The sequence below is a fragment of the Hylobates moloch genome, unplaced genomic scaffold, assembly GCF_009828535.3.
Source record: "Hylobates moloch isolate HMO894 unplaced genomic scaffold, HMol_V3 SCAFFOLD_9, whole genome shotgun sequence".
Lineage (NCBI taxonomy): Eukaryota > Metazoa > Chordata > Mammalia > Primates > Hylobatidae > Hylobates > Hylobates moloch.
The window spans coordinates 33,679,705-33,751,793 of NW_026652284.1; the positions used below are offsets into that span (position 1 = coordinate 33,679,705).

A 72,089-nucleotide genomic window follows, 5' to 3' on the forward strand; every position below is an offset into this window, starting at 1 on the left:
CACTGCACTCCAGCCTGGGCGACAGAGAGAGCTCTGTCTCCAAAAAAATCAGTCAATCAATCAATCAGTCAATCAATCAATCCTAGAAGGAAATAGCTCCAAAAAATAAAAGTGCCTGGACAGAAATGATGAAACCATGTATTCAATCTGAAAGCAAAACTCAGGTTCAGAACTCTATCTTGGATAGAGAAATGTTTGCTCCATTCTCTGTCCCCTCACCACCAATATTTTTGCTAATCTTCAGTCTACATTTAGGGTGCTATTTTAAATTTGATGGAAATTCTAAATAGAAATCACACTGTCTAACATAAGCAGTTATAGAATTCTTAGTTTGGCTTTTAAAGTTAAAAATAAGAGCACTTGAACTGCATGGGAAGAAAAATTGTAAAGAGAAAGAAAAGTTTCAAAGTGTCCCTATTTAAACCCAAGACTCCTTGCTCTACACTTTTGTGGTAGAGAGAATGATTTCTCAAAAGTGTCCATGTCCTAATACCCAGAACCCAGGTGAATATATTACCTTCCATGGCAAAAGGGACTTTACAGATGTGATTAAATTAAGGATCTTGACATGAAGGATTAACCTGGATTATCCAGGTGGGCACAGTATAATCACAAGACTACTTAAGAATGGAAGAGGCAGACAGGAGAGTCAGAGAAAGATTTGAAGGTGCTACACCACTGGCTTTGAAAATAGAGGAAGGGGCTGTGAGCCAAGGAGTGCACACTGCCTTTAGGAGCTGGCAAAAACAAGGAAACAAATTCTCCTCTAGAGTTTCCAGAAAACGAACACAGCCCTCCTGACACCTTGATTTTAGCCCAGTGAAATCCTTTTTGCACTTCTGGCCTCCAGAACCTTAGGGTAATGTTTGTATTTCTTTATTTTATTTTTTATTTTTTTTGAGATGGAGTCTTGCTCTGTCGCCCAGAGCAAGTGCAGTGACATGCTCTCAGCTCACTGCAACCTCTGCCTCCCAGGTTCAAGCGATTCTCCTGCCTCAGCCTCCTGAGCAGATGGGACTACAGGCATGTGCCAGTACGCCCGGCTAATTTTTTGTATTTTTGGTAGAGAGAGGGTTTCATCGTGTTAGCCAGGATGGTCTCAATCTCCTGACCTCGTGATCCGCCCGCCTCGGCCTCCCCAAGTGCTGGGATTATACATGTGAGCCACCACACCTGGCCATGTTTGTATTGTTTTAAGCCATTACATTTGTGGTAATTTGTTACAGCAGCAATAGGAAACTGATATACCTTTGCTGAAATTTTCAACATTTTTGGCCTATAATGATAAAAGTAATGTTTCTCTTCAAAAAGTAATTTTCCATAATGTTCAAATTCTAGTCCTCATTTACAACAAATAAGCCTACTAACTGAGGGTTCAAAATGAAGGATAGGAACTCCAATTTAGGGAAGAGGGTATTCAGGGCATTAAAATGATAACTTACCAGCATGCCACAAAATCCTCAAAACAGGGTTATTACTAATTGGTGGGAAACATGACATCCACCAAGATATGAGTATGTGTGCTTCTCTTAAATTCTGATCTTTCTACTTCCACTCTAAATGTTATCACCTTCTACTTTAACAGAGATAATAATCTATCTTGTCTTTTTCCAGCCTCTCCTTCTCTACTGGCCTGGCATTACTAATGGGCACAGTGAATTTTTGAAAGTTTAGGGGGAATCTGTGCTTCTTGACAGGGGTTACTGGCATTTAGTGTGCTGGGACTGGGAACACATTGCTCTTGCAACGTGTGAGACAGTCCTGCACGAGGAAGAAGTATCCTGCATTCCATTCACCTTTCAACCAGTCATGGAAGTGAAACACCTGACTATAATTATGTAAGCTAGAACCAGACTTCCTTTTATACATAAATGCACAACTGTTTTTTGCACTATTTTAAAATAATTGAATATTTCCAGAAATGCAACTACCATGTAAACCAAGGAAATATTATATTTTATTTTGTTCAGGCTGAACCAAGAGTTGTTTCCCCATTTTAGAAAATCACATTACTGAAGGCAACCCAGCTCAAAGTTTTAAGACGCTAACACAGCCCATGTATGGATGTCTGTATTTGTAGATGTTGTGTTCATAGTGACTCTACCTAGATATATCGGCTGTATTAGTTGTGCCTGAGAGAGATTTTATTATAAATTTCTTTTGTCTGTCCTCTATATTGTAGGTAGAGCAGTAAAACAATTTTTAAAAAAGTAATGTGTAAGTTATCTATGAATTTCATTTTAGTGTGGTACAGGGAATAGAAAATATTGTTATAAAAAGGGGATATTGGCTCCAGTAGGGTTGAAATCATTGCTTTAAATGTATCCATCCATCCATCCATCCCTCCCTTCCTCCATAACCATGTATCACTGCCTTGCCTTCCCTTCTCTCTCAAATATCTTCAAAGAGTGCCTTGACTTCACTACCTAATCAGTTGTCAGTCCTCTTGAAATCTGATTTTTTTTTTTTTTTTTTTTTTTTGAGACGGAGTCTCGCTGTGTCGCCCAGGCTGGAGTGCAGTGGCGCAATCTCGGCTCACTGCAAGCTCCGCCTCCCGGGTTCACGCCATTCTCCTGCCTCAGCCTCTCCGAGTATCTGGGACCACAGGCGCCTGCCACCATGCCCGGCTAATTTTTTGTATTTTTAGTAGAGACGGGGTTTCACCGTGGTCTCCATTTCCTGACCTCGTGATCCGCCCGCCTCGGCCTCCCAAAGTGCTGGGATTACAAGCGTGAGCCACCGCGCCCGGCCGAAATCTGACTTTTACTACCAACATGCCATTGAAACTGTGGCCACAAAGTCACCAAACCCTGTTAAATCCAATATATACCTGTAGAAAGAAATCAGTCCCAATTTACTTTCTACAGCATTTGAGTTCATTTCTCCTTTTTATTTGAAACTTTCATTCCTTGATTTATATTATATCACCTCCATGATTTCTATCCCTTAAACTCCTTTGCAAGGCTTGCTCTTCTGCCTGTTCCTTGTTGGCATTTCCCATTACTTCACTTTTAGCCCTGTTTCTCCCTCTACACTCTTTTCCTAGGCAATCTCATCTACTCCTGTGACTTCAGTCACATCCTGTGATTCACAAATCTTTATTTTCAATCCCAACCCCACTCATGAACTCTCTCTCTCTCCATCTGGAAGTACCAATACCCAAAATTCAACATGTTCCAAAATGGAACTCATTTCCTACCCACCAATCTATAATTACTCCTGTATCCTATTCCAAATTAGTAGCACCACCAGTCAGCCAGTCTTTCAAATAAGAACCTGAGAGTTTGGATTCACCTTTTTCTCTCTCCATTATCCTGTCTTCTCCATCGCCACTGCCAATGCATCAGTTTAAGCTCCTGTCTCTCACCCAGTTACAGCAAATCTTTTAACTCATCTCCCAGCTTCTAGTCATGTCCAATCCAATACATCCTCCACATGGTCACCTGGGTTATCTTTTGAAACATAAATCTGTTTATCTCTACCCTGTTTAAAAAGCAAACAAAGAGAAAGTAGAGTAGTTTTTGCCTAGGGCTGAGGACCTTGGGAGAAAATGCGGAATGACTGCTAATAGGTACAGATTTTGAGGGGAGGTGATGAAATGGTATAAAACTGATTGTGGTGATGGTTGCACAACTATTTGAAGATACTAAAAACTAAATTGTATGCTTTAAATGAATGGATCATATTACTAGAGTATGAGAGAGTAACAGAATATGAACTCGCTAATAGATCTGAATTCAAAATAATTGAGTCAGGCTCAGTGGCTCACATCTGTAATCCCAACACTTTGGAAGGCCAAGGTGGTAGGGTCACTTGAGCCCAGGAGTTTGCAGTGAGCTCTGTTTGTGTCACTGCACTGCATGCAGTACTCCATTCTGGGCAACAGAGCAAGATCCTGTCAAAAAAAAAAAAAAAAGAAAAAGAAAAAGGAAGGAAGGATAATTGGGAGAAGACTTGCAGATTTATATAGTAGAGGAAAAGACTATTCATTTTAATATTGAGAATTTACCAAATTATAGCTAATCTAAAACATACTTTGCAGTTATTATTAAAATAATGAGTATGTCCTTTATTTGTATGTACATGATTTTAAAGTACATCTTCATATATTAAATTTTTAAGTTGGTTCTCTCAATTTAGAGATCTATGTTCAAATCTGACTTTGCAATTACTTTCTTTTAGCTAGTTCTACCTAAAAAAATTAACTTAGTTGAAAAATAAGAGTAATTTAGAAGATAGAATGCTTGACTTTCCTGGTAACAGGTTAAGGTGCTATACTTGAGACTGCTTTTGAGAGCAAAATTTATCTCTGTAGTACTAATGTGTAGCATGAGTAGGTGTTCAAGAACTGTTTGTTAAATTGAATTAAATAATATTAAAAAGAAATAAACAAAATAAGCATTTCCTTTATAAGAATAGGGATTCTCAATCTTTATTATAGCACCAGGTGCTATGTGCTCTGTGCAGAAATTTTATATTATACCACTACCTCCCTATTATGGTAATTTACATGAATATGTACAAATGAACCAACTTTGCACTAATTTGTTTACTATGATATTTATCAGTAATTCACTAAAGAGGAACAGCAGAGTATCACTAGCTTTTCAGTATTTGAGTCCAGTATTGCAGCTCTTAAAAGTAGGTTTTTCTAAAACTAAAAATCAGAAATGTTGAGATTGTCATTTTCAAAGATTTATCCTTTTACCAAATAAGCAAAAGCCAGCCATTCACAAAGCAGAAAGGGGTCACCATTAGCTATGAATGCTTTCTGTGCCTCTGGAGCTTCACATCCAACACAACTATAGCTATGAGAGAAGGGTGCTGATCCCTTCCTCCTTCCTTTTTTTTTTTCTTGTTGTATCTGACAATGGTTACTTTCTTTTTTCTTTTTTTCGAGATGGAGTCTCATTCTGTCGCCCAGGCTGGAGTACAGTGGTGCAATCTTGGCTCACTGCAACTTCCGCCTCCCGGGCTCAAGCTATTCTCCTGCCTCAGCCTCCTGAGTAGCTGGGACTACAGGCACACACCACCACACCCAGCTAATTTTTTTATTTTTAGTAGAGACGGGGTTTCACCATGTTGGCCAGGATGGTCTTGATCTCCTGACCTCAGGTGATTCATCTGCCTCAGCCTCCCAAAGTGCTGGGATTACAGGTGTGAGCCACCGCACCTGTCTGATGGTTATTTTCAATCCTAAGACGTGCACTTTATCCATTAAAAATTGGGCTGAAGAATTTAGGAATTCTAAAATAAAAATTTGAATTGGAAAAATAAAAATTTACTTCATGAAGATTTAAATATAATAAGGAGAGTGACGGGGTTGTGAGTGCCCCTTCATTCATGACACTCTAGCTGTCAGGTCTAGGATTTGATTTTACCCTACTTACAAGCTAAGTTAAACTGTTACTGGCTCATGGATCCTTTTACCAGAAGACACAAGACTCTTAGGTTGGGGACAAAGTATTGGTATTACTTACAGCACAGCAAACACCTTGAGCATCAACATATTTGTGCCAGTTATTCTTGCTTTCAGGTCCCATGGGGCAATGTAATGGTACCAGATGGATGTCATGCATAGAGTGGATTTGTGCTACAGTTGAGAAACACTGAACTTGGGAATCCACTGCTTTCATAGTAAGCAGTAAGTAAACCTAGTTTTTGTCTCGGACTGAGATGTTACCTCATCTCTCAAGGCAACTAGCTGCAAATAACCCTTAGAAATGGCCTGTGTAAAAGAGTACTCAGGGCCTTGAAATCTAGGCACACCCAGCAAGATGTATATAGGAGTGCAAGAAGACCAAGGAAGATTGTTTCTTTTAGTAACCACACCAGCATCTCTAAAGAATGGCCCTGGTTAGGCATAGATGCCTCATGCCTGTAATCCCAGCACTTTAGGACAGTGAAGCAGGAGGACTGCTTGAGCCCAGGAGTTCAACGTTACAGTGAGCTATAATCACACCACTGCAATCCAGCCTGGGCTACACAGCTAGACCCCATCTCTAAAAACGTTAAGAACAGGCCAGGGTCAGTGGCTCATGCCTGTAATCCTAGCACTTTGGGAGGCTGAGATGGACGGATCACCTGAGGTCAGGAGCTTGAGACCAGCCTGGCCAACATGGCAAAACCCCATCTCTACTATTATAAATTTTAGTACAAAAATACAAAAATTAGACCAGGCATGGTGGCTGACGCCTATAATCCCAGCACTTCGGGAGGCCGAGGCGGGAGGATCACCTGAGGTCAAGAGTTTGAGACCAGGCTGGTCAACATGGTGAGACCCCGTCTCTACTAAAAATACAAAAAATTAGCCTGGCGTGGCAGGATAATTTCTTGAACCCAGGAGGTAAAGGTTGCAGTGAGCCAAGATCATGCCACTGGACTCCAGCCTGGGCGACAGAGTGAGACTCTGTCTCAAAAAACAAAAAACAAAAACCACAAAAATTAGCCGGGCATGGTGACAGATACCTGTAATTCCAGCTACTTGGGAGGCTGAGGCACAAGAATTGCTTGAACGTGGGAGGTGGAGGTTGCAGTGAGTGGTGATCGCGCCAATGCACTCCAGCCTGGGTGACAGAGTGAGACTCTGTCTTAAAAAGAGAAAAAAAAAAAGAAAAAAAAGACCTACTATTTGATAGCACAAGTTGACTAGAGTCAATAACTTAATTGTACATTTTAAAACAACTAAAATTTATAGTAACTAAAAGTAACACAAAGGATACTCAAGGGGATGGATACCTCATCTCCATGATGTGATTATTTCACATTGCATGCCTGTATCAAAACATCTCATGTATCCCATAAATATATACACCTACTATGTACCCACAAAAATTAAAAAACAAATGAAACAAAGCCACTATAAATGTTTTCCAAAATGGCTGAATTCTGCATCCCTACTAGCAATGTATGCAAGTTGCACTTGCTTAGCATTTTCATCTTCACCAACATTTGTATAGTCAGTCATTTTCCCCGCTCATTATAACAGAAGTGTAGTCTAGTATCTCATTGTGGTTTAATTTGCATTTCTCTAATGACTAATGAGGTGGAACATCATTTAATGTGCCTGTCATGTGTGTGTGTGTATATATATATATATATATATCTTGTTTGGTGAAATCTGTTTAAATCTTTTGCCCATTTGTTAAATGCTTTTTTTTCTCACTGAGTTTTGAGAGTTCTTTATATACTCTGAATAAAATCTCTAAATGTTTGCTTAAAAAAAAAACCCATGTTAGTTTAGAATACATCTGAGTATGTGTATTCAAGTGACTGAACCACTTTAATTCCACACTTTGCCCTGAGTTTTATAACTGATTTATTTCACAATGTTATCTTTCTGGGAATTGTTTCTCTCTATATGTAAAAATAAGGGAAATTTGTTTTACTGTCAAAATCTAAAACATCTGTCTTCAAGCTCTAAAAAAGGTATTCTGTATAAAACTGAATACAGCCTAAAATATAGCAGAAGCTCTGCTTCCTGTTAGATATAAATATGTGAAGTAATGTATGACCCAGGGGTAAATAAGAAAACAGTGAAACAGTGATTCCAAATGACATTGGGAACATAATGAAATTTGGGAACTCATTTCTAAATTTATTTTTTATTTTTACTGAACCAGCAACCCAGTAAGGAATGATCTGGAAGAAACCCTTGGCCAGGTGTTGTGGCACACACCTGTAGTCCCACCTACTTTGGAGGCTGAGGCAAGAGGATCGCTGTTCGAGGCAACTGTAAGCTATGATTATGCCACTGCACTCCAGCATGGGGGATAGAGCGAGACCTAGTCTCAAAAAAAAAAAAAAAAAAAAAGGAGAGAAAAAGAAAAGCTGTTTTACCTTCCCTTACCTTCCCAGAATCTATACCTTGAAAAAAGGAACTGTTAAAAAAAGCCAGTGTGTTTAGGTTTTGACAGCAGTGCATGCAAGCTTCTCTCTTAATTCAGCTCCTCTTAATTCACTCTGCACCTGCATCTGATTTGCAAAAGATGAAGCGTAAAATTTCAAAATAGCAAGTGTTTGTTACAGTGTTAACATGTGGCTCAGTGCTCTATGCAGTAGACCATGTTGCCTTGCAAATTTTCCTTAGCCAAGTCTAATTGTTACTGTAGCAAATCTACTTTACTGCTACTTGAAACGAACAGTTCGTAGTTATTAGACTGGAACCTCAAGTAGCTGCAACCGCTAGAAAACTCCTCCGGTGGTTCCCCCCTCCCTGGTCTCTCCAGAGGGAAGAAGGTCACCTTCTACACTTAACTATCATGCTCATTCATCTGGACGAAATGCTCAGTCCACTGTCATCTTCACGCGTTATTCTCCAGGACCGGGCTCCTCCGCCGCGGACGTTATTTCCTGTAGAGCGGGCACGAAATTAAGCACCTTGAGGACCAGCGGTAGACACAGATTATCTCCCGTTCCAAGCACGTCTCCCGCTAGGAACTTTTTTCACTTGTCACGCTTCTTCTGCTTTTTGAGGAAAATAGGTGATATTTGGTTTCCTGCCAGAGTCTTCGTCACTCTCGTAGCTATGATGTCTGGGTAAAAATAGCTCACATTTTTGCTTAAAAAATAACGGCCGCGCAAATTTATGGTTAGATTTGTCTCAAGTCTGAAGACCGCGCCTCCTACCTAGTGAGGCGGAAGACACCTAAGGAGCGAGGGGCTGTGGCCGAGACGAGGCTGGGGAGACGTTCTCTTGCTGGGCCGCGGGACTACCCACCCCGCCAGAAACTCGGTCCGCTCACCCTAAGAAATTTGAGGCAACTGGACGGCTTCACCGCCCGCTTCCGGACCCGCTCCGACGCCGCTTCCGGACCCACTCCTCGGCGAGCGCAGGAACTCGCTCTCCCAGCAGGCCCCGCGCGGTGCGCCTCTCGGCGCGTTCCGAGTCCTGTGACAGCTCAGCTCGCCTGCCCCACCCACGGCCCCACCCACGGCCCCACCCGCGGCCCCACCCCCTGGCTCCCGGCTCCTTCCCCGACTCCCGCGAGTTCCAGTCCCAGTTTCCAGCTCCCCAGCCCCGCCCTCAGCCGCGCGCGCTCTCCCCGCCCCGCCCTCGCTCCTCCGCGTGCGGCCCCCACAGCCAATGAGGTTCAGGGCCGCGTGCGCAGATTCAAACGGCGGCTCTTGAGGGAGGCTGGGCGCGAGATTCGGCGGTGCGGACAAAACCCTGCAGGAGATTGCGAGCCCTGCAGAACTGCTAGCTGCGGGGAAGAGGGCAGGGGTTGGGCCCCTGTGGCGGAGCCGGGCTGGGACCCGGGCGGGGAGGCTGACAAGCGGCGGGAGAAGGCGACGGAGGGCGGGATCGCGCCTCCTGACATGTTGGGGGCATCCCTGGCCGAGCCGGGCCGGGGCTAAGAGCTGCGCTGCGGGTCGGGGTCGGGGGCGGGTCGCGGTCCGCCCCCGCTGTCCCTCCGTCCTGCCCTGTCGAGGACGTGCGTTCCGCACTCGGCCGCCTCCAGAGGGAGAGAGGGAAGCGGCTGGAGGATCGGGGAGAAGGAGCATTCGCCGGAGGCTGGAGAAGGCTGACCCGCGTCCCCGCCCAGCCCGCTCCTATGCGGTACTTGAAGGATGGCGAAGAGGTCGCGCAGGTGGGTGGCACCCCTTTCGCCCAGGCCTGTCGGCGCCGTCTCGGCTCAGATTCTCTTTCCTATCCCGCTGCCTTCTCCCGCCATAAGGCCCTCCCCGGCGAGGGCAGAGGTTTCTCTTCCCGCGTCCCTGCGGCCGCTTGGCCTCGATGGCCGGAGCGCAGCTGCGACGTGTGGAGAGTTGGGGACCAGGGTGTTTGAGGCGCGGGACGTAGGAGATGCCCAGGTTTCTCGGTGGCTCTCCCCACAATGCGCGTCCAGATTCCTGACCTCATGCTGCCACTTCTTCGAGGCAGGTTTCTTGCCAGGTAAGTCGAGCGCTTTTAGGGAGTTCGCTACGCAGAGAAAACTGGCTGTGCCCTGCCGGGAGGACTTGAAAATGGTGTTCGGGCGACTCTTTTCTGAATGACGGTACAGTCAAAATAGGAACTCCACGGTGAACCTGGGCGGCCACCCCTCTGCCAACTTGGCTATCTTGAAACGTTGTGGAAAATCCTCTGGGGAATAGCTGAGAGGACTTTTCTGATGTTTTCTGTAATTCCTATACCCATATTCTCAGCTTTATGGATATATGTATATTTTAATATCCTCTATTGGGACCATGTCACATAGTAACAACTAGTAGTAACAACTAGTAGTAACAACTAGTAGTAACAACTAGTAGCTTGATCTTAAAATGAAACAATGTGTTTGATTCACTTAATATTTTGAGTGTCTGTGTTTGGCTCTGACCGTACCTAAGTGTTGCACAGAGGTAAGGCACTTTTTTCCACCTTTGCCTGGAAAATTTGCTAGGATGAATTTATGCGTCTAATTTTTGTTTACATGCCATTACAGTAGCTACTTATAAATTATGTGGAGTAATTGCTTAGATAACACAAATATAGGATGTCTTCTGATTTTCAGCATTATCAAATAAACCTGAAAAGATGTTTGGCAGAATTTCCAAATATTTATTTGTCTAGATCCACAGCCCCAAAATCTTCACTAGAGATGTATTTCCTAAGTTGAAATTTAGTAATGGGGGTCATTCACTGCAGAGTTCTGCTAAAAATTGGCAGTAACTATATATACATAATTGTTTTTTCCTTAATTTTCTGTTAAGCATCTGCTGTGTGCAGGATGCTTCTGCAGAAATCCGTAGGTCTCTGTAAGCTTATTAATTTTGAAATAAGTTATAGGACAAACCCTTGAGATAAAATAAATGTATACACAGACCCCTCTAAAACTGTTTTCAACCTTTGCACTATTGACATCTTGGACCAGATAATTCTTTGTAATGGGGAGATGTTTAGCAGCATCGCTGGCTTCTACCCAGTAGAGATAGTAACACTCCGCTTCCCTCAGTCATGACAGTAAAAATGTCTCCAGACATTGCCAAGTATCTTTTGGGGGACAAAATCACCCAGGAAAGAACCACCCCTCTAGAACTTCAAGCACCCAATTAACATCAATCTTCAGAAAAGATAGATATTTAAAGCTCTTGTAATTATGATTGCTGAAGTACTGGTTTAGGCTTTTTGAATTTTTAAATATGAAAAAATTTAAAAATAAGATGACAATTGAATATGTTAACTCAATAACAAGTTTATTAATGTGTGATATTATCTACTATCAGTATTGATGTTAATCTTATTTGGAACAGTTTCTTGGCTAATTCTGTCATCAGCATTTAGTTAAATTTAAATTATGGCTAGACACGAATGTTTAAATGTCAGAACCTTCCCCTCACTATGGGTTTTCTGTCCATATGTGTGAAGTGTATGCTTCATAATAATGGACAAAGAAAGGAGAAATAACTTAATGTTAGTTTGCTTATATAAGTTATTTTATTGAGAATACTGTGAGCTTGAAATCTAAATATTGTACTTTTGACATTTATCCCTTGACAGTTGTGTAAGTTAATTTAAACATGATAGAATGATTTAAAGGGTCATAAATCTGGAGTAATTAAATGTGGTGGGGTGAAGCTACACTCTCCCTGGGAGTATACAGATAGAGGATGTGGGGAGAAATTATCATCTCTGAATGATATATCTCTTATGTCTTCATACTTGAATGTGTTTCATACTCTGAATTACATTTCTTGCCCACGTAAATATGATTTACATATCTTAGAAGACAGTAGATGCTCTGCTTTTGTGCTTCAACAAAAAACAAAAGAGGATAGAGTGTGAATTGTTTTGAAGCAAAAATAATGTAGTCATTGGGAAAAATCTCTCTTGCCTTTTAGCTAAGTATCTTAATATATTTGAACTCAATTTATAGTTGAAAGGGAAAAGAAATAATTCAGTTACTTCAAGTTGTAATTTGAGATCTCCAGTATACAACCACTTAAGCGTTCAAGTGAAAACTATACTTTGCTGTATAAAAGTTTTGCCTAAGAGCATAGGCGTAAATCCTGTGATATATGTTTCCTATGTGATCTGAAAAAAAAAAAAAAAAAAAAAACCTAAGAGTAGAAAACTAAGTGTTACCTCAAGTGTGAAACAACTGCAGGATGTCAGCTGTTTTGATCCTTAAGATAGCTGTAGTATCTGTCCTCTAGATTTACATAAAGGAAGACTCATTTGTATTGTGACTTTAAATAATTTTACATCCCACTGGGAATTGCAATGACAATTTACAGGCACTACTAAAATTAATATATCTGTTATTAACATATATTTGACTTTTAAGCATATTTATATATGCATAATTAATTTGAGATTCGAAAGTCAGTTTTACCCTTTAAAGTAAGCTTTAAAAAATGTCATTTAGAAACCTGTTTACTAGTAACAGATTAAACTATTTACACTTGAGATGACCTATGACTACACTAACCTGAAAAGATAAAAGCCAGCTCTTGAAATAGAAGATGTTTTTTGCAGTGTTATGTATATGTATGTGTATAGGAACCAGTTTTACTGTGTTGTTTCCAGCAAAATGGGTGGGAGTGAAATTATACCGAAATATGAGAACTGATCTTTTAATCAGTTTTGTCATTAACTGGCAATATTGTTTGGGGAAGCAGGTAAACTCTGCCTCAGTTTTTCATCTGGTTAATATATGGAGTTTGGATTTTATGGTCTGTAAGGTAGTTTCTAGCTTTAATGTATATATTTGAAGACATTTTGTAATCTTTTCTCATTTAAAAGTACATACATACTAATGAAATAGAAATTTTCTCACATTGTTTTTGTTTATGGAATTACTAGGTAGAACTCTCCTCAATATTGCTATTAATAATGATCAAAGATTTTGTAAAGTTTGTCTTACTATAATAATGCTGGTTTGCACAGTCCAGATTTGGAAATAAAATATTCATGTATGCAGTACATCATATTAACCACTGGGTGGCCTAATTTCACTTTATTAAATCAACCTGGTAAATTTTCATACCTTGAATATGATTGGACTTGTCCTCAAGATTGTATAATAAAGATTTTTTTTTTTTGTCTGTGATAAAGATTTCGGACTTGAGTTAATTTGTGATTAAAATATTATCAACCTGATGCGATTTTACTAGAGCAAATTTATAGAACCGGTATTTCTCTTTCTTTTAGAATAAAAAATTTTAAAAAATTTCAGTTTCCTCCTTGGAATACCTCATTTACTGGTTTAAGTGATATAATTATTATCCTCTAAAACTGAACTTCTAAATGTTTTATCTTAACATCACATGTGAATTATTTCATCAAGTGCGTATTATTTCACAGACAAAGTCATGACTATCATGTCCTGTTAGCTTGTACCCCAATGTAAAATTACTCTTAAACTATTTTCCTGGCCTAATGAGTTATACAATTTTTTTGTGTGCTTCCTTTGACTGTTTTATAATCATTGTAATCACTTTAATTCACAGTCTGTGAAACTTACCATTTGAATATAGTAGTTTGGTTATGTCTTAGACATTTATCACATAAATATTTTCTTTGACTTAGGAAAACTAGCAGAATCATTCTGGAAACCAAGTCCTGGGCTGGAGAGTCAAAGACCAAATTAATCTATTATTGCTTTGTGACTAGAGAAATAATGTCACTTTATTTTGCTGTCTTCTAGATAATTACACTAGGCTAGAAATGGTTTATTTAACTACATGGTAGGAAGCCGATTTTATTAAATTATTACATATTACCAGCATTGATTGCTATAATACAGAAATGTCAAAAGATTATATAAAAGTAGACAAATAGAGCAGATCCATTTTGATGATGTCTAACCATTTTTCAGTGATGGGACTTTTTCACTGTTAAATGGTGAAAGTGGGATAATGGTGCAGTGATTTGTGGGGTTTTATCCTTTCCCCGTTTTCTTTGCAAATTATACGCATTCTTAGGCATCTTTCTTTGTAGCTAGTGATGTTGATAGATATCTAGGATCTTTTTTTTTTTGGTCTCATGTATTTGAAAGTTAACATTGTCTTTTCAATACTCATATATATGTAGAGATAACTTGATGCTATAACTAAGAAGTAGGTAGACTGTAGGAAAGTCCCAGTGGTAGATAATTCTAAGAATTCTACTTGCTTCTTCACACTTACCCATTCAAAAAGCCCAGCTTACTGAACATTGAATGGGCTGTATAACTCAGTGTCTGAAACTGATGACCATGCTGAAATGCAAAACAGAGAATGAAACCTCATGTAGAAATAGAAATTTCTCACAATAAAGTATGTGGGTAAAAAGGGGCAAAGTTTTACAGTTAAAATGAACAAGTTTTTAGGAAAATTACTCTTTGAAAACTCATCTTTTTGACCAAAATAATGTTTTTGGACTCATATCCTTAAAATATTTTGTAAGAACCTTAAAGTGGGTTTTGTATAGATTAAATGTGATGTAGATTTGTGAATACTCAAGATTTATATGGGCAAATTCCCAAGGTAAAAATTATTTTGACTTAGAAATAACCTGTATTTTAAAGCAGTCTCAAATATGCTGTTATGGAAACTTTGAGGATCTGAAGAGAGGTAGGAAAAGAAAGAGACCCTGTGAAAAGCATGCCTGGGGGCTATTTGGGGTGTTAGGAAGTGGTAATGTTGCTGGTGGCATTTCTAAGAAAGGTTAAACAGTATAGTAGATACCTTCAAATAACCTTTTCTGTATTGAATATTTAAAAATGTTTGTTTCAGCAGGTTCTGCTTCTTAAAATTCTACCACTTGGAGGTGTTTTTTTTGGGGTTTGAAAGTCTCCTTTAACAAATGAGAATGCCTTTTACCTCTTCCTAGAGGTATTTTCATTTGTTAAAAAGTTTTCTTTCTCAGATCCACTTTGAGATCACTTGTATTGAAGAAGGTGGAAGTTTTGGTTGGGTTGGAAAGAAGTGAGATAATTTTGGAATATAGAGCTCTTGGTGAAGCTGGAAGGTTAGGGAAGATTGTTCATTAGTTTTACAAATATTTGAGTGTCAGGTACTGTGCTTAGTTAGTCCTGAGAGGTGAACGTGATAGACATGGTCTGCACTCATGAGCTTACTTTTTGGATGTGGAGGTTGGCAAATGTGATAAACATTAAAAAGAAGAAAGGTAGGTGCTCTTAGTACATACAAATAGGGCAGCAAGTTACAGTTTGGTGTTTTATCTGATTCAGTAGCTTTCTTAGAAATTTATGAAGTCATTGGACCCTGAAGCATGTCGAATTTAACAATTTAATATTGGCCAATCAGGTGATATTTCTGATAGCCGAAAATGGCTGCACGTATCAGATATTTAATCAAGCCTGTAGAGGTTTTTTTTTTAGTTGTTGTTGTTGTTGTTGTTTTTTAACACAGTTTAATAAAACAACCATATATGGGCCAGGCGTGGTGGCTCAAACCTGTAATCCCAGCACTTTGGGAGGCCAAGGTTGGCAGATCACCTGAGGTCAGGAGTTCGAGACCAGCCTGACTAACATGCTGAAACCCCATCTCTACGAAAAAATACAAAAATTAGCTGGGCATGATGGCAGGCACCTGTAATTCCTTCTACTTGGGAGGCTGAGGAAGGAGAATTGCTTGAACCGGGGAGGTGGAGGTTGCAATGAGCCAAGATTGCGCCACTGCACTCCAGCCTGGGTGACAGAGCAAGACTCCATCTCAAAAAAGAAAAAAAAAAAAAAAAAACAGCCATGTATGGAACGAGGACTGGTGGATTATTGTTACAAATAGACAATGGCTTCAGGGAGAGAGAACACTGGACTACTGAAGTGTGTTGAACTGTAGAAGCAGATCATAGGGGAATGGGAGAATCTTGGTGTTTTGCCTGGTCAAATATGAAGAATTTTGTTCCAATGGAATTGACAAGTCAACGGAAGTTAGATGTTCCTGCAAAGGATCTATAGACAGCATATATTAAATCTGGGCCTTCATTTTTCAATTTTGTAAGATTGAAATTACATAATTTACATAGATATTAGAAACTACTTGCATGCGCTTAACTATATTAGAGTAAGCTTAAACAAATCTTCAAACTTTTGCTGTTTGAAATCAGAATGAATTTTTGAGAAAGAGTTGAATCTAGTAAGGCAAAAATAATTTTGAATACTATTAGGTGATCAGCCTATGCACGTAATACTAATATTGAGGCACCTTTCTGTGCCATGTGCTGTATGAGGTGTTATATATGTTTTCTCATTTAATTTTATCCTTAAAGCAGCACTGTAAGGTAGGTGGTAATATTATCATTTTACAAACAAGTAAACTAAACCCCTGAGAGGTTAATGTGTTCAAGGTTACAGAGTGAGTAATTAAATTAGAACCAGAACCTTGTTCTGATTCCAAAATGAACTTGAGGTTTGTCTTTAGTATCTTCCAACTTCCTAGAACTTTCCCCCTATTTTTCCAGTATGTTGTAGTATAGTGGTTAAATAGTGACTGTGGGTAAGAGGTTACATTTCTAAGTCAAAGTTTCCTATTCCGTGAAATGGGAATAATGATAATATTCCCCTCTTCCAGTTGTGAGGCTTTAAGAGAAAAATTTAATAGACTACCACAATGTCTGGTACTTAGAAATTTTTAAATAAATGTTAGACTGTGTTATTTTCAGATGCCATGACTTTATTCAGTCCACTGCCTACTCAGAATCCTCTAATTCAGTTTACTTATTTATTTATTGAGACGGAGTCTTGCTCTGTCAGCCGGACTGGAATGCAATGGTGCGATCTCGGCTCACTGTAACCTCTACCTCCCAGGTTCAAGTGATTCTCCCGCCTCAGCCTCCCGCGTAGCTGGCATTACAGGCACCCACCATCATGCCCCGCTAATTTTTGTATTTTTAGTAGAGACGGGGTTTCACCATGTTGGCCAGGCCGGTCTTGAACTCCTGACCTCAGGTGATCCACCTGCCTCAGCCTCCCAAAGTGCTGGGATTACAGGTGTGAGCCACCACGCCTGGCCTTCTAATTCAGTTTATTGTTAAGGCTTGCCCTTCTTTATGGGGCTTTATTCTTCAAAGTTGCTTTTTCTTTTTTTACTCCATCAAAACTCAGATACTGACTTTGGCCCTTTCCTCACTTTATTAATTATCCTTGGGTCATCCTGTGCCCTCAACTATTCTTTGTGTGCTGGCCAAAACTGCATCTCTACCCTAGACCTTGTATTTGAGCAGGTCCACATGCTCATTTGCCTTCTAGATTTGCTCTGCCCCGTAGGATAGCCACTAGCCACATGTGGCTATTGAGCTCTTGAACTGTGGCTAGTCTGAATTATAGTGAACTCTAACTACAAAACACACGCCAGATTTTGAAGACTTTAGTAAGAAAAAAATATGTAAAACGTTTCATTTATACTTTTTTATATTGATTACATGTTGAAATGATTATATTTTTGCTATATTAAGTTAAAGAATATTGACTATTGAAGTACATTTCACTTATTTCTCTTTTTTTAAAAAATGTGGCTACTAGAAAATTACATATGTGGCTTGTATTATATCTCTGTTGGGAAGTGCTGTTCCAGACATCCACCTGTGTATTTTTCAAGTACCTTGAAAACAGCTAGTCCCAAACTATACACACTCTCCCCATTTTCTTCTCTCTCCCAAAGTTCTGTTTCTCCTTCTATCATTTTCCATGGTAAATAGCTCTACTTATGTTTTCAAAGCCAGAAACTTTGGAGTCATCCTTAATTCCTCCTTCTTCCATGTCCCTCATCTATCAGTTACAAAATCCTTTTTTTTCTACTTTTTAAGTATCTCTCAGTTTAATATATTTCTTTCAATTCCTAATATCATTACCTTGGTTGATCTATTTTATGACTTCCAGATTTTTGTCACATTTACCTCTCTTTTACTCAAGGATATAAAAAATAGACTTCTTTTGTGTTTTCTTATAGTACTATTATGGTTTCATGTAAAAAATGTAAATAATTGCTTCACCCCAGTTTATTTTATTGTAAAGTAGGACACCATGTTTTTTTGTTTGTTTGTTTTTGTTTTTCTGTTTTTTTTAATTTTGAAATGGAGGTTCGCTTGGTTGCCCAGGCTGGAGTGCAGTGGTGCAGTCTTGGCTCACTGGGTACAAGCAATTCTCCTGCTTCAGCCTCCCAAGTAGCTGGGATTATAGGCACGTACCACCACACCCAGATAATTTTTGCAATTTTAGTAGAGACAGGGTTTTGCCATGTTGGTCACGCTGGTCTCGAACTCCTGACCTCAAATGATCTGCTCGTCTCAGCCTCCCAAAGTGCTGGGATTACAGGTGTCCATGCCCAGCGCATCTTAATTTTAAAAAATGGCTACCCAGTGTCTTAACACCATTTATTGAAAAGTCTACCTTTACTCCACTGATTTGAAATGTTACTGTTATAATTTACCAAATTCTGTGTGGGTCTTTTTTCTTTTCTAAATGTTCTGTTCTGTTCCATTTATCTATGTGTTTGTTCGTGTGGCAGTACCATTCTGTTTTATTTCTCTACAGTGTATTTTGATATTGGGTAGTGGTAATTCTCTGATTATTCTTTTTAAAAACTTTTCTCGCCATTCTTCTTGATTTTTTTTCATATGAATTGTAGATTTAGCTTGTCTAGTTCCCTCCCAAAATCTATTGGTATTTTTATTCATTTAATTTATGAATTAGGGGGAATGGGCATCTCCCTAAATTAGAGAATGGACATATCTATAATATTGTTTTCTTATCCAAGAATGTGGTCAGGAGGCTGGGCATGGTGATGCATGCCTGTAATCCCAAGCGTGGGATTTGGGAGGCTGAGGCAGGAGGATCACTTGAGCTCAGGAGTTCAAGACCAGCCTTGGGGTGGAGCAACATGGCAAAACCCCATCTCTACAAAAAATAGAAAAAATTAGCTGGGCATGATGGTGCATGCCTGTAGTCCCAGCTACTCGGGAGACTGAGGTGGGAGGATTGCCTGAGCCTGGGAGTTCGAGGCTACAGTGAGCTGTGATTGTGCCACTGCACTCTAGCCTGGGCAACAGAGCAAGCTGAGACCCTCTCTGAAAAAAACAAAACAAAACAAAACAAAACAAAACAAAACAAAACAAAACAAAAGTCAGAATGTTCTTCCATTTGTTCAAGACTTCTGTGTCTCACAATAGTGTCTTGTCACTTACTGTACCTTTATCTTTTATGTTAAAAATATTTTTAGATGTTAAAAATTTTTTGTTGTTGGTATTGTTAATTGGATCACTTCTATTGTGTCTTTTAATTGGTATGGTTTATATTTTACCATTAGCATTTGTCAGGCCCCAATAATTTCTTGCTTGGGTTGTTGTGAAGATTACTAATTGGTTTTTCTTTTTCGGTTTCACCACACTCTTGTCACTGATTTTTCTAAAACACAAGATATCTGTCTTTTGTCTTTTGCTGTGTTAAAATTCTTTAACTCTTTAGAGTAAAGGTCAAATAAAGAATAAAGGTCAAATTCCTTAACATGATGTACAAGATTATGATTTTTCCCATAGTGGCATATCCAACCTCATGTGTTTGGTATCAGTAAGAAGTATAGCTCCAGGCCAGGTGCAGTGGCTCACGCCTGTAATCCCAGCACTTTGGGAGACCAAGGTGGGCAGATCACAAGGTCAGGAGATTGAGGCCATCCTGGTTAACATGGTGAAACTCTGCCTCTACTAAAAATACAAAAAAAATAGCCGGATGTAGTGGTGGGCACCTGTAGTCCCAGCTACTGGAGAGGCTGAGGCAGGAGAATGGCATGAACCTGGGAGGCGGAGCTTGCAGTGAACCAAGATCACGCCACTGCACTCCAGCCTGGGCAACAGAGTGAGACTCTGTCTCAGAAAAAAAAAAAAAGTATAGCTCCACCCCACCCCGTTGTCTGACTCTTAATTTTTAATACTTTGAATAATTTCATTGTGAATATGTCTTATAGTCTGTATGATTTCTTCAGTCATACCTGCACACACAAGTTCAATGTTTGAATTTACAAATTTAAATAAAATTCTTGATTTCACAAATTGTGTTTTTTTGTAGTGAGGATGAGGATGATGACCTTCAGTATGCCGATCATGATTATGAAGTACCACAACAAAAAGGACTGAAGAAACTCTGGAACAGAGTAAAATGGACAAGGGACGAGGTAATTATCTGACAAGGTTTCATAGTTTCTTACATGTATTTATTGGTTAATACTACTATAGTTATACGGCCGGGTGCGGTGGCTCATGCCTGTAATCCCAGCCCTTTGGGAGGCCGAGATGGGCGGATCACTTGAGGTCAGGAGTTCAAGACCAGCCTGGCCAACATGATGAAACCCCGTCTCTACTAAAAATACAAAAATTAGCCTGGTGTGGTGGTGCATGTCTGTAATCCTAATCCTACTTGGGAGGCTGAGACAGGAGGATCGCTTGAACCTGGGAGGCAGAGGGTTGCAGTGAGCCAAGATTGCACCACTGCACTCCAGCCTGGGTGACAGAGCGAGGCTCCATCTCAAAAACAAAAAAAAAATGCTACTATAGTTATGAAAGATATTTAAAAACATATGAGAAAAGGTATGCATCAATTAACTGTATGTTCTTTTTCTTCAACCAGAGACATGAATAACTGATGACATTGGGACTTACAGAAACAGTATAATAAATGGAGGAATTTGTATTATAGTGGGTGGCTTTAGTTATTCTATGGTTACCAGATATTCCTTAATAGAATTGGAGAGTTATCTATATTTAGGGGTAGAGGTAAAGGATGGGGGAAAGCTTTCTAATTTTCGTACTATTTTAATAGGATGATAAATTAAAGAAGTTGGTTGAACAACATGGAACTGATGATTGGACTCTAATTGCTAGTCATCTTCAAGTAAGTGAAATATTAAATTATATTTCTAACATGGCTGGTTTAAGGCATTGGGTTAAATTTGCTATTTTTCAAAAATGTGTCTACGTATTTTAATTTTAGGTTTCCTTCCTAAAAACATCCCTGTTTGGTCTGCCTGTAGTTGGTTGCTAATGGCTTAGAGAGTCTGGTTTAGAGTCTGGTTTTCTAGTAATGTGTTTATCCAGGGGCCTAAAAAGATTATTAACTTAAAACAAAAATGATAATAAATGTATGTGGGACCTTATAAATATTTGCTAATACATGTTAAAACATTCTGTGAGAAATATATTGAGATATTTGATAGCTAACCAAAAAATCCAGAAAAGCCCTATTAAAAAAGCTTATCATCTGAGGCTTACCTTTTAAAATGTTGATTTAAAAAACTGTTATGCCTATTGTTTACCATACTACTATTCACCTGCTGTTTGTTATATAACTTTATAATTTATGAAATATTTTCACACGTACTCTTTTTTTTTTTTTTGAAACGGAGTTTCGCTCTTGTTGCCCAGTCTGGAGAGCAACGGTGCGATCTTGGCTCACTGCAACCTCCGCCTCCCAGATTCAAGCGATTCTCCTGCCTCAGCCTCCTGAGTAGCTGGGATTACAGGCATGCACCACCATGTCCATCTAACTTTTTTTGTATTTTTTTTTTAGTAGAGACAGGGTTTCTCCATGTTGGTCAGGCTGGTCTCGAACTCCCGACCTCAGGTGGTCTAACCGCCTCGGCCTCCCAGAGTGCTGGGATTACAGGCGTGAGTCACTGCGCCTGGTCCTCACATAGGCTCTTATTTGTATCCTTAATACACTGTGAGTAGTGAGGGAAAATATACATATTTGAATTTAAATATTGACTACTTTGGGTTTCAGAAACCATGTTAACTATGTTTTTTCTATATTGTCATATGCCTTTCAACATAACCCAAAAATTGAGATCAAGTAATGGAAAGAGCATAAATTTTGGAGTCAGTTTGAATTATGTTCAAATGTCAGCTCTATGAGCGTGGAAAAATTACTTAGATAAGGAAGATTGTCACCTTCCTTATCTATAATGTCTAGATAATCATACTTGTTTCTGTATGGTTATGTAGAACTAGAAATAACATATAGGATGTTTGGCACAATTCTTAATATTTAGCAGGTGTTCAATAAATGGAAGCTAGGTTAGAAAAGTTATTTACATTAGCATTAACAGAAATGCTACAAGGATATACAGGAGCAACCTGATTATTTTGAAGAAAGTGTCAGCCTTAAAATGGATCAGCGTTGGTGTACAGAAGCCATAAATGAAGCTGAGTTTGAATAAAAATAATTTTAAGTACATTGGGCAAAAGAGCCATTGGTAGGCAAAACATTTTTATCTGTCCCTTTATATGTTTCTAGATTTTCTGTAATCTTGCTTATGAACTAACAATTTTGTAAACTGTGAATCACTAATAAAGTGTTAGGTGTCATTATCCTTGTAATATATAGTAATTACCAGGTTCTGAATTGACTAAAATAAGGCTTCATTTATTATTTTTGGAGTTTGAGATGTTTCTACCCAGATACTGCATAGGTTTTCTTATTCTGGTGAATTCATTTTCTTTTTAAGTGTCAACACTTAACCAATTTAATTGAAATGTAACATGCATCTTCTATGTAGACTATGTAATGTTTTCTTAATAACTTGGAGTCATAATTTATAACATCCTTTTGATCCCATGCAGTAGTATAGTAATGCCTTTACATTTTTTTAAAACTGTATAGTTAGGTACTGCTGAACTACGTGAATCCAGACTGATAGGCTATTTGAGTTCTTTTTCTTTTTTTTTTTGAGATGAGAGTTTCGCTCTTGTTGCCCGGGTGGGAATGCAGTGGTACAATCTCGGCTCACTGCAACCTCTGCCTCCCGCGTTCAAGCGATTCTTCTGCCTCAGCCTTATGAGTAGCTGGGATTACAGGCATGCACCACCACATCCGGCTAATTTTGTATTTTTAGTAGAGACGGGGTTTCTCCATGTTGGTCAGGCTGGTCTCGAACTCCAGACCTCAGGTGATCCACCCACCTCAGCCTCCGAAAGTGCTGGGATTACAGGCATGAGCCACTGCGCCTGGCACTATTTGAGTTCTTATGTCAGCTTTGTGTAGTTTTCTGTCCACTGCTTTTTATTCCTCAACATTAAATCCATTTCTTTATGGCAGTTATCTGTGTTTTATCTTTGCTGCTTCTGTATTATAAGGTGTAGTGTAAAGATACACACTTTAGTTTTAAATAAATTGTTTTTATTTGTAGTCTAAGCCCTGTTGACTACTATAATTAAGAAAAAACATAATTGGAACAGAGACATGTAACGTAAATGTTACATGTTTAAAGAATGCTATTGAATAGACTATTCTTGAAGTCTTTGTTCTATGGATGTGAGACATAAATTCGGGCTGACTTGCTTTCTGGAAGACAGTTGTTTAATAACAAAATCATCTAAATTTTTTCAGAATCGCTCTGATTTTCAGTGCCAGCATCGATGGCAGAAAGTTTTAAATCCTGAATTGATAAAGGGTCCTTGGACTAAAGAAGAAGATCAGAGGGTAATATGTTCATATTCTTTATATACACTATGTAGGTAGACTAGCTTTTTTCTTTTTAATGTGGTGTTTTGACATATGAAGTACATGTTTAAGTCACTTTGATTTTCTCTGGAGGCTACTTGCATAAGAATTGAATGTCAAGTGTCTGGAAATGTTGTTGGGTTTTTAGAAAATTGAGTCAAACCAAGTATAACATACAGCCCTGTCTTTCTGAGAGTTTGGTTTGCAGAAGGAAAAATACTTGCTGTAAGGTTAGTTACCTTGTTTTGAGCTCAGTTTCATAACTATTAGGGTATAGTTTTTTGTCAAAAATCTAATTAACATTTTAAAACAGATTTTCATTTTATTTTTACATCTAATAACTTGATAAGCACGGAAGTCATTCTTAACTTTTTCTCTTAACCTATAATGAGCCCCAGGATTAGACAGATGTCAGAGCGTCATGTTTCCAAAGGTTTTGTGATTTAAAAACCCAGGTCATTGTTTGCGCTATGAAGTTGGAGATGAATAGAAGCGTTTCTGCACTCTTTAGTTAATGCCCTTTAAGTCATAAAAGTTGCTAATGCAGTTGAGGAATTGGAGCATCCTTACTCCTGCTCAAAACAAACTTTATTTGTTATTCTTATTTTTTAAATTTTTTAAATAAGTAGAGATGGAATCTCGCTATGTTGCCCCAGGCTGGTCTTGAACTCCTGGGCTCAAGCAATCTGCCCATCTTGGCCACTCAAAATGCTGGGATTAGAGGCTGAGCCATCATGCCCAGCTAGAACAAACTTTAAAGTTACTTCACCTAGACTGCTCTGATTTATTTGATGGCTACTCATAAGTTTTAAAATGTGTGATCTTGTTTAAAAATACATTTACCAAAGCCTGAAATTTTATTTTTTAAAGATAGTAAATAGATACATATAGTGAAAATATCAACATATATTAAACTTAGTCTACCAATATAAAATGTTTCTGAGGTGATATTTGACATAGGGCAGTGAGGTAAAGTGGGCTGGAATAACTATTCTTGCAATTTTAGATGAAATAAAAACAACTGTAAAATGTGGAAAAAAGAATATGTAATCTGTGTCCTTTCAGTTTGAGAAAGGAAGAAATGACAACCAACAACTTGGTAGACTCTTTCTGCTTCCTAATTGTTTTTTTGTTTTTTGGCTTTTGGCTTTGTGCTGAAGCGTTTTTTTTGTTTTTGTTTTTTTGTTTTTTTTTTTTTTTTTGATGTAAGAGTAGAAAATGCACAAGTTTCAGCATGTTTACAGTTATTTCAAGTTAATAGTGTGTGAGAGCAATTGAATTTCAAGAGTCTTTAATTAGCCCCTTGGATTTTTAGATGAGTTTGGAATCAATTTTTGAAGCTGGCAAATGCTAAAGGGGTATTTATTAGTAATTTTTTTTTTTAACAAATTGTAGTTGTGGCTTGGATTTAATGCATTTATTTAAAATGGTATTCTTGAATTATGTTTTAAAATTCTTTCAAGGTAATGCTTTTTTAAACTTTGTTTTTCTGTTTCCTAGGTTATTGAATTAGTTCAGAAATATGGACCAAAAAGATGGTCTTTAATTGCAAAACATTTAAAAGGAAGAATAGGCAAGCAGTGTAGAGAAAGATGGCATAATCATCTGAATCCTGAGGTAAAGAAATCTTCCTGGACAGAAGAGGAGGACAGGATCATCTATGAAGCACATAAGCGGTTGGGAAATCGTTGGGCAGAAATTGCCAAACTACTTCCAGGAAGGTGCTTATATAAATGTATATATATTTTTCTGTACTTAAACATGACCTTTATTACCTTTTTGTAAATACATTTACAAGTCCCCCATGACTTTTTTTTAAATTTATAATTAAAATGTAGACTATATAACATAAGCAACCTTTTGGGACCATTTGTACTAAATTCTGTGGTAAAGGGTATGATTACTTTTTTAATTAATTATTTTATGGCAATAATTTGTACAATAAAATGATAGATTTTAGACTATATAAACATTTAATACACTCCTAAAATCATGTTGATGTATCAGTGCCAATCAAGTGAGATCCCCTTTGTATAAACTCTGTTGGAACAGAATCTAAATCTTAAGATTTCTTTCATGTTGCGTTCTGTGTGTAAGACCAGGGAACGATATGCTAGCTGCAGTAAACTACTATGAAAGTGTGTTGGGGAAAATTCAATCTTAATTAATTATGGTGTGATCCAAACCATGGAAGTAGTATATATATCCATGTGGCTAAAATACAAAATTTTCCTCAGAGGCAGTCATGTGCTAAGTACACTCTACATTGTACTGGTTCATATGTTTTCTGATAGTGTTTAGTACAGCAGACAACAACCTTGTGAAAATTCATAACTTAGAAGATACGCATTTGTCTTTTGTTGCTGTAATCTCTATCTGTATAGTACTTTATAGCATTAAGTGCTTTTACATGTATTCTTAATTTTTATAGACTTGGAAAGTATATAGAGCAAACATTGCTATCTTTGTTTTATAGATAAGATATTAAGGCATAGTGTTAAATTTTTTATTCAAGTTATTAAACCAGGTCTAGATGCTTTTAATCTCTTGTACATCTTCTTGCTTTCCATAGAACCTAGCTTAGTGCCTTAACATTTACTGAAAACCTGCTGTATGTGTGTATATTTTATGAGGGATGAAATTTGCACTACAGGTAGCCATAGGTTGAAGATTTTCATTTTTATAAAGGGAACCTTAGATAAGAAGGGAGCCAATGAATTCTTTCTTACCATAAATATTTTGTTCTAAGAAGTGAAAAAGAATACTGGGATTCTTTAGTTTGTGATTTGCTTTTCATGATCATGTTTGTTCCTGGCTTAAGACCTTCGCCCTTGCTATGCTCTTTATCTGGAATACTCTTTTTTTCTTTCTGTTCTTGTGTAGCTGGTTGGTTCTAACCAAACCAAAATTATTCTGTTACCCACTTTTCTTATCCTACTTTATTTGCATTGTACTGATTTTTTTTTACTTATTTGTTTTTCTATTCTTCTTTGCTTCCCACTCCCACACTTCCAAGGAGAGTGTAAGCTCCACGAGAGCAGTGACCTACTTTGCCTTATTCACTGCAATATTTCTGGTGCTTAGAACTAAGCCTGACATATGCACATACAGTTTATCTTTTGAATTTTTAAAAAATACCTATCTTCCTGAGTAGAAACTCCAAAAGAAAAATTAAGAAAAAAGTATCTAATTTCATCAGTGTAAAAATTTGTTTTAAGCACTTTGTACAAGTTACATAGTGTTGAAACCTGTGGCATCCTTTTTTCTTTTTAAATCATACCTTTCCTTTCTTAGGACTGATAATTCTATCAAAAATCATTGGAATTCTACCATGCGAAGAAAAGTGGAACAGGAGGGCTATTTACAAGATGGAATAAAATCAGAACAATCTTCATCTAAACTTCAACACAAACCTTGTGCAGCTATGGATCATATGCAAACCCAGAATCAGTTTTACATACCTGTTCAGGCACATACTTTTAATACCTTTATTATTTAAAAAATTTTCTTAAGTTGCTATATGGGAAGGTGTTTGGTTTCTTAATAGGACAAATACAATGCGTATTAAGGGGTAAATAGACAAACTGAAAAAAATGTGTAACTTTTATAAGTATTTTGAGAACAAACTTATTAAAATGTTTCCTTTTATATGTAATTTTTACATTAAGAAGCTATGTACATTTCCTAATACTCTGATTCTTTGAATCTTCATTTATGATTCAAAGCTAATGGTCATCTGTGCTTTAACATTCTATTGTACTTTCCATTTTAAAAATTTTGGCGTAATTATAGTATTGCTTATCTCTAAGAGGTAGGTATATATAGAATGGCCTAAAAGAGAAAGTAGCAAAAAATAACTCAAGTAATTGTTTTGGGGGTGTGGTAATTAATTGGACTTTGCTGGCGTTCAACTTTGCTTTTCCCCCTAATAACTAATCACTTGGGTAATTTTAGTCTTTGTTTAGATGATTCATTAAAGTAGATATTACACAAGCTCAAAATGGGGCAAGCTCTATGTTGTCCCTTACAGTGCATTTTTCTACTTGGAAGAAATTAGTGTAGGAGTCTTCATGGGATTTGTTTTACATTTCCCTGTCTACCTGTTATGCCATTTTTCACAATGAGCAATTCTTGATTCTTGTCACATAAATTATAAAGATTAAGTCAGGACTTAGTAGTTGTTTACCAAAAGATAAAATTGGGCAAGATATTAAAAATCTGTGCTTACTATGCCTCAGATTTGATTTTTGACATTTTGTGGACATTGTTAAGTTTTTTAAGCATCATTTTAAAAGAACCACTTAGAGTAATGACATTTTCATTAACAATAGGAAAACATGTGAAGACAGTATAATTATCTGCTGATACTCAATACCTTAAGATTTTTATTATGTTTCTTCACATTTTTCTTTAGAGTCTAGGTTTCAGCAGCATAAACTGAAACATTCTGCTTCTGTCTTAGAAAGGTTATCATTTAAATTTGTTTTTTTAAGTCGTAGAAAGATAATATATGGGGCCAACAGTATTTAAGCCTTAATCTAAATATGTTGGAAAGATGAGGATATTTCTTATACTGTAAGAATTGTTTCCCTTTTAATTTAGATATATTCATTATTCATTTAATTTAAACTAATAAAATAATTTTATTATATGTGTGACTTGATAAAAAATAGATGGGTTTAAAATACTGTCACAGATTTTCATGAAAAGTTTGAGGAAGATACATTTCTAATTCATTAGAGTTACCAAGTTGAGTGATAAGTGGTACTAATCGAGTATTCTAAAAGTTAAGTTCTACGTTAGAAGTTATACATAATGATTCTGCATTATATAGTGATTTAGGTAGACCATTACGGAAAGCAGACAATTTCGTATTTATAGTTTTTGATTTTAAGGCTTTTTTTTTTTTTTTGAGACAGAGTCTCTTTCTGTTGCCAGGCCGGAGTGCAGTGGTGCGCACACAGCTCACTGCAGCCTCAACCTCCTGGGCTCATGTGATCCTCCTGCTTCAGCCTCCTGAGTAGCTGGGACTACAGGCGTGCTCCACTACACCAGGCTAATTTTTGTATTTTTTGTAAAGGCAGGGTCTTGCCATGTTGCCCAGGCTGGTTTTGGACTCCTGGGCTCAAGCAACCATACCCCGTCAGCCTCCCAAAGTGCTGGCATTACAGGGGTGGGCCACTGTACCTGGCCCCGATTTTAAGGCTTTTAAAAACACCTTCTCTCTTATTTCTTTCCACTACTGCTTACTAAATTTATATGTATCTTGAAAATTCTTATTACAGATGTTTTAGAAAAGAAGCAGAATGATACTTAGCCTATCATCAGTGTATCTATTAAAAGTATATGAGTGATTCTTATTGTTTTTCTAAGACAAGTAATAGAAGAAGACTTTGGCATGGGGTGGTGATAAAAGTAGGAGATATGAACATTGAAAAACTTGCTTCAGGTTTCTGTCCTTGTGAGTGCTTCATTCATATGGACACTTAGGAACACAATTACTTTGTTTTCTTTAGGAGATAGAGCAACCCTTCTAATAGTAGATGTTTAAATATATTTGGTGAATGTTAGATTTAATAAACTGGCTGATAAATCTAGGCTAAGTAATTCTCATATTTCATCTGGGAAAAAAAGTCTTTTCTAAGTGTTACGACTTTTAATCATAGATTCTAGGAGTGGAGCCATAGTTATTATTTAATAGATAAGAAAGTATTATAGGTATAAAATTTCAAAATTAATACAGGTACTTTTTAAGTTTTTTATGTTGATACTGTGTCAAAAGTTTTTGTCATTTGCTTCAGATTTTAAACATTTATATAGCATTATGTGTATGATAATAATGCATTAATTACTTTTTAGATCCCTGGGTATCAGTATGTGTCACCTGAAGGCAATTGTATAGAACATGTTCAGCCTACTTCTGCCTTTATTCAGGTAACTTATTTATAACAAAAACCAAAGGAAATGTGTTCAGTCACGTTTTTAAAAGCCTAATAGTATCTATTTCCTCATCCATTAAACTAGTGTAAAAATAATATGATCTGTCCTACTTGGAGTACTCTAACCTTAAAGAAGAAAGTGTGTAAGTGAGTTTGAAGAAATATAAACTGTACAAATATGATTGATGATACCAGTGTGGTAGTCCTTTCATTCTTTCAAGGTAAAGCATTCAAGTTGGGAATGGACATATTTTTGCCAAATTGTATAGAATGTATGTATTAAGATTTAAAAATCTAAAATATTTCAGACATACATTTCAGCTGATAGAGATGATGCAACATTTTTTAAGGCATTAAAATTTTCCCATATCCATTAAGTTGAAAATATTTACCAGCACCTCGTTAGATACCAGAGGGATTGTGATAATGAGTATTTAGTATTTAGTAGCATTAAGCTTTATTAGAAAAAATATTTCATGTTTCATAGAAGAAAATAAAAATGAGAACACCAATAATAAAGCAATTATGTAAGTAGCCTGTTTTCTCTTTTATTTAACTTATTTTAGCAACCCTTCATTGATGAAGATCCTGATAAGGAAAAGAAAATAAAGGAACTTGAGTTGCTTCTTATGTCAGCTGAGAATGAAGTTAGAAGAAAGCGAATTCCATCAGTAAGAAATAAGCTTGTTATTTGTATTGTTAGAATCTTTCATATATGCTTTTTGTCATTTTTATCAGTTAGAAAGCATACTCAGTATGACTGCGGATTTTAATATGGAGTAAAAATAGTTTTGTTTTTTTTTTCATTTGCAATTTTGAGGTTGCCTGTTTTTTTCTTTTTCTTTTTGAGACAGGGTCTCGCTCTGTCACCCAGGCAGAAATGCAGTGGTGTAATGACTGCTTACTGAAGCCGTGACCTCCTGGGCTCAAATGATGCCCCACCTCAGCCTCTCAAGTAGCTGGGACTACAGGTGCCTGCCACCATGCCTGACAAAATTTTTTTATTTTTTTATTTTTGTAGAGATGGGGTTTCGCCATGTTGCTCAGGCTGGTCTCAAACTCCTGGGCTCAAGTGATTCTCCTGCCTTGGCTTCCCGAAGTGCTGGGATTATAGGTGTGAGCCGCTGTGCCTGGCCCAAGTTTGCCTGATTTGGTATGCATTTCTTTGAGCATAATTTACAATGTTCTGTATTAGGATACTTCTTGAGTCATAAATGCAAAGCAGATGTAAAGTAAAATCTTATATATATACACATATATATTTGTGAAAATTATGTGTGTTTAGATTAGGCTTTGGCTTTATTTTAGACATTCCATGTAATGATGGGTTTAATTCTTTTTAAAATAAAGAATTGAGTAGATGTAGAGGGATTTATGAGCTCCAAAATTACTTTTATTCTCTTTGAAAATTTTTTCCTATTTACTAGATTTAGAATATGAGTTCAGTAAATTTAAAAAAAGTAATAACACTAAAAATATATGGAAAAAGGAACATTTAGATTTTATGCTCTCTAAACAATTCTTCTAAAAGAAGAAATTTTATATAGATGTTGGGTGTTGGTTACCACATGTGAAAACTATTGTGTAAGATTTGGTTGATGAGACTAACTAGGAGTGTTAAATTAGGATCAAAGGTAATCATTCTAGTAGAATTAAGCAGGTTATGCTAGATTGGTTAGAAGAAAGATACAACTTTATATTTAAATGACTTTTTTTAGGTTTTTAAATTAAAAATTTATGTTTTTTTTTGAGACAGAGTGTTGCTCTGTTGCCCAGGCTGGACTGCAGTGGTGCGATCTCGGCTCACTGCAAGCTCCGCCTCCCAAGTTCACGCCATTCTCCTGCCTCAGCCTCCTAGTAGCTGGGACTACAGGCGCCCACCACCACACCCGGCTATTTTTTATGTTTTTAGTAGAGACTAGGTTTCACCGTGTTAGCCAGGATGGTCTTGATCTCCTGACCTTGTGATCCTCCTGCCTCGGCCTCCCAAAGTGCTGGGATTAGGGTGTGAACCACCGCGCCCGGCCAAATTAAAATTTTTAAATTGGGAAATACTTGTACATATTCGTGGGGTACACAGTGATGTTTCCGTACATGTAATGTATACTGACCAGATCTTGGTAATTAGTATATTCATCATCTCAAATTACTTATAATTTCTCTGTCTTGGGAACATTGAATATCCATGCTTCTAACTATTTAATATTGTTAACTGTAGTCATCCTACAGTGATATAGAACACCAGAACTTGTTCCTTCTATCTAGCTGTGATTTTGTATTCCTTAACACATATTTCCCTGTCCCTGCCTTCACCCTACCCTTCCTTTAAATAACATTTTTAAAAATTTAAAATAATGCCTTGAGCCTTATTATTATTATTATTATTTATTTATTTATTTTTTTGAGACAGAGTCTCACTCTCTCTCAAGCAGGAGTGCAGTGGCACAATCTTGGCTCTACAAAACGTTTTTTTTTTTTTTAATTAGCTAAGTGTGGTGGTGCACACCTGTGGTCCTAACTACCCAGAAGGCTCCTGGATTCAAGTGGTTCTCCTGCCTCAGCCTCCCGAGTACCTGGGATTACAGGCATGTACCAACATGCCCGGCTAATTTTTAAAATTGTTTTGGTAGAGATGGCATTTCACCATATTCCCCAGGCTAGTCTTGAACACCTAACCTCAAGTGATTTGCCCACCTTGGCCTCCCAAAGTACTGGGATTACAGACATGAGTCACCATTCCTTGCCCCTTTTTATATTTAGAAAAGGGTTTGGTTGTTTGTTGTTTGTTTGGGACTGAATGAGAGGACAGAATATTGAGAGTGACTGGGAACTCAGGCAAAATTACTAAGAAGATAACCTGAGATCTTGAAATAGTATTATAAGGCAACTGGTGATGTCTTTATACTACTTAAGAGGATATTAATAAAAATGATATTTATTGATTATAATAGGCAAGATATATACCATAAGAAAAGCAATTTCTGTTTTTTGTTTTTTTGGGGTTTTTTGAGTCAGGGTCTTGGTCTGTTGCCTAGGCTGGAGTGCAGTGGTACGATCATGGCTCACTGCAGCCTCAGCCTCTTGGGTTTAAGCAGTCCTCCCACCTCAGCTTCCTGGGTAGCTAAGACCACAGGTGTGTGCCACCACACTTGGCTAATTAAAAAAAAATACTTTTTGTAGAGACAAGACTTCCCTATGTTGCAGTTTCTGTTTTGAAACTGCAAAAACCATGAGCAACTAGGAAGACCTGACATATACTTACCTTAAAGTTAATTTGTTTTGTTAAGAAGCTACAAATAGACTGGGCTTGGTGGCTCATGCCTGTAATCTCAGGACTTTGAGAGGCTGAGGTGGGAGGGTCACTTAAGCCCAGGAGTTTGAGACCAGCCTTGGCAACATAGTGAGACCCCATCTCTACAAAAAATTTAAAAAGAATTAGATAGGCATGGTGGCACATGCCTGTGGTTCCAGCTACTCAGGAGGCTGAGGCAGAAGGATCACTTGAGCCTGGGCGGTCGAGGCTGCAGTCAGTAGTTACCACACCCCTGCATTCCAACCTGGGCAACAGAGCAAGACCCCATCTTAAAAATAAATAGATTAGCCAGGCATGGTGGCACGTGCCTGTAGTCCCAGCTACTCAAAAGGCTGAGGAGGGAGGATTGCTTAAGCCCAGGGGTTTGAGGCTGCAGTGAGCTATGATCATACCACTGCACTTCAGCCTGGGTGACAGCAAGACCCTGTCTCAAAAAAAAAAAAAAAAAAAAAGCCACAAAGAATTATGGTTAGAGAATCAGTATTTGTAGATGATTATATCATGTTTAAACCATTTTGGATTTTTAATAGAATCTTACCCTTTTTTAATTTAACAGGAAAAATATAACTAAAAGAATGAATATTTTGCATTAAAAAGGAAGAAAGTTATTTTCCTTTTAGAACTCACTATCTAAAATCTGTTCTCATAAAGATTTGGTTGAATAAGCGTATTCTGAAATCTAGAGGGAAGTTGCTGCAGCCAGTAGAATAGACTCCATACACATATAAAGCATTTTTTTCTTTCTTTTTGAGATGGAGTCTTACACTGTCGCCCGGCTGGAGTGCAGTGGCGTGATCTCGGCTCACTGCAACCTCCAACTCCCTGGTTCAAGAGATTCTCCTGCCTCAGCCTCCCGAGTAGCTGGGATTACAGGCACGTGCCACCACACCCAGCTAATTTTTGTATTATTAGTAGAAACGGGGTTTCATCATGTTGGCCAGGATGGTCTTGATTTCCTGACCTTGTGATCCTCCTGCTTTGGCCTCCCAAAGTGTTGGGATTACAGGCATGAGCCACCGTGCCCTGCCTAAAGTTTTTTTTCTAAACAGTTATGTGACAATATTGACTGCCATTTTACTGAGTATCCATTGAGCTCTACTCTTGTGAATGTTTTATATGTATGCTTGGTAATCCTGATGTTAAAACTCTGTTAAGTGGGTAGAATTTCATTAGAGAGTTCACATTTAGGGCCGAATGTGGTGACTCACGCCTGTAATCCCAACACTTTGGGAGGCTGAGGCGGGCAGATCACTTGAGGCCAGGAGTTTGAGACCAGCCTGGGCAACATGGCAAAACCCTGTCTCTGCAAAAAATACAAAAATTAACCAGGTGTGGTGGTGCGCTCCTGTAGTCCCAGCTACTCGGGAAGCTGAGGTGGGAGGATCACTTGAGCCTGGGAGGTGGAGTTTTCAGTGAGCTGAGATCGGGCCAGTGCATTCCAGCCTGGACGACAGAGCGAGACCCTGTCTCAAAAAAAAAAAAAAAAAAAAAAAAGAAAAGAGATTCACATTTAAGTCTGTCTGATTGTAACCTATGGTTTTTTCGCTGGGCCCAGTTATCGCCCTCTTTGTGTGTTGGATCTTTTTCTCACCTGCATACCAACTGAAAGGTATGTGGTTTGGAGGGAACCACATGCTCCCTCCAGCATGACAGGAAAACCATGCTGTCTCCTGCAAGTGATTGTCAATTCAGAAGGTGGCTATGCTAATGAAATGGGAAATAATGAAATAAGATTACTTTAATTTCTTTTATTTATAAAACAAAACATGTCGAATTTGCTTTGCAACAGTGTTTTATTACCTTATTTAAGTTGAAATGTAACATTTTGTTGTGAATCTCTAGAACATTCTGAAAATTTTTACTTTAAGTAGTAATAGTTAACATTATTCAGTGCTTCCTATGGACTTCCAATGTGCTGTCTACCATATGGTAGTTACTAGCCACATTTAATTTTAAACAAAACTTAAAATTCAGTTCATTAGTTGCACTAGCCACATATCAGTTGCTTATATGGCTGGTGGCTCCCATATTGAGCAGCTGGAAATATAGAACATTTTCATCATCTCAGAAAGTTCTGTTGAACAGTGCTACACACTTTTACATGTTGTGTCTCATTCATAACTCTTCAAGGCCTCTTTTCTTATTTTTTATTATAAAACACCAGAAAGCTAGGCTTGCAAGATAAGTAAATTGCCTAGTGTACATTTCTAAAGAGATAAAGAAAAATGACATAGTCTCTGACTTCAGGTTTTACTCTGCAATGGGAACCTACACAAGAAACAGGACAGTATATGATAAAATAAGACACAAGGGTTTTTTTTTGCTTTATTATTTTTAATTGACACATAATAATTGTACATATTTTCTGGGTGTACAGTGTACTATTTTGATACATGTATGCAATGTGTCTTGGTCAAGTCATGGTACTTAGCATATCCATCACCTCAAACATTTATCATTTCTTTGTGTTGGGAACATTTAAATCCTGCTGTTACAGCTATTTGAAAATACACAACAAGTTGCTGTTAATTATAGTTACCCTATAGTGCTATAGAACACTGGAACTTACTCCTCCTCTCTAGTTGTACTTATATATCCATTAACCAACCTTTGGCTACTCTCCCTTCTCTGCTTCCCTTCCTTGGCTCCCCTTCTTCTCCTCTAGTAGCCACTATTCTTCTCTATGCTTCTATGAGATCTACTGTTTTAGCTTCCACACGTAAGCTAGAACCTACAGTGTTTATCTTTCTCTGCCTGGCTTATTTCATTTAACATAATGTCCTCCAACTTCATTTGTGTTGCCACAAATGATAGAATTTCATGTTTTTTTTTTATGGCTAAATAGTATTATGTCGTTATGTGTCTGTGTGTGTGTGTATAAATATATAGACACAGCACATTTTCTTTATTCATCTGTTGATAGGCAATTAGGTTGATTCCATATCTGTGAATAGTGCCGTAATAAACATAGGAGTACATATATAATTTTCTTTCCTTTGGATATATACCCAGTAGTGGGATTACTGGATCATATCATAGTCTATTTTTAGTTTTTTGAAGAGCCTCCATAGTGTTTTTGATAATGGCTGTACTAATTTACATTCCTTCCAACAGTAGAGTTCCCCTTTCTCCACATCTTTGCCAGCATCTGTTATTTTTTGTCTTTTTGATAATAGTCATTCTGACAAGGGTGAGGTGATATCGTGGTTTTGATTTGCATTTCCCTGATGACTAATGATATTGAGCATTTTTTAATATACCCATTATCCATTTGTATGTTTTCTTTTGAGAAATATTGGTTCAGCTCATTTGCCTATTTTAAGTCAGATTATTGGCTGGGTGCCTCGTCTCATGCCTGTAATTCCAACACTTTGGGAGGCTAAGGTGGGTAGATTGCTTGAGCTCAAGAGTTCGAGACCAGCCTGGGCAACATGGTGAAACCCCATCTTTACAAAAAATACAAAACTTAGCCAGGCGTGGTGGTGAGCACCTGTAGTCCCAGCTACTCAGAATGCTGAGGTGGGAGCATGGCTTGACCCTGGGAGGTGGAGGTTGCAGTGAGCTGGGATGGCACCATTGCAGTGTAGCCTGGGCAACAGAGCCAGACCTTATCTCAAAAAAAAACAAAAAACAAAAAACAAAACCCAAACCAGATTATTATTAGTATTTTTTGCTGTTGAGTTTTTTTGTCTAGTCTAGATATTAATCCCTTGTTGGTTAATAGTTTGCAAATATTTTCTCCCATCCTGTACATCATTTCTCTCTTCACTCTGTTGATTGCCTCCTTTGCTGTGCAGAAGCTTTTTAGTTTAATATAATCCCATTTGTCTATTTTTGCTTTTACTGCCTGCGTTTTTGAGGTCTTCCCCAGAAAATTTTTGCCCAAACAACGTCCTCAAACATTTCTCCTATGTTTTCTTTCTTTTTTTGAGACGAAGCCTCATTCTTGTCACTCAGGCTGGAGTGCAGTGGCAGTGGCGCGATCTCGGCTCACTGCAACCTCCACCTTCTGGGTTCAAGCAGTTCTCCTGCCTCAGCCTCCTGAGTAGCTGGGATTACAGGCGCCTGCCACCATGCCCAGCTAATTTTTTGGTATTTTTAGGAGAGACAAGGTTTCACCATGTTGGCCAAGCTGATCTCGAACTCCTGACCTCAAGTGATCTGCCTGCCTCGGCCTCCCAAAGTGCTGGTATTACAAGCATGAGCCACTGCTGTACCCAGCCTTTTATGTTTTCTTCTAATAGTTTTATACTTTGGGTGTTAAATTTAAGTCCTTCATCCATTTTGAATTGATTTTCTTCTTTCACAAAAAAGGAGGTTTTTTTTAATATGGTCAGAGATAGGGAGCTAGTTTCATTTTTCTGCATATGGATATCCAGTTTTCCCAGCATTATTTATTGAAGAGACTGTCTCTTCAATGAGTGTTCTTGGTGCCTTTGTTGAGAGGCTGTAAATGTGTGCATTTATTTCTGGGTTCTGTATTCTGTTCCAGTACCATGCTGTTTTGGTTACTACAGCTCTATATAGAATATTGGGAAGCGTGTTAGTGTGATGCCTCCAGCTTTGTTTTTTTTGTTTGTTTGTTTGTTTTTTTGCTCAGGATTACTTTAGCTATTTGTAGTTTTTAAAATTGATTTTAGCATTTTTTGCTACTTTTGGGAAGAATGTCATTGGTATTTTGATAAAGATTGCACTGAACTGTAGATTACTTTTGGTAATATGATCATTTTCACAATATTAATTCTTCTAATTATTGAACATGGGAGATCTTTGTATTTTTTCATGTCCTCTTTGATTTTTTTTTTATCAGTGTTTTGTAGTTTTTCTTGTAGAAATCTTTTACCTTCTGGGTTTAATTTATCCTACGTATTTCATTTTTTTGTAGCTATTGTAAATGGCGTTGCTTTCTTGATTTCTTTTTGTGCTAGTTTGTTGTTGGTGTATAGAAACACTACTGATTTATTTTATTTTTTAATTTTAGATATGGGGGGGTCTCGCTATGTTGCCCAGGCTGGTCTTGAACTCCTGACCTCAAGTGATCCTCCTGCCTTGTCCTCCCAAAGTGCTGGTATTACAGGCGTGAGCCACCGTGCCCAGCCAAAACACGACTGATTTTTTGTGTGTTGATGTTTTATCCTGCAACATTACCCCATTTGTTTGTCAGTTCTAAGAGTTTTTTTTAGAGGAGCTTTATATAGGGTTGGTTATAGGGTTTTCTATATATAAGTTCATGTTGTCTGCAAACAGTGACAGTTTGACTTCCTTTTTTCCATTTTGGATGCCTTTTCTTTTTCTCTTGCCTAATTGTTTTGGCTAGGACTTCCAGTACTGTGTTGAATAAAAGTGGTGAAAATGGGCATCCTTGTCTCATTTGAGATCTTAGAGAAAAAGCTTTCAACTTTTCCTTGTTCAGTATGATGTTTGCTGTGGTTTTGTCATATATGGCCTTTATTGTGTGTTTTTTCTGTAGTTAAGTTGTCAAGAGTTTTTATCATGAAGGGATGTTGAATTTTATCAAATGATTTTTCGTGTCTATTGAGATAATCTTTATTCTATTGATATTTGATTTTATTTATTGATTTATGTATGTTGAATCATCCTTACATCCCTGGGATAAATTCCATTTGATCTTGGTGAATGTCTTTTGCATCTATGTTCATCAGGGATATCGGCTTATAGTTTTCTTTATTTGGTTTTGGTATCAGGGTAATGTTGACCTTGTAGAAGGAGTTTGGAAAAATTCCTTACCCTTCAGTTTTCTGAGAGAATTTGAAAAGAATTGATAGTTCTTCTTTATATGTTTGGTAGAATTCTACAATGAAGCCATTGGGTCCTGGGCTTTACTTTTATAGGAGATGTTTTATTGCAGATTCAGTCTTGCTACTTGTAATTGGTCTGTTCATGTTTTCTATTTCTTCTTGGTTCAATCTTGATAGGTTATATCTGTCCAGAAGTTTATCCATTTCTGCTAAGTTTTCTAATTAGATACACAGTTATTCATAATAGCCTCTAATGATCCTTTGTATTCCTGTGGTATTAGTTGTAGTCTCCTTTTTTGTTTCTGATTTTATTTGGGTCTTTTTTTTTTTTTCTTGGTTAGTCTGGCCAGCAGTTTGTCAATTTTGTTTATTTCTTTAAAAAGCCAGCTTCTCATTTCATTGATTATTTGTATTTGTTTGTCTCAATTTTGTTTATTTCTGCTTTGATTTTTATTATTTATTTTCCTCTGCTAGCTTTGGGTTTGGTTTGTTCTTATTTTTCTAGCTACATTGTTTATTTGAAATATTTCTACTTTTTTGCTGTAGGTATTTATTGCTATAAACTTCCCTTTTGATACTGCTTTTGCTGTATCCCATAGGTGTTGGTATGTTTGTTTCTAGTTTTCATTTGTTTTCAGAAATGTTTTGGTTTCCTTCTTAATCTCTTCATTGACCTATTGGGTGTTCAGGAGCATGTTGTTTAATTTCCGTTTACGATTTCAAAAGTTCCTTTTGTTATTGATTTCTAGTTTTTTTTCATTGTGGTCAGAAAAGGTATTTGTTATGACTTTAATTCTTTTAAATTTGTTCAGACTTATTTTGTGGCCTAATATGTGGTCTGTCCTGGAGAATGTGCTGATGAAAAGAATGTATATTCTGCAGATATTGGATGAAATATTCTGTAGATGTCTGTTAGGTTCATTCGGTATAAATGTGCAATTTAAAGTCAATGTTTGTTTCTTTGTTGATTTTTCTGTCTAGATGATCTTTCATTGCTGAGAGTGGGGTATTGAAGGCTCCAACTATTTTTTATTGGAATCTATTGCTCCTTTTATATCAAATAGTATTTGTTTGATGTAGCTGGGCGCTCTGATATTGGTGCATATATATTTACAATTATATTCTTTTGCTGAATTGATCCCTTTATCACTATATATTGACCTTTTTTGTCTTTTTTTATAGGGTGGTTTTTTTTTTTTTTTTTTTTCGAGGCAGGGTTCCACTCTGTCTCCCAGGCTGAAATACAGTGCTGTGATCTTGACTCACTGCAACCTCAACCTCCCAGGCTAAGGTGATGCTTTCACCTCAGCCTCGCCAGTAGCGGAGACCACAGGCATGTGCTGCCATGTCCAGCTAGTTTTTTTTTTTTTGTAGAGATGGGGTTTTGCCACGTTGCCGAGGCTGGTTTCAAATTCCTGAGCCCACCTTGGCCTCCCAAAGTGCTGTGGTTGCAGGCATGTGCTACCATGCCCAGCTTCTTTTTATAGTTTTTAATTTAAATTATGCTTTATCTGATATGAGTATAGCTATTCCTGCTTGCTTTTAGTTTCTGTTTGCATAGAATATCTTTTTCCATCCTTTTACATTCAGTCCGTATGTGTCTTTACAGGTGACATGAGTTTTTGTAGGCAGCATATAGTTGGGTCATGTGTTTTTAATCCATTCAGCTAGTCTGTGTCTTTTAAGTGTGGAGTTTAATCTGTTTACATTCAGGGTTATTACTGATATGTGAAGACTTACTGTTTTCATTTTGTTAATTATTTTCTGGCTTTGTACATTCTTTGTTCCTTTCTTCCTCTCTTAATGTTTATTATTGCAGTTTGGTGGTTTTCTGTAGTACAGTGGTTTGATTATTTTATCTTTCTCCTTTGTGTACCTGCTCTACTAGTGAATTTTATACTTTTACATATTTTCATAATAGTGTCTGTTACCTTTTTGCTTTCAGATATAGGACTTTTTTGAGCACTTCTTGTAAGGCTGTTCTAGTGGTGATGAATTCCCACCATTTAAAAAGAAAAAGTCTGGGAAAGACTTTATTTCTCGCTCATTTCTGAAGGATAGCTTTGCTGGGTATTCTTGGCAGGCATTTTTCTTTTTTCAGTGCTTCTCAAATGTATCATTTCATTCTCTTCTGGCCTGTAAGGTTTTTTCAGATAAATCTGCTGTTATCTAATAAGGATTTCCTTATATGTGAGGTAATACTTTTACTTTGCAATTTTTATTTTTAATTTTCTTTTGATAAGGGTCTCACTCTGTCAGCCAGGCTGGAGTGTGGTGGTGTGATCATAGTTTGCTGCAGCCTTGACTTCCTGGGTTCAAGTGATGCCCTCACCTCAGCCTCTCAAGTTCTGGGACTACAGGCGCATGGTACCATGCCCAGCTAACTTTTGTATTTTTTGTAGAGATGGGGTTTCGTTATGTTGGCCAAACTGTTCTCAAACTCCTGGGCTCAAGCAGTCTGCCTGCCTTGACCTCCCAAAGTGCTGGGGCTATGGACATGAGCCACCGTACCTGGTCTCTCTTGCTATTTTTAGAATTCTGTCTTTGACTTTTGACAATTTGTAAGTCACAAAGTTTATGGTAGCATACAGGAGAGGTGCTTGATTTAGATTGTTGTCATCAGGGAAGGGTTCCTGGAAGAAGTCCTAATTGAACTCAGCCTTGAAGGACAATGATTATATATTAGCAAGATAAATGAATTAGGACATTATTATGAATGAAGCAGATAAAAGTGTATAATCAGATGAAGTACTTTCCAGTATTTGAACTGTGTCTTAAGAATAGCTTCTCTTTGGGAGGCTGAGGTGGGCGGATCACCTGAGGTCAGCAGTTTGAGACCAGCCTGGCCAACATGGTGAAACCCTGTCTCTACTAAAAATACAAAAAATTAGCTGGGTGTGGTGATGGGTACCTGTAATCCCAGCTACCTGGGAGGCTGAGGCAGGAGAATTGCTTGAACCCAGGAGGTGGAGGTTGCAGTGAGCCGAGATAGCACCGCTGTACCCCAGCCTGGGCAACTGAGTGAAAACTCCCATCTCAAAAAAAAAAAAAAAAAAGAATAGCTTCCCTGGTCAGTAGGTTACAGAGCATTTTATTAATAGATAAAGGGAGCAGCAATATGTGCAAAGGCACTCCAGTTCAAAAAGAGTATAATTCACTGGGGAATTGCAAGTGCTATAGTTGGGTATTCCTGATAACTACCAGGAATAAATAGATACACCTGATAATGTTTAAATATATAGCTCTTGAGTAGAAGTGTTGAGGAATGAAGTTTGGAAGGAAGGAAGGGAGTAGCCAGATTCTAAGAGTTTGGACTTTATGTTGTATGTAAATGCTTGTTTTATCTCATCATGATTGTATAGATTAAAAATTTTAATTAGAAAAAAGAAACATAGTCAAAGCATGAAGTTTAATGAAAAAAGTATACCAATTTTGAGGAAAGACAAAATATTTGCTACCATATTTTTAGCCTAATTGAAATTTGTTGAAATCTGAATTTATGCCTACATTGAGAATGACAAATAATATTCAAATTTCTTTTGTACCTTTAGCAGCCTGGAAGTTTTTCTAGCTGGTCTGGTAGTTTCCTCATGGATGATAACATGTCTAATACTCTAAATAGCCTTGACGAGCACACTAGTGAGTTTTACAGTATGGATGAAAATCAGCCTGTGTCTGCTCAGCAGAATTCACCCACAAAGTTCCTGGCCGTGGAGGCAAACGCTGTGTTATCCTCTTTGCAGACCATCCCAGAATTTGCAGAGACTCTAGAACTTATTGAATCTGTAAGTAAAAAATTGTAAGATTATCAAAAGTTCAATTTTAGTTATATGATTTCATGCTCAGAAACTCAGTTTTGGACATTGGCTAGTTTTATGTTTTGTATGCCATGCTTAATTTTGTTCTGATATTTTGCAGTGGCTTCTAGGGGAAAAAAGTTTAAATTTTTCTCAAGTATGTGCCTTGTGAGGAATTTTTAAAAGTTAAAAACTTAATTCATTTTTTATTATATAAGTTATACAAGTGCATTAGAGAAAGCTGGAAACTAGAGAAAACTATAAAAAAGAAAATTAAAATCCTTCATAAACCCAGAGTTAATAATTTGATATATTCCTTTCAGTCTGTGTTCTATACTTAGAAAACATTATATTTTTAAACCCAAAAATACACTTCTGTATTATATTTGTGGATTTTTTTGTTTTCCACCCTGTCATGAGCATGCTTCTGTTTCCTTTTTTAAACTTGATTTTTTTTTTTAAGATGGAGTCTCACTCTGTCGCCCAGGCTGGAGTGCAGTGGTGCAATCTCAGTTCACTGCAGCCTGTGCTCCTGGATTCAAACGATTCTCCTGCCTCAGCCTTCTGAGTAGCTGAGATTACAGGTGCCTGCCACCACACTCAGCTAATTTTTATATTTTTAGTGGAGATGGGGTTTCATCATGTTGGCCAGGCTGGTCTTGAACTCCTGACCTCAAGTGATCCTCCCATCTCGGCCTCCCAAAGTGCTGGGATTACAGGCATGAGCCACCGTGCCTGGCCTAAATTTGAATTTTAGGGGCTTTGTAGTATTGCATCAAATGAATATAAGAAAATATATTTACCCAACTATTATTATTGGACATTTAGGTAGTGTCTAGTTTTTCAGTACTACAAATAACATATAAAGCTTTGTGCAAAATCATGATTATGTCTTTAGGTTAAATTGAATTTCTGGATCAAAGTGTATCACTATTTTTAACATGTTCCATACACATTTCCAAATGATTATGCAGAATTTGATGGTGTCTTCCTGATGTGCGGTAGAATGTGAAGTTTTATGATGAACTATACTTTTGGATAATAACTTAATTTTTGTAATAACTTATAATTTGTTCTTCTTACTTAAAGTACTTTGACAGTAAGCTTCAACTACTGAATTAGATGAACTATTATGTATTTTGGAATCATAGGAAAGCCATAATCTGTTCCTCTTAAATGGTCTTGCTTAAAAAAAAATGTCCAAGGAAAGCATTTCTACTGATAAAATGAGTTGTTAATTAACTCTGTGGAAATCATCATCCTGTGTTCAAGATCAGATTTAACTAGGTTATAGCATTAACTTTATTAACAGTTTAATTTATTGCAGGATCCTGTAGCATGGAGTGATGTTACCAGTTTTGATATTTCTGATGCTGCTGCTTCTCCTATCAAATCCACCCCAGTTAAATTAATGAGAATTCAACACAATGAAGGAGCCATGGAATGCCAATTTAACGTCAGTCTTGTACTTGAAGGAAAAAAAAACACTTGTAATGGTGGCAACAGTGAAGCTGTTCCTTTGACATCCCCAAATATAGCCAAGTTTAGCACTCCACCAGCCATCCTCAGAAAGAAGAGAAAAATGCGAGTGGGTCATTCCCCAGGCAGTGAACTTAGGGATGGCTCATTGAACGATGGTGGTAATACAACGCTAAAACATACACCACTGAAAACACTACCATTTTCTCCCTCACAGGTAGTGGTGTTGATTTTGTTTATGTTTCTAAATGTCAATGAGTTACATTAAATTAGATCTTTAACATCCTTACTAGCAGTTGGTAGCTTTGATAACATATAAAAATAATGTGTTTAAAAGTATACTTGAGAATACTGAACTCTGAGAGAATAGAAAGTATCTCACAAAATGTAGTAGCTGCAAATATTTATTTATTTATATATTTATTTATATTTTGGAGACAGGGTCTCACTTCGTTGCCCAGGCTAGAGTGCAGTGGCACAAACACGGCTCACTGCAGCCTCAACCATCCAGGCTCGAGTGATCTTCCCTCCTCAGCCCCCCAAGTAGCCTGGACTATAGATGCGTGCCACCACACCTAGCTAATTTTTGTATTTTTTGTAGAGATGGGGTTTTACCGTGTTGCCCAAGCTGGTCTTGAACTCCTGAGCTCAAGTAATCCACCTGCCTTGGCTCCCAAAGTGTTGGAATTACAGGCGTGAGCCACTGCTCCCAGTTCTGCATGATATTATACTACAGTTTTTAGAGGGACATTTTCTTTATCTTGTAGTCCCATATCTTTATAGAACTCATCAGAAAACAAGCCCGGAAAGGTAACATTGATTTGCCCAAAGTTATTTAATGCAAGGCTGAGACTAAGATCCAGTTTCCTGACTGACTACTGTTCGATAGATACACCTGATAAAGTTTAAAGTGGCCTTACCTATTTAGAGTAATTTATTTAGTTTGCCTACTGAATTTTTCCTTTTAATGTTCTTTGGAAGAAACTTAGATAATTGCTTACTGTAAGAATTTAATGTGTCAAGAGGTTTCCTAAGCATGTCTGGAACTACCTACTTACTTTCTCCTCTCGTAATATCCCTGGACAATAGATGTTTATGTTAGGACAGTTTCCTATTGAACACTTGCTATGCTCCAGGCTGTTTGCCAAACACTTTTTTTTTTTGAGATGGAATTTTGCTCTTGTTGTCCAGGCTGGGGTGCAATGGCACCATCTCGGCTCACCGCAACCTCCACCTCCCGAGTTCAAGTGATTCTTCTGCCTCAGCCTCCCGAGTAGCTGGGATTACAGGCATGCGCCACCACGCCCAGCTAATTTTTGTATTTTTAGTAGAGACAGAGTTTCTCCATGTTGGTGAGGCTGGTCTTGAACTCCCGACCTTAGGTGATCTGCCCGCCTCGGCCTCCCAAAGTGCTGGGATTACAGGCGTGAGCCACCGCGCCCGGCCTCCAAACACTTTTCTTATAGCATCTCAGTTAATGCTCTTTCAAAAGGAGTTAGGTGGAATAAAATTCTGAAGTTGAGCCACTTGTCAAAGGCAACAGTTAGTAAGAGATGGAGCTGATGTTTTCTGAAAGTGTTTGGCAGAGACTACAAAGTTTAAGGAGGAAGAAGGGAGTTTAATGGTCAAACATGGAGAATGCTGGGATATTGTTGGAGGTATATTTTGAGGCTAGGGAGATAAGTAGGATCTGGCAGAACACAGATCTCTAAAAATTGTGCACCCATGCTTCAGGGGATGTTGTGTAGACTACAATGTGAATAGTCTGTTCACCCCCAGCCCTGCTCTCAGAGTTAAAAAGCACTGGAGAAAGTGAATTAGGCTTGGGCACACTAGCAGTTTTCTATTCTGGAGTTTTGCATGCTAGCAATTTTTGTTGAAGTGTGAATTCTAAGGTAGAAGTGGCTGAAAGATGCTAATTTCCCATGGCAAACTGCTTGGATTTCATCCTGTAAAAGAGGGTTTGATTACTAATCTTAGGGTAAAATAAATTCAAGTATTCAGAGCCAGAAGTGATAGAGCTAGACTTCATTCTAGTTATAAGTAGCTTTGAAGCCATTTCTATGGCTTCATATCACTGTTTCTAATCTTTTGACTACAAAAATAAATTAGTATTTCACAATTGTATTGTGAATATAATTAGTATTTCACAATTGTAAATTATATAATTTAGAAAATGGACTCTGTTATGCCAGTTTTGGCTGCTTAGAGGTTCAGTTCTGTGTTCCAGATAGGCAAATTTGCCAGACAGCTGTATTTCTTATCAGCAAAGCATTATTATTATATTCTAAATTAAAATACTCTCATAGAAAAAGCCACTTAAGGTCATTTATTAATAAGAGCTAAAAAACTTGTTTTTTCAGTTACACACTGTTGTACAAAACTGTTACATTTAACACAGCAGCTGTTTATGGTTTCTATAGATCTCTATTTGATAATATACTGTTTTTTAAGTTTTTAGTATTTTTTTGTAACTTTTGAATATTTGTTAAATGTTTCTTGAATTCCTATATGTGCTAAACACTGTTCTAAGAGCTGGGGAGACAAAAATGAACAAACCAGACAAAAATTCCTACCCTCATGGAGCATGATTTCCATGGAGTATAAGTGTAATATTATTCATAAGCTTTTTTTTAAGAGGTATGAAGAAATAATTTGAAAATCTTATCAGTTTAATATTTGTGTAGGGATTTTGATGTTCTAGAAGTCATCTTTAAACTCTCTTCCCTTTTTAGTTTTTCAACACATGTCCTGGTAATGAACAACTTAATATAGAAAATCCTTCATTTACATCAACCCCTATTTGTGGGCAGAAAGTTCTCATTACAACTCCTCTTCATAAGGAAACAACTCCCAAAGATCAAAAGGAAAATGTAGGGTAAGTAGGTATTAAATAATTGTGTTAGAGAAAATGGGGAGCACAGTGTCAAAGTAGATTAGCTTTTTGTGCATATAAATAGCATGTATCATAATCCCTATTCCTGCAGGACTTAGAATTTTTTTTTTTTTTTTGAGATGATATTTCACTCTTGTTGCCCAGGCTGGAGTGCAATGGTGAGATCTTGGCTCACTGCAACCTCCACCTCCCGGGTTCAAGTGATTCTTCTCCTGCCTCAGCCTCCCGAGTAGCTGGGATTACAGGCATGTGCCACCATGCCTGGTTAATATTGTGTATGTAGTAGGGATGGGGTTTCACTATGTTGGCCAGGCTGGTCTTGGACTTCTGACCTCAGGTAATCTGCCTGTCTCAGCCTCCCAAAGTGCTGGGATTATAGGTGTGAGCCACCGTGCCCAGCCAGAATTTTTTTTTAATCATAACCTTATGTTTTCTCCTTAGGACAGTGAAAACCCACTTAAATATAGTATCAAAACTATATTTTTATATATCCAACTTTGATTTCAATCAAAATCAAACTTTGATTTCAATCAAAACATTTCTAGTACTTTTTTCTATATTAATTCTTTTTTTCTATTTTAAGATGATTGATTGAAATCAGAATTACCATAGGTGGGCATACTTTAAAATAATCTTAGAATGTTTAAATGAAGCGTATATATATGTGTAAGAAAATTTAGCGTGTGCTTAAATTGCTTTGCTTTCATTAACTTGTATGAAATCAGATCGTGACTATAACATAAATATCTAAATGACTGGATAGGTTTAGAACACCTACTATTAGAAGATCTATATTGGGTACCACACCAAGAACTCCTACTCCTTTTAAGAATGCGCTTGCTGCTCAGGAGAAAAAATATGGACCTCTTAAAATTGTGGTATGTATATTCATTTTATTTTTAATAATTTTCCTAATTTTAATAAAACACAAATTGTGATTTTTTCACTTTGATTTTTAACATTTAAAAAAAGATATTTACTGAAACAGATACAAAGGTTTATCTTTTGATTTTCAAGGTTTTTTTTTTTGAGATGGAGTCTCACTTTGTCACCCAGGCTGGAGTGAAGTGGCGCGATCTCGGCTCACTGTAACCTCCACCCCCTGGGTTCAAGTGATCCTCATGCCTCAGCCTGCTGAGTAGCTGGTATTACAGGTGCCTGCCACCACACCCGGCTAATTTTTGTAGTTTTAGTAGAGATGGGGTTTCACCACATTGGCCAGCCTGGTCTTGAACTCCTGACCTCGGGTGATCCACCCCCCCTCGGCCTCCCAAAGTGCTAGGATTACAGGCGTGAGCCATCACACCTGGCCTAATTTTCAAGTTTGAATGTGTGTTCACCTTTTTCTTTAACTTGTAAATAAACCCTTGCTTGGCTTGTTTTGAATTCTTAACTTTATAGCATCTAGAGAAAACAGATCAGATGTCAGTGGAACTCTTTTCCTTTTTTTTCTTTTTTCTTTTTTTGAGACGCAGTCTTGCTCTGTCACCAGGATAGAGTGCAGTGGCTCATTCTCGGCTCGCTGCAACCTCCGCCTCCTGGGTTCAAGTGATTCTCCCCCAGCCACCCGAGTAGCTTGGACTACAGGCTTGCGCCACCACGTCCAGCTAATTTTTGTATTTTTAGTGGAACCGGGGTTTCACCATGTTGGCCAGGATGGTCTCCATCTCTTGACCTCGTGATCCACCCCTCTTCGGCCTCCCAAAATGCTGGGATTACAGGAATGAGCCACTGCGCCCTGTCAGAACACTTTTCTTAATACCGAAATATACATTTTAGTAGTTTCAGTCATGGTTACGTGTATTAGAATAAAATAATTTTAATATTTTGATATACTGAAGCACTTTCCTGATAATATTTAGGAAACTAATCAGGGTACCTCTTTAGGAAACTAATTAGGAAAAGGCTCAGTTTCCTTTTCTATGCAAAGGAGACCATAAAACACACCCCAAATTGTTATTGTGAAGCTGAAAGAGATGATGTAATTAAAGGGGCTTGTCTGAGTTTCAAGTAGTGTGTGCTTGGTTGCTGCTATTATTCTAATAATAATATTTGTGGTAGTAGTTCACGAATGAATAGGACTGGGAAGTGTTCTAGTTACTGTGCTTTCATGTATCTTACCGCCTTTGAAATACCTTGGAGAAGTGATGGGCATTTTAGGCAGACACAGATTTCTGACAAGTTCTTTAGAAATAGGATTTTTAAAATACTGGTCACTTCCAGGGTTTTTCAGTTATGTTCTTCTATTTTTAGTCACTTTTTGGTTAGATTCATTAACAAATTCTAGTTTACTTGATTTAATTAATTTTCTGCCCAAAAGCATGTTACACACGCACATCTTCTCGTCTTTTCTTTCTTTTTCAAAATACTGTGTTAAAGGGTAAATAGTAGGGTTGATCGTCTTTTTGTCATTTAGCTCCATGTACTGCTGTGAACAATCATATTTCCTTTAGAGCTTCCTAGAGTTTTTATTTATGCATATACATAAATAAAACAAGAGTATGGACCACACTTTATTATTTTATAACACTTTTTTAATTTAACCAAGTAAATGTATATATTTATGCCATAATTTTTAATGTTTGCATAATATTCCATTGTATGGAATTACCCGATTGATTTAGGCTGTTTCAGTGTTTTGCTGTTTATTTAAAAAATTCATCATTAATCCAGCAAATATTGATTGAGTGCCTAATAGGTTCCAGGCACTGTACTAGGCTTTAGGGATGGAATGAATGTTGAAAAGGTCAAGTATGGTTTCTGCCTTCATAGGAGCATGTAGACTAATTTGGGATTAGACAAGTAAACAATGATTTGAAAGCATTTAAAAGTTCTACAGTGAGTCAGGGTCATTTGGTCAACATATAAGTGGAATAAAAATTATAATTTGATAGCTGGGTGTGGTAGTATGTTCTTGTAGTAGTCCCAGGAGGTTTGTTTGAGCCTGGGAAGTGGAGGCTACAGTGAGTGGTGATGAAGCCACTGCACTCCAGCCTAAGGGACAGAGTGCAGCTCTTTTTGAAAAAAAAAAAAAAAAAGACAAAAACAAAAGTATCATTTGTAATAGGTTTCAAATACCTAAAGTCCTTGTCAGTTTGTTTACTAGCCTTCTGACATTTTAAATTTAATACCAGCAGCACTCACAGCTCTTTGGATAGAATTTGACTGTTGCCAAAATAGATTACTTGCATCAGCAATTTAAGATAAAAGGAAGGCAATGATTTATAAATTAAAATTCCTAGAATATCTATAGGCTCATACATCTCTTTGCAGTAAGCTGACTTTTCATTTCTCCTGCTCCTCCTCCAGTTATTTACTGAGCATCTACTATATGCTAACCACTTAGCTTTCTTTTGTATCTTACTATGAGTCAAATGTACTTCTTGGAGATTGGCTTTGGAATTTTAATCAGGTATACCTTAAATATCTGTTGCCCTTTTAATAAACCAATTCTTTTAATATTTACTATAAATTACTCAAAAGGCTAAAAACTGTAGAAATATTAAGTTTGGTAGTATCAAACCTGAAAGCATTAAATGCAGGAGTTCTTTGCTTTTGACACATTAGAACAATTAAGAGAATAATTCTTGCTAGTGAATGAATTAATCTGTCTTAGCCCTATTCTAGGACATTTGTATTCTTAAAGGGGGAGAAAACTCCAAATCTTTTTAAGAATACTAGACTAGATCAAGAAAATGTGGGCTGGATGCAGTGGCTCATGCCTGTAATTCCAGCACTTTGGGAGATCAAGACAGGCAGATCATTTGAGCTCAGGAATTCAAGACCAGCCTGGGCAACATGGTGAAACCCCATCTCTACCGAAAATACAAAAAATGAGCTGGGTGTGGTGCTGTGCACCTGTGGCCCTAGCTACTTGGGAGACTGAGGTGGGAGGATCGCTTGACCCTGGGAGGCAGAGGTTGCAGTGAGCTGATATTATGCCATGGCACTCTAGCCTGGGTGACAGAGTGAGACCCCACCTCAAAAAAAAAATTAAAGAAAAAAAAAAAAAAGAAAATGCGGTACATATACACCATAGAATACTATGCAGCCATAAAAAAGAATGAGGTCATGTCCTTTGCAAGGACATGGATAGAGCTGGAAGCCATTATCCTCAGCAAACCAACACAGAAACAGAAAACCAAATACTGTATGTTCTCATTTATAAATGGGAGCTAAATGATGGGAACACGTGGACATATAGAGAGGAATGGCACACACCGGGGCCTTTCAGAGAGTGGAAGGTGGGAAGAGAGAGGATCAGGAAAAATAACTAATGGGTACTAGGCTTAATACTTGGGTGATGAAATAATCTTTTTTTCTTTTTTTGAGACGTAGTTTCACTCTTGTTGCCCAGGCTAGAGTGTAGTGGTGTGATCTCGGCTCACTGCAACCTCTGCCTTCCAGTTTCAAGCGATTCTCCTGCCTCTGCTTCCCAAGTAGCTGGGATTACAGGTGCCCGCCACCACCCCGGCTAATTTTTGTATTTTTAGTAGAGATGGGGTTTCACCATGTTAGCTAGGATGGTCTTGAACTCCTGACCTCTTGATCTGCCCGCCTCAGCCTCCCAAAGTGCTGGGATTACAGGCGTGAGCCACTGCGCCCGGCTGGGTGATGAAATAACCTATACAACAACCCCCCATGTTTACTTATGTAACAAACGTTCACTTGGACCCCTGAACTTAAAAGTTAATTTGAAAAAAGAATACTTTATGTTCTTGGTGAAATACCATCATTAAAAAGCTCTTTGAGGCCAGGTGCAGTGGCTCACACCTGTAATCCCAGCACTTTGGGAGGCTGAGGTAGGCAAATCACCTCCTGAGGTCAGGAGTTCGAGGCCAGCCTGGCCAACATGGTGAAACCCCGACTCTAGTAAAAATACAAAAAATTAGCCAGGCATTGTATCAGGTGTCTATGATCCCGGCTACTCGGGAGGCTGAGGCAGGAGAATCGGTTGAACCAGAGGGTGGGGGGGTGTGGAGGTTGCAGTGAACTGAGATTATGCTACTACACTCCAGCCTGGGTGACAGAGCAAGATTCCATCTCAATAAATAAATAAGTAAATAATAATAATAATAATAATAAGCTCTTTGAGAAGTATACAGAAACACTAAAATAATTCCTGTATGTCTCAGTCTAGATGAGAATACTTTTAACATTTTGTTTTCATCTTAAAAGTTTTTGTAAGTGCTGTGAAATCTCATTTATATATGAATACTATTCTCTCTAACTTTGCTGGCTGGGGACATAAGCTGCTGGTGTTTTTTTGTTTTTTGTTTTGTTGTTGTTGTTTTTTTTTTTTTTTTGAGACGGAGTCTGGCTCTGTCGCCCAGGCTGGAGTCCAGTGGCGTGATCTCGGCTCACTGCAACCTCTGCCTCCTGGGTTCAAGCAGTTCTCCTGCCTCAGCCTCCCGGGATGCACACTACCACCCCTGGCTAATTTTTGTGTTTTTAGTAGAGATGGGGTTTCACCATGTTGGCCAGGATGGTCACGATCTCTTGACTTCACGATCCGCCCGCCTCAGCCTCCCAAAGTGCTGGGATTACAGGTGTGAGCCACCATGCCCAGCAGCTGCTGGTTATTAAGTGCTGCCAGTTCTTTTATTTAGTAGAGGTTTGATTACCTTTTCAAGTATATCTTGGTTATGAAAGGTATGAGTTAGATATAATTTTTAAATTTTTTCTGGGTTATAAGTTGTGCTTACCTATTTGACAGAAAGCTAGATGAATAATATTTCATCACTCAGCTCACACTCAAGTATCTATCTCTCTGTAACCTACCCTCCCACACTACACACACACACACACACACACACTCTCTCTCTCTCTCTCAGTCTCTCTCTCTCTCTCTGTCTTCTTGGATACTGTGTCAGCTCTTTGCTTAGGCTAGGTATACAAAGATGAAAACGACCTGATCATTGCTCTCAAGTATCTCACAATCTTAGTGGTAACAGAAACATGTTAACTAGCAATTACATACTATGTAATAAGTACAATAAAAGTAGAATAAGAGCTAGTGTATTCCCAATGTTCTATATTTCCTGTTTTTATGTAAAAAAAAAACTTGAGAAATAACATCTTTCTTTTCTGTTTAATTCTGAAGATCCTGACCTGAAGCAGGAGCTACAGTGGTTTCCCCAAAAGGAAGATTTTTGTTTAGTAGCCTAGAAAGAAGAAATTGCTATTCTTTACTCAGTACTTGCAAATGTATAATATTGTTTTACCATAACATGGATTAATTTAATTAATATATCTATAGGGGCTAGGAGAAAATTATGACAATAATGGAAAAGTATAAAAGATGGGTTTCCTATATATAGGGAGAAAGAGGAATTGCTATAAATGACTTTTTACAACATTTTAAAAAAAATTTAGTCCCAGCCACTTGCCTTCTTGGAAGAAGATATTCGGGAAGTTTTAAAAGAAGAAACTGGAAGAGACTTATTCCTCAAAGAGGAAGATGAACCTGCTTACAAAAGCTGCAAACAAGAGGTAATCTTCTAGTGTTATTGTTAATAAAAGTCTTATTTTATCCAAGACACTTTGCCATAAAGCTTCTCCATAAATTACTCATTCTAGAATACCGCTTCTGGGAAGAAAGTCAGAAAATCACTAGTCTTAGATAATTGGGAAAAAGAAGAATCAGGCACTCAGCTGTTGGCTGAAGACATTTCAGACATGCAGGTTTGTAAAGGATTATTATTATTGTTATTTTAAATGGTTGCTTTAAGTCCTAGAGGTTCTTATTTCTTACTCATTGTGTAGCCAGTTCATGAGAGAATCATGGAGGATTTTTATTTTAGTATCATTTTGCCTAATTCACAGAGAAACTATTCACTGTAGAGGATATTTTATTTACTTTTTTTAAATATTTCTTTTGTTATGAGAGGAGTTAGCTGCCTTATATCTGATGTCAAAAAATCGTAGTTCTCAAGATTTTAAATATCAAAGTTTATCTTTGGTTCATTTCCAAAATACTTAATATTACTACATTACTAGAAATTTCATCAGAGCCAAATGCTTTCTTGGAGGGAAATAAACAGGGCTTCCATTACCACTTACTCCGTAGTCCCTCCATTTGTCTCCATTTTTGAATTAGTTATTTTCCTCTTTCTTTTTTCTCTCTTAGTCAGAAAATATATTTACTACATCCTTATTAATGATACCATTATTGGAAATACATGACAATAGGTGCAACTTGATTCCTGAAAAACAAGATATAAATTCAACCAACAAAACATATACACTTACTAAAAAGAAACCAAACCCTAACACTTCCAAAGTTGTCAAATTGGAAAAGAATCTTCAGGTATGGATTTATAAATTTCTTTAGTGATTTTTGTTTTTGTTTAATCAATGATCACTTTGGATTTACTGATCACAAATTATACTTTTTCTTTTAAATTCAAAATTGATTGTAACAGTAACTAAACATTTACCATTATTTTGTCACTCACATTTGGGTTTGAGAGACTCATTAATCAGGGCACATATAAACTAAACAATTGGAGCTATAACCAAAGACTCGTTTGGTGATTTCCTAAGCACTGTATCTTTTTTAAACTAAAGATATATAAATCTACTTCTGGCACCTCTTCTCCTGTAACAAATATGTATAGCCCTAATTGCTATTCTGAAAAAGGGTAAGTGGTTGGAAGCAGTTTCAGCATGATTTTGTTGGTACCATGGTTTCCAGTGAACTTTTTGGCTGAGAAGTTGTAAAACAAAGTCCTCTTTTTTCTGTTGGGTTGTGGCCAGTGTATAACTGCAAATGAAGGTTGGAAAAATTTTTACTGCATTAAGAGTTTACCCCAGAGAATTTGAGAGTTCATTGAGTAGGAAATTTTCTTCTTTATGCCACAGTGACTGCAGCACTAGTATTCCTGATGTTGAAGCATACCTTGAAAACATCTTTGGCAATCACATATGACCACCTTACATCTGTTTTCAGCCACTGCTTTCTAAGAGCCATGTAGCATATTCTCTTAATCCATGTAAAATGATTTGAGTTCCCAGCGTTTAATTAACATAGAACTTTTGGGGAAAGTTATTATATAGAAGATCATGTCTATAACATAGTAATCTTTATAATAAGGGAAGGAAAAAAACATAAGCTTGATTTTTTGTTATGAATATATTTCCTAATTTGTAAATAAAGCATTCTTGGCTCATTTTTTGACATTACATCCTCTCTTTAAACCTTTTGCAAAATTTTGAAGCAATAAAGACTAACATTTATTTCCATGTTAAGACTCATTTGATTTGGGGGAGGAATTATTGGGGACAAGACTTTTAAACTGCCTCCATAGGCCTGTAAGCAATATAGATAGCTAAAATAATTGACTCTTTAAAAACTTGATCAAAAATATTTCAGTATATATTTTAAAACATTATTATTAAAAAAATACAATGCCATTGTTAAAACATTTTTATAATTATTGTTTATAAAATAATCAGTTAAAATAACTGACTTTAAGAGTCTAATTGTGATATAATATGGATAGCTATTTTAATAATTTTCACATCACTATTAATATTTCCTTTCTAGTCAAATTGTGAATGGGAAACAGTGGTTTATGGGAAGACAGAAGACCAACTTATTATGACTGAACAAGCAAGAAGATATCTGAGTACTTACACAGCTACCAGTAGTACTTCAAGAGCTCTCATACTGTAATTGTTATTAAAATTGATGAACTGCCCCACTCCCTTACTGCAATCTCTACTGAATTAGGTTGCAGTGAAATTTTTCTCAATTAGTTGTTTTTAAAGTTGTAAGATAGCCCTTTTAATACAGCATCTTTTTTCTATTCTATATAGTAGGCAGAAAGCTAGTAAGTCACTTAAGGGGTAGACAGTTTCATAGTTTATTTTTTAAGAGATGAGATTTTTAAAAATTGTTTTTAAAGAACAAGATGGGAAAATAATAGAATGTTCATGGATTTCTAAAAGTAAATTCTCATATATTTTCTTCACCAGATATATGTTGCTACTCTCTTGATGCTGCAGTTTTGTTATAGACAGGTGTATGAGTATATATGATTTCTGAAATTAGTCTATGTATGGAAAGCACACATGATTTTATGAAGTACTTTTGCCCACGTGCTGATTTACTTAGGCTACCATTTACAAAGAAACACATTGAGAAGGAATTTAAAGGAAGGATAGAAAGTTGCACTACTAATTTTTGGTTTTTTTTTTCAGAAGCAGTAAAATTAACTACAGTGTTAAATGTATTTATTTGAGCATAGTACTGAAAACAAAAAGCATTCAAAAAAGAGTTTTTTCTTCATTAGTAAATAGTATTTTCTTAATCTCAGAGGAGCTGAGAGTTTTGTTGAATGTATTGTACAGTATGTAGGAGCAGGAGGACTTTGTAAATTGGAAAGAAGTCTGTTTTTATAATTTATTTTTATTTTTAAAGCTTAAATGTAGATATTTATACGTATACAGGGTGTCTAGAAGCCAGTGTTGTTTCCTGTTATTACAGCTAACACAGTAAAGAATAATTTTGACTTTAAGTATGAAACAGTAGCAAGTTATAGCTGCAAAGAATACAATATCTATACTGTATGTCACATCTACCTAAATGTTGCACTATGCCCTTTAAATCATGTTGGTTATAAAGTAGTTCTAAAAATGTACTAAATAATAATTTAAGATTTTCTTTTTAAATTATATCGGGGTGGTCATATACATTAATCTGGTGATTTGTATATGTGTTTGAAATTTTTGCATTTTGTTTAAAAAATAATATGGTACCTTGGTCCCTAAAAACAGTCTGCACTTAGAAGTTTATATTTACCCAGTGTTTCAGAAGTGGAGAACATTATCTTTTATTTATAAAAATATTTTGTCCTTTTTTTAAATGTTTTGTGTTTCTCTACAGGTTACAACAGTTGCTTCAGTTGCCTGTTTTAGGTGTTTGCACTTATTTTATTTCTTCTTGAAAGAATTTTTATTTGCTTTTGTGGTAGATAGTATATGTAATTTTTTTTCAGTCATATAATGGTGTGCTGTCAACTTAAACACTGACAGGTAAATAGAATTGTACACTGTAGTTCGAATTATTTATAATTGACACACTCTCTCCCTCTCCACTCCTGAAGTATGCTGCTATAGAAAATAGCAGAATCGGCTTGCTGCTACGAGAGAAGGAAAGAGCGACCACCACTTGCACTGTGTGAAAAGATAAAAAACAAATGATGGCAAGTTCTCAAGTTAACTAAATGGAATCAACCATTACCAGACAAATTCTTACCAATACCAAAATACTACTATGCCTTATAAAACAAAATGAAAGCAGGTTAAGATTTTCTGCTCTGTTTGTATGTTAATAGAAATGGAAATACTAAGTATTTTAATGCTTAGCTCTTGAACAGTAGACCTAAAAGGGTTTTAAGCTATTTAAATCTACTTGCTAGTTTTTGCATATTATATATATATATATAGTGAGAAGTGAAGAAAATGTATGGTACCAAGATTATGCCTTATTGGTAAATAGATAAACCAATTTGAATCCTCTTAGCATGTTTAAGTATGTTGATGCTTTCTAATTAATGAACTTCTCACAGAAATTTCACTTAGTGAAACCAATGATTGTAGCAAACTCATACTGGATGATTTCAGTTACCTTGAACTAATAGCATATAATGGTTTTTTGTTGTTGTTTTTAATGTAGCCCTTACCTGGATATACATAGTCTGCAATCACCAAAGTATAATATCTTGTAAGAGCTATATTTTTTAAAGCATATTTTTTCTTGAGCATTAAATTATCCTAAATGGTAATATATTGTGGATAAGTCTGGGCTTATTGGACATAATACATATTTGGGTTGGTACTGGTTGAATCCTTCAGTTAACTGTTTTGTTGCTTTTTGCAAGATTTTTTATCTTAAACATGTCAGGCATCTTCAGTCACCTTTATACTGTTTTGTTCCTCTGAGTTTCTTTCAGTATGTTATACAAATGCCAGACATACCTATAGCAGCCATACTTGCATAGAAACTGACTACACTTATATAATACTGCATTTTATTGTAAGGTTTTCACATTAATACAGCAATTACCCTGACTAAATTGAGTTTTGTGATATATGGAAAACTTCATTGTAAGAGAATCTTGCATACAATGTCGACATATTAACATCCAAAATAAAGCATCTGTGTACAAGCTGACTTGGCATTGCTCATTCACTTGGTTTTGTGCTTTATAAGGACTGATGGACTCCTTAGAGACTTAACATTCTGTTCTTAGGCCTTTTTTTCTCATTTAGAACTCTCTTTATGGTAATTTTACCAATAAATACAACATTGCCCCTTTATTGAGCCTCATTTAAAACCAGATTTTCAGCTGTCTTTCAGATACTTTCACATGACACTTCCTGTTGGCGCCTTAAACACATGTTCAAAGCAGATTTCCTCTTTTTCCCAACTTTGACCTGCCCTTTGTTCTGTCACTTAGTGGTATTGCCTTCCCTTCATTTACCCACTGAGTAATCACCCATCTCCACATTGAAGTCAGCTGTGAATTCTCAGCCTGCATATGGCCTCTGTCTCCATTCTATAGAAATGTCAAGAAATTGAGCAGTGGCATAAGGGTGTCATCTGGGAAAGGCACACTGGTCATCCAGGCAGGGCTGTTTGGTATTATATTACCTCGGTAAATTCATCACCATCTAGATTCTATCTCTAGCCTTGTAGGCTCAGAAGTCTGAGGGAATTAACTCATTAAAAATGAGTTTACCTCTCAGTAGAAGGCTTACATCAAGTTTATGACTGATATATGAAATTATAATGCCAGGCTCTTTATTTATAGTGCGAAATAAAACTGCTGAGAGGACTAGGCACATTTTCTCCTTATATGTAAACAGAAAGAAACAAATATAAAAAACAGACGTTCCATAGTTCTCTGTTGCCTAAATAATAATAATTCTCCTCCTCCTTCACTCCCTAACCTGGACATGACCAACTTTTCCACACTTCATTTTTCAGTCATACTGGCGACTTGGATCTCCCAGGAACATATGTGCACACTCCTATCTCCAGGCCCGTATTTGTAATACCCTCTTTGCATGACTTTTTTTTTTTTTTCTGAGATGGAGTCTCACTCTGTCGCCCAGGCTGGAGTGCAGTGGTACCGTCTCGGCTCACTGCAACCTCCACCTCCCAGGTTCAAGCAATTCTCCTACCTCAGCCTCCGGAGTAGCTGGGATTACAGGTGTGCACCTCCACGCCCGGCTAATTTTTGTATTCTTAGTAGAGATGGGGTTTCACCATGTTGGCCAGGCTGGTCTCCAACTCCTGACCTCAAGTGATCCGTCCGCCTCAGCCTCCCAAAGTGCTGGGATTACAGGCGTGAGCCACCTCGCCGGGCCCTCTTTGTATGACTTCTTTTCTTTGTCTCCCTAGCCTGTTAAAATCTTAGCCTTCAAGGCATGGGTCTGTGAGTCATTTCCTGATTATCCTAGTGCTTCCATAAAACTTTCCCACCAGACTACATTTCTGAAGAGTAGGGATTGCTATTTATAACTCTTTCATTTCTGTATCTATCATGGTGCTTAGAAAAATCTCACCAATTTAAGTAATTTAAAAAATTAGTCATGACTCGGAATATTAACCATACTTTTTTATACTATGAATTATGAATAGCTTTGATTTCTTAGTTATCTGCATGAAGCTAGTTTTGCTTCATAGCCAATAAATTCTATTACTTTCTTAAAATCTTTCAGTTCATTTTATAGCCAGATAATTTCCTGCCTGACTTATCCAGTTCTATAGTGGTAGGCTTGCCAGCCAATCAGACCTTTAATTTGTAATGTAAAACTGATGATAGTATTTGAAGACATGCTTCCTACTTGGTGAGAAGTGACAATTTATTTTTAATTAAGTAGTAGGAGATAAATTGAACCAAGTAGAATTCTGTTGGAACATTGCACTTTCCCCTGGCCTTTTTTTTAAATGAGTATGGATATTGTCAATAATATGCGAAATATATCAGTAGAAAATCAAGATAAAGTGCACTTGGAAAATACTTGTGACTGATGTGCTAGGAAGAGGGTGTTTTTGAAAACATTTTAGTGTGTTGGTCTAAGTACATCAAAAGCTGTTGAGTTTGGAGCAAATAGTATTAAAAGTAGTAGTGTGTACTGCCCTTATTTCTGAAGTTTTCAGACCTAGTATGCTTAACTCAAGTTCCAAGTACAGAATGTGCTAGGTTTGATTGGATTTTCCTGGCCAGCACAGGGAAAGAAGGCAGGAGATTCACTTTACTCTGATTTAACTACTGTGATTTTGCCAAACAAAGCTCAAAAGTTTTGAGCAGATTTGAACATAATGTCCTAAGCCCTAATATTGTTAGTACTTACCTATTTATTCAGTTTAGTTAAGTGCTTACGATGCCCTGTGCTAGGCACTGCATATACTATGGTAAACAGTGCATTACCTTTCCCTTAAGGAAGCTGATATTCTAGAAGGGGAGATGAAAAAGTATGTAACAGAAATGTCTTTTCTCCTTTGGCCAAAAGTGAGATGGATCAAATAGCCAGATTCCCTATTGTATGTGTAGATGCTCATTTGTGAATAAAGGAATAGTTGGACTCTGCCCAGATGACATGGATTTTTTCCCTCTCTCATATTCAGAATTGATTGGAGTCTTGCATTACCCAGGAAGTTCACAGACTATAAGTTTGAGTACAGTGTGGCAGCTGTAGCCACACTCCACCCACTGTGCTAAAACCTTTACATACATTATCTCACTGAATCCTCACAATACCCCTATGAGGCAAACACTGTTATAATCCACTTCTCTGGATGTGGAAACAGGGTTAAGAGGCTTTCCAAACTCACAATGAAATACTGAGCTGGGATTCAGTCATCCGAGGGTTAGTTTGATTCTTTAAGCATAGGGCACGAAAGATTACATAGTGTATGATTCCCTTTATATAAAAGTACAAAAACAGGCAGAGCTAATGCGTGTTGTTAGAAGTCAGGATAGTGATGGTCCTGGTGGCCCTGGGTGGGAGGGTTGGAAGGAGCACAGGGCAGTTCTGAGTGCTGCAATACTCCACTTCTTGCACCAGGTACTGATTTCATGGATGTGTTCACAGTTTGTAAAAATCAAGCTCTACTATTAATGGTATGTGTACTTTATCTACATTATGCCTTAATAACAAGTTTTAAAAATGAAAGCTAGGTTATAACAGGAAAATAAAAGTGCTCAGCCAGAACAAAATTTAATGAATCATTTTCTTTTTTTTTTTTTTGATACGGAGCCTCGCTCTGTTGCCCAGACTGGAGTGCAGTGGCACGATCTTGGCTCACTGCAACCTCCGCCTCCTGGGTTCAAGTGATTCTCCTGCCTCAACCTCCCAAGCAGCTGGGACTACAGGTGTGCACCACCTTGTGATCCACCCCCCTCGGCCTCCCAAAGCGTTGGGATTACAGGTGTGAGCCACCACGCCTGGCCAATGAATCATTTTCTATATTCTTCCATTTGTATGCTTACTTATAACAGTCTACAAAGCTAGCACTCAGAACTTTTCATTATTCTCCAGCATGTGTTAGGCCCATTTCTCCTGGTAAAGTAAATTTATACTAAATTTTTTCATGAAATAATTATTTCCTTGAGCTACATATACTAAATTTTTATGTATATGACCAAACTCTTTTTATTTCCTTGGTTTTTTGTTTGTTTGTTTTTTGGAGATGGGCTCTCACTCCGTCGCCCAGGCTGAAGTGCAGTGGTGAGATCTCAACTCGCTGCAACCTCTGCTTCCTGGGCTCAAGTGATCTCCTACCTCAGCCTCCTGGGTAGCTGGGACTACAGGCCCAAGTCATCATGCCTGGCTAATTTTTGTATTTTTGGTAGAGGTGGAGTTTCACCATGTTGCCCAGGCTGGTCTTGAACTCCTGAGCTCAAGTGATCCACCCACCTCAGCCTTCCAAAGTGCTGGGATTACAGGCATGAGCCACCGCGCCTGGCCTGTAAGTGCTAACTCTACCCCATTGCACGAATCCTTTACTCAAGCCAAGCTACACACTTGCAGTTCTCCATAAATATTCACAATTACCCATCTCTGAATCTCCACCTCAAAGTTCATACTTTCACTCCCGCCCCCACCAAAATATCCATATTCACCAAATCACTTGTCACGAGATAGTCATCTGTCTAATGTGGTCCACTAGTTACTTTGTACCTTATCAACTGCACTTCTTTATAACACAGTATGTTTTCTTGTTTATTTAGAGTTGATATTAACCAACATTTACTTAATTCACTCACCCAATTAACCCACATGCTTCCTTCACCAGGGTCCCTGTTCACCAAGGGCTTGTGGACTAGTAGGGCTCTCCAGCTTATTGAACACTTTTGCTCAGTTAACTGTGAGTGCAAATAATGCCAGAAACGAGGGCTACTACTTTTTTAGGTTTAATATATTTTAGCTAATCCAATATATCCAAAATATAATTTTAACATGTGATTAACATACGTTATTAATGAAGTATTTTACAGTCCCTTTTCTTCATTAGTAAAACAGAGATTACTACATTTTTTAATTCCTTTCCCATCTCTCTCAGTGGACTGTAAGCTCCCCGAAGGTGGGAGCTTTGTCTCGCTCACTACGACATGTCCAGCATTTAGCACACCACCTGAAACTATGCAAAACACCAATGGTGCAATGGAGAGTGGAAACAAACAGCCCTGCTGGCATAGTTAGAGTCTAGGAGCGGAGATAGACAGAAATCCAAGTGCTGTGAAGGAAATATGGTTCCATGAGAGGTTGTGAGAAAGGAAACTCATCTGTTTTCCTCAGGAGAAAGTTATGTTTGAAGTGAGATCTTACAGATGATTAGGCATGAGGTAAATAGGTAAAGAGGTTGGGGAATAGCAGGTAATGGCCCAATGGAGGGGCCCATTCCATGTTTAAAGGTGGGGGAGTGGGTGCTGAAATAGATTGGTGGAGGAATAGATGGTCTAGAGGAGGCTCCTGAAGCAGAGGGGCCTGGCTGGCCATGTATTCCGCAGGAGGCAGATTCGCAGATGGAGATTAGCAAGGAGGAAATGCATTGGGGAGCGTTTTGGTGATCGACACCTGAGGGAGGGGAGGAAGCAGGACTAGCAGAGGGAGAAGCTGGGCTGCGGTGCAGTCTCCATGAAGGCCTCGGAAATTCCATGGGGGAGCTCTGAAGCTGATGGCCCTTCAAGTTGTCCCAAGTCAGGGTAAGGAGACCACATTTTTATAGTCCTGGGTCTAACACTGGAAGTGGACTGCCCTGGGAAAGGGGGCTGCCCCTTGGGTGAGAACACTCTTGTCAGCAGAGCTAATTCCTTGATCAGTGTCTGTGGAATAAGAGGCAGAATCGTCTGCTGAGAGGAAAATGAGGTATTGTTGGTATGGGAGGCACAATCAGAGATCTCATGAGAATAAAGAATTTTTGAAATAGCCCTTGAGAAGAATGAGAGATTTGATGAGGGAAACACAGTAGAATTGCCAAGGGGCACCAAGGACTCATTTTAGGTTGGTAAGCATGAGTTCAGGCCCTCTCCTATGTCCATAATGATACTTTGTGCTAATTTAGTCCCCACTTTCCTCTCAGCTGGGCACACTACCACAGCAGAAGCCCTGCATGAGTGTACAGTGATACTCACCTGTCTTGCCCTTGGCATCATCTAACAAGGCAAGGTTGATCTGGTGCAGCAGCAGAGGAAACAGGCAGCATATGCATTTGCCAGATGGATGTGACAAAGGCTGGAGAGGCAACGGAGTGTGGAATATTATCAAGGATAGTGGTTCATGGAATGGCAGGACAACCCTCTACATGACGTCATCTCGCCTCTTTTGAATTCCAGTTGTAACTGTCCCTTCTTTGTGGTTGTCATTAATTCCATTTTTTTGGTCGTGGTATTTATGTTTAGCTTAGCTCCTCTTCTCAATCCGTAGCTCTCTGAAGAGTTCCAACTCCCACTGGGCCCTCAATAAATGTTTTCTAAATGTTCTGGAATGTTTTTTTCTGGTTTTATTTTGACTCACCTACATTGACTTTATAACTTAGCCAAGTGTTAGGGGACGAGGAAGGGAGCCTGAATCTGTACCCTAGGTTTCTCATTCATTCATTCATTCATTCCTTCACTCAACAAATATTGATCATATTCTACCATAACCTAGTAGGGATAAATCAGACCTGGTTGCAATCCCAGTCACAGGATTTAATGTTTGGTAGGGAGAGACACATTCCAAACACATAACCACCCTAGTGATTACATAACTACAAAACATGATAAACATTCTGAAGAAAGGGAATACAGAGTGTATGCCCATCTATAATGAAGGGACTCAATAGATGGGTCAGGCAGGGAAAGTTTTCCCAAAGAAATGATGCAGGGTCAGAATCCCTCACTGGGGAAAGTATTAATAGGGAGAAAGAGATAAAACGTAAGAATATGAACAGAACGAGGCTACGACTATTTATTGGTTGGCATTTGCTACCAAATGGCATTTGTCCAAGTTCTGCATCTTTCAAAGTTTCAGAAGGGCACAAGAAATACGGCACCTTGTTGGGGAGTGTTCGAAGAAGGAAAGCCAGTTGTTAGAACAGGCCTCCTTGACCTTTGACCTTCTGGTTCTCACTTGACAACTATAAATACTTCTGGAAGAAACTTCCTCTATACACATCTACAATCTGTTTCTATAACTATATTGAGTCTAGAAAAATCAAACCCAGCATACAGTCAGGGCCATTATTATAATTGTCAACATATTGAGTTCACTGTTACCATTAAGTCCTAAAGGACTCTAGAGTTTATTGAAATAGTATTTAAAAAAAAAACAAAACTTGAAATGATTTGAAAAGCACATAATGATAGTTATTGGGTAAATTCTTTCTTTAAAAATAATGTAATAAAGTATCTACATTGGATTGTGTTTATTGATTTCCCTTAGACACTTTTAACTTTGAATTTGGTTGGGCTGGGCACACTCTTCTTATTAGAAAACACCATGCATAAAGCTATACTGATACTACAAAAAAAAAATCAGTTTAGCTTAATGTTTGAAGAATATGGAAGCCAAAATTCAAGATATAAAGAAGAAACCTGGGTTGAATCTTTGGGAAGAACAATTATAGGTGTTAGTGTAAATTTCGCATGCCTTTGGACTGTGGAATAAATAGGTGGGCCATATTATATTGAGAGGTGGGATCATGAGGTTTGCCATAGAACCAAAAGTTGGTAAAGCAAGTATTTTTTTTCTATTTTTATAATTTTTTTTTGAGACGGGGTCTCACTTTGTCACCCAGATTGGAGTGCAGTGGCACAATCTCAACTCATTGCAGCCTCGACCTCCTGGGATCAAGCAATCCTTCCACCTCAGCTCCTACAAGTAGCTAAGAGCACAGGTGCTCGCCACCATGCCTGGCTAATTTTTTTTCTATTTTAATAAATTTAATTGAAAATTTGAGGTCAATTCTATCTCTTACAGAATGTGTAATTGCTAGACATATAATATTTAAGGAAATTTGCTTATATGTATTGAATTATCTCCATGTATTTTAAACATATACTCTTTTATATGTGAAAGAGAAAATTAAAATTTAGAGAAATCTTGGGAAGTAACAGCCGCTTCTTACCAACAACAACAACAGCTTCTTCTTACTCTTTAAAATTAGCTAATTGGTAGCTGGGCGTGGTGGTGCATGCCTGTAGTCCCAGCTACTGGGGAGGCTGAGGCACAAGAATCGCTTGAACCTGGGAGGCAGAAGTTGCAGTGAGTGCCACTGCACTCCAGCCTGGGCAACAGAGTGAGACCCTGTCTCAAAAAAAAATAATAATAAAAATAAAATAAAAGTTTAAATATAAATAAATAAATAAATAAAATTAGCTAATTGGTAACTTATTTCCTCTTTCCAGTACTCCCAGGTTAATATATGGCCCATTTTCCTGTCCTTTAGGCCCAGATCCGCTTATGAGATGGCGCCAAGCCTCCATTTCTGCCCACGTTGCAGTTCTCTCCACCCTTTCCTTCTTCCAGTATTATATAAAGTGAGGTAGCTTCCAGCTGAGGTGGGAGTAGTTGTAACTGCAGAAGCATTTCTTTCACAATTGTTTAAAATGGAATGAGACAAGTTGGCATCTCTCTCCTGTTGGGGTATTATCACCTTTTCCAAGGTTGCGTATTATTTTTCAGAGCTGGGAGAATATCAGGTGAAATGCAGCCACCTGCAAATCGTCCTTTGAGGGAATTATGTTGTAAACCATGGAATAATGACTTAGGGACAACTTTCAATGATCACTCTCAGGGTTTTCACAACATTTTGAAAAAGTCACTGCAGGAAAGGGTGCCTTTCCTTGGTGAGGAAGCTGTAACAGGAAATAGTCAATAGAAACCTTTGTCGGTTACTTAAACAATAAAAGGATTGTGGCAGCTTCCCGGTGGTATGAAGGAAAGCGTTTATGTGTTGCCTACGCTGGATTTCCCTGTAGTAATTTGTAAAAGCCAAATAATTGAGGGCGGCAAGTCCCTCTGATGACTGCAGGCCACCAGAGAGGCCAGCCCTGAGCAATGGGGCGTGAAACACACACATCGCCAGCCTTTTGTTCCATAAGCAGACCAGCTTGGGCAGGAGATTCATCGGAGGCTGCTCTGAATGAGAAACTACGAAGTTATGAATGGCCCGTCTGCTCAGAGGCCAGAGCCGTTGGATCTCTTGAGTCCTCTAACCTCTTTCCTAGTTGCTTTAATCCACTTCCTCCAAAATCAGATGTTATTAGGCATTGTTTTCTGAAGAAATAACCAAGCGGTAGCGCTCAGATAGTTTCTTTACTTAATTCCCATTTTAGCCATAAATTGCTACAGAAGGATTTGTAAAAATGAACAACATTTACTAGTCTAAAAATCCACTAAAAGCGACATAAGAAAGGAAGACATAGATTGTTTGTTGAAAAATGACAATAACATAATGGAAAGAAGCTGGTCTTCATAAGGAGCCAGAGGACTGCAGGGCTGGCATTAGGGGAATGATAAACGGCCTGGGTGGTGCTCTGTGCTTTCCAGCACTAGTTTCTGCATGGTTTCCTTTGGTCCTCACTGTAACTTCTGCAGGTAGCTATTAATATAATGATTCCATTTTACAGGGGAAAAAACTGAAGACCAAAGAAGTTATTTGACCTGCCCAAGATCATACTGGCAGAGGTGGATTTACTGTAAAGCAAATGAAGCTTAAACATCAAGGCTTGTATGGACTCCTGTGAGTGCAGGGAGTCACACAGTGTGAGATATAGGAGGGGAAACCAGATTGCAATTGGAAAGCATTTCTATATAAGCATTTCTGGTAAATTGCCTAAAGAGCTCTTAGAAGAAAAGATCAAAATCTCCACATCTCCAGAAATGTGTTGTGACTTCCTTTTTAATTCCAAAGAAACAGTCAATTTTTCTAATTTTGTATAAAGGGTCCCCAAATTGTAAACGCTTTGAGCCCCGTCAAACCTGCATGTGCTTTTGCACACAGGTGGTAAGTCATAGAGCTGGGTTTTGAATTTCAGTCTTCTGATTCCAAGACCTATTCTATTTTCAGACTATGTCAAAACACAGAAAAGTATAAATAGGACATCAGAAAAGGCAGGGCATGAGAATTATAAGTGTGATAATGTAAAACCTTATATTTGATAAGAGACTGAAAGAAAACACTTTCAGGCTAAGAACTATGTGTTAAAATGTGTAGATTAGTGATTTATCTTCTTTTTTCCCTAAATTTTCTGAAATGCTAAGGTATTTCAATAGTGTAAGACAAAACTGGACATACAGAAGAATTTAAAATTTTTACTGATTTAACAGATTATGATACTAGTTGTTCAAATTTTAAGTGTTTATAAAGCAAGGCCAAGTTACCAACAATCAAACTTATAAATTCAGATAAATTCTGGCAAAGAGCTTATTTTTTCTGAAGGCATTGATATCTCATTTATATTTTCTTGATGGAAGAAGTAAGATGGAATTTTATTTCCAAATGCCACTAGCTTGCATTTATTTTGCAGTAGATCCTTGACATCCACTGTGCTTACATATTGTTTTTGTTTTGTTTTTTGTTTGTTTGTTTGTTTGTTTTGAGACACAGTCGCACTCTGTCCCCCGGGCTGTAGTGCAGTGGTATGATCTCAGCTCACTGCAACCTCCGCCTCCCGGGGTTCAAGCAATTCCACTGCCTCAGCCTCTCGAGTAGCTGGGATTACAGGTGGGCACCACCATGCCTGGCTAATTTTTGTATTTTTAGTAGAGACAGGGTTTCACCATGTTGGCCAGTGTGGTCTCGAACTCCTGACCTCAAGTGATCTGCCCGCCTTGGCTTCCCAGAGTGCTGGGATTACAGGCATGAACCACTGTGCCCAGCCGGTTTTTACAAATAAAGTAGAACTAATGTTGCTTATCCCTTCTCTAACACCTAGTTTCGTTTGTATATAAAGGAGGTGTTGATATTGCACAAAGGGTCAGAAAGAAGGCCAGGATTCTCATCCTAGAGAGAGATCTCTAGAGGAATGTTAGATCTGACAGTGGCCTATGTTGGCTACCTTAACTTCTCTGAATTTCAGTCTCCTCTTTTATAGAATGGGAACAGGTATATCTTTGTTACTAACCTCTGAGTTAGGATGAAATGAGCTAATGAGTGTGTATGTGCCTATCAACTATGGAATTGTCTGCAAAGATGAGGCATTTGTATTGGCCAAATGACCAACTACTGTATTATTATATCAGGAAAACAAGTCATTGTAAATAGAAACCCTGCCTCAAATTTGCAGAAGAGACTGCCCAATTAGCAGAGGTATGGATGATTAAGAGGGCAGCAAATCATTTCTATCTCATTCAATACTGTAATTCAAGCACATAGTACAGTGCCTGGCATATAGTAGATGCTCAATAATTATTTGTGGAATAAATGTATACATGCATATATGCAAGAATGATTGAAATTTTGCCCTACTCCAATATTGGGCTCCAATATTAGAGGGTAATTTTAATCAATGGAGATGGAGGAATTGAATTTTAGGCAGAGAGAAAAAAATGAGTAAAAGGCTGGAGAATGGAAAATTAAAGATGTACTTAAGGAATGCCAAGTGGCTCCACTTTGGTTGAAGAAATCATGTGGTAAAAATGCACACTGGGGCCAGACCCTAATGGGTCTTTAAAATCCTGGTAACAGTTGAACTTTTATACTGAAGGAGTTTGGGAACCTATGAGTATGTGTTACAAACAGGAAAGTTTGTGCTGACAACAGGCAAGACGGGCTACCAAGAAATGGCTCACATAGTGATCACTGGCCCCAAGCTTTAATACAGCTAGTGATTATAACTTATTCCCATCCAATCAACCAACAAGCATTTACTGAGTGCCTCTGTGTGCAAGAGCCTGTGTGGACCATGTGTGGCAATCACAGAAGTACAAGATAAAAGTGAAGATTAACATTGTTCACAGCTCCCCCAGAAAGATGGACATGTGCATGTGAAAAGTTTACCAAAAACACACGGCAGTTCCTGCTGCGGACCAAAGGAAGGGCTGGAGATGGAGCACTTTAAGAGTTTGGGGAAGATCGGATGCTAGGCCAGAGCAAAAAATTGCCATAAAGGACATTATTGGGACCATGCTTGGGCTGCCATAATAAAATATGATGAACTGGGTAGTTTAAGCAACAGACATTTATTTCTCACAGATCTGGAGGCTGGGAGTCCAATATCAGGGTGCTGGCAAACTTGGTTTCTGGAAAGAGTTCTCTTCCTGCCTTGCAAACAGCCATCTTCTTGATGTGTCCTCACACGGCCTTTCTTCTATGCATGTGTGGACAGGCATGAGAGAGCTCTGGTGTCTCTTGTTATAAGGATACCAGTCCTATCGGATCAGGGCCCCACGCTCAGGACCTCGTTTAACCTTAATTACGTCTTTAGAGGCCCCATCTCCAAATACAGCCATGCTAGGGGTTAGGGTTTCAACATATGAATTGTAGAAAGACAGACTCAGTCCATGCAATTGGCAACACTTAAATAAAATTAATGTATTAGACAACGGTACTGTATCAGAATTAACTTTCATGATTTTGATCTTCGTAGTACGATTATTTAAATGAATATTTTTGTTTCTAATAAAGGAGCAGTATTTAGGGATAAAGGAGTAACTCAGTTCAAGGGAAATGTGTGTGCCTGTGCACATGCATGTATGTGTGCACACACGTATGCATGTAAACATACAGAGAGAGAGGGAAAGAGGATAATAAAGCAAACATGGCTAAAACGTCAACAATTGGTGGACCAGGTTTGCAGAACGATTCAGAAATTTCTTGTATTGGCCAGGCACGGTGGCTCACACCTGTGAACTCAGCATTTTGGGAGGCCAAGATGGGTGGATCACCTGAGGTCAGTTCAAGACCAGCCGGACCAACATGGTGAAACCCCATCTCTACTAAAAATACAAAATTAGCCAGGTGTGGTGGCATGTGCCTGTAATCCCAGCTACTCAGGAGGCTGAGGCAGGAGAATCGCTTGAACTTGGGAGGTGGAGGTTGCAGTGAGCAGAGATCACACCACTGCACTCCAGCCTAGGCAACAAGAGCGAAACTGTCTTAGAAAAAAAAAAAAAGGAAAGAAAGAAATTTCTTGTGCTATTCTTGTTACATTTAGTGTTGAATCATTTCAGAATGAAAAGTTAAACAGGAAATGTTTGAAGAAGCAAAAGAAGTCTAGAGTTCTGGAGGAGGTGGGAATAAGACTTTCCTCCGTTCTTCCTGGACGTTGTGCCTCTAGCCTGGCCCCGCTACCCACGTCTTTGAAGGCTGCTCTTTGCGTCTGACCTCCCTTCTTTGAGACTAGCCAGTGGGTGATCAACCTCTGAGGTATTTAAACAATTTGAAGTAGTAAATGTAACTTATATATTTATTATTTCATTTACTGTTCACTTTCCAAAGGAGAAACTATATGAATGGCACCAGGGAGTCATGGTGAGTCTGGGGAATAGATGTGATGATAACATCAAAATTTACCGCAATTTCTGAGCACTTTAGATTTAGTGGTAGCTTCTTTGTGTAGTTTGGGTCCTTTATTTATTGCAATTACCTTTGCACCAACCTAATAGTTTTTCTCACTGTAACTTTTTATGATATGGTTTTTATTTTTTAAGACAGGGTCTTGCTGTGTCACCCAGACTGGAGTGTGTGGTGAAATCATGGCTCACTGCAGTCTTGACCTCCCAGGCTCAAGAGATTCTCCCACCTCAGCCTCCTGAGTAGCTAGAACCATAGACGCACACCACTAAGCCTGGCTAATTTTTTTTCTCTCTCTCTCTCTCTTTTTTTTTTTTTTGTAGAGACAGGGTCTTGCTATGATGTGGTTTTAAAGGTAAATGTTTTCTCAAGCTTGCTGGTGGAGAAAGAATAGTATTGTTTCCCTAGAAAGAATAGCGTGTTTCCCTAGACCATAATACAAATTAAAGGTTGGGAGGTGGGCGGGATAGGAACATAGAGTGAATGGAATTCATTAGATCATTGCAATACCAAATATTGCCTGAATTCTAGAATTCAGTTTGAGATTTTTAAAAATCAATCTTTCAATCTGCGCAAATAATTAGAAATAAATGTTTTTCTTTGTTAAACAATAAGTTGCATATATTTGAGGCTTAAAACATGATATTGGCTGGGCATGGTGGCTCATGCCTGTAATCCCAGCACTTTGGGAGGCCTAGGTGGCCAGATTGCTTGAGTCCAGGAGTTTGAGACTAGCCTGGGCAACACGGCGAAACCCTGTCTCTACTAAAAATACAAAAAAATTAGCTGGGTGCCTGTAGTCCCAGCTACTCAGGAGGCTGAGGTAGGAGGATCACCTGAGCCCAGGCGGTTGAGGCTACAGTGAGCTGAGATTGCGCCACACCACTGCTCTCCAGCGGGGGCTACAGGAGTGAGGTCCTGTCTCAAAACAAAACAGCAAAACAAAACAAAACAAACTGTGATATTAAGGGATAGGTATAGATAGTAAAATTGATACTATAGTAAAGCAAATTAACATACACATTATCTCACATAGTTCCTTTTAATCTTATTTAACGAAAATTCCCAATACAGTACAATTTTATTAACTTTGGTCCTCACATTGTACTTGCTACGTCTCCCTGTTTTCTCTCCCTTCCCCTCCTCACTTGTCCCTGTTCTCTATCTTTGTATATTTGGGTTTTTTTTTTTTTTTTAAGATTCCACATGTAAGTAAGATCATGCAGTATTTTTTCTTTCTGTGTCTGGCTTATTTCACTTAGCATGATGTCCTCCAGGTCCTTTCCATCCCATGTTGCCGGAAATGGCAGGATCTCTCTCTCTCTCTCTTTTTTAACGATAGAGTTTTGCTGGAATGCAGTGGTGTGATCATAGCTCACTGCAGCCTCAAACTCCTGGGCTCAAGTGATTTTTGAACTTTAGCCTCTTGAGTAGCTGGGAATACAGTCATGCACCACCACACTCAGCTAATTT

At 37.9% G+C, this 72,089-nt stretch overlaps 1 protein-coding gene across 5 annotated transcripts; it reads left to right on the forward strand.

Moving 5' to 3' along the window:
• The first annotated feature begins 9,190 nt into the window (after window positions 1–9,190).
• MYBL1 (MYB proto-oncogene like 1) lies at window positions 9,191–57,773 on the forward strand. Of its 5 annotated transcripts, none has more exons than XM_058444456.1 (17): window positions 9,421–9,590; window positions 19,986–20,091; window positions 20,736–20,807; window positions 23,301–23,393; window positions 24,915–25,135; window positions 26,709–26,883; window positions 29,274–29,348; window positions 29,920–30,024; window positions 41,977–42,210; window positions 43,550–43,921; window positions 46,437–46,579; window positions 47,361–47,475; window positions 52,973–53,089; window positions 53,177–53,281; window positions 53,727–53,906; window positions 55,146–55,270; window positions 56,707–57,045. In XM_058444456.1, exons 1-17 carry the CDS (start codon window positions 9,571–9,573, stop codon window positions 56,717–56,719), a joined length of 2,271 nt encoding a protein of 756 aa, XP_058300439.1. In that variant the 5' UTR covers window positions 9,421–9,570; the 3' UTR covers window positions 56,720–57,045. The 5 variants fall into 5 exon arrangements, with proteins under 5 accessions (XP_032615535.1, XP_058300442.1, XP_058300439.1 ...); XM_058444457.1 differs by having other exon boundaries at window positions 43,550–43,918; XM_032759644.2 differs by having other exon boundaries at window positions 9,191–9,590; window positions 43,550–43,918; window positions 55,146–57,773.
• The last annotated feature ends 14,316 nt before the right edge of the window (window positions 57,774–72,089 follow it).

What these genes read in the sequence shown, in the direction of transcription:
- MYBL1 (XM_058444456.1), top strand. Translation starts at nt 9,571, where the DNA reads ATGGCGAAGAGGTCGCGCAG. An exon ending in GCCAAACTACTTCCAGGAAG is followed by an intron (nt 25,136 to 26,708) that starts GTGCTTATATAA and finishes TTCCTTTCTTAG; the next exon opens with GACTGATAATTCTATCAAAA. An exon ending in AAGACATTTCAGACATGCAG is followed by an intron (nt 53,282 to 53,726) that starts GTTTGTAAAGGA and finishes TTTCTCTCTTAG; the next exon opens with TCAGAAAATATATTTACTAC.